At 40.0% G+C, this 72,089-nt stretch overlaps 2 protein-coding genes across 2 annotated transcripts in view; one reads left to right on the forward strand and one right to left on the reverse strand.

The window, feature by feature from the left end:
• Positions 1-2,688: 2,688 nt before the first annotated feature.
• On the reverse strand, positions 2,689-31,708 carry ube2v1 (ubiquitin-conjugating enzyme E2 variant 1). Its single transcript, XM_028576044.1, has 4 exons — positions 31,418-31,708; positions 7,608-7,756; positions 5,307-5,432; positions 2,689-3,871 (listed from the first exon to the last, which is right to left on the reverse strand). The coding sequence occupies exons 1-4, from the start codon at positions 31,437-31,439 to the stop codon at positions 3,725-3,727; spliced, it is 444 nt and encodes a 147-aa protein (XP_028431845.1). The 5' UTR covers positions 31,440-31,708; the 3' UTR covers positions 2,689-3,724.
• Positions 31,709-50,939: 19,231 nt separating this feature from the next.
• plxnb1b (plexin b1b) overlaps positions 50,940-72,089 on the forward strand; it is a 184,043-nt gene continuing 162,893 nt past the window's right edge. Inside the window, 1 exon segment of the mRNA XM_028576526.1 lies at positions 50,940-51,321. The gene's annotated coding sequence lies outside the window, so the exon portion shown is untranslated.

The raw sequence follows: 72,089 nt of genomic DNA on the forward strand, positions 1-72,089 counted from the left end.
TTAAATCTTTGAATATTATTAAAATAATGGCATAGCAACCTGTGCTTTAAAAAAAAGAAATTTAAAAATCAAGAATTGAATCGATCCTTGACCTTAGAATCAAAAATGTAATCAAATCGAGGATTTGGAGAATTGTGACACCCCTACTCGTGACACAGTGACACAGTGACAGTGATGACCAGTTTAGCTCATGATACATCTAAAGTAGGCTAAGTTATGTTAGTATGCAACACTTGAAATGCAACGATGCATCTGTAACATATTCTCTTATTGTAAATGAATGATTTTCTGTCGAGCAAAATATTAATCGCAATTATATTACCTCCCTGTAACATTAACTCAGTACTATACAGTGGACAATACAGCATCGTAAAGAAAAGACCTTTACAACAGCAGGTGTGGTAAAAACACTTCTACTTTTGTCCAAAGCGGCAGCTAGAATCAACACAAACTGAAGATTCATATAGCCACTTTAAAGTTAAACAAGATTAGGTCAAAACCTAGCACATGGCTGAACAGTGTATGGTCATGTGCAAAATGTGGTCAAAATGTTTACACAGTTAGTCAGTGGTAGTGTCAATGTGAATTTCTGGATATCAAATGTACATCTGCAATGTTCTGTAAGTGGTTTTATTTGTTCTTTAATGTGTACTGCAGTAGTTTATCATGACACCGTTATGGCACGCTTGAGTCCTAAAATGTTAGAAATGTGGTTACAAGAACAAAAATTTCCAGTCATTAAGATGTTTGATCTGAAAACTTATAATGAAGCAAATGACATCCAGTAATAGTAAATGGTAGAGTTTATTAATTAGTCAGTATATTATAATTTATACAAGGTGAAACATGGTATACAAGAGATGATCATTACATACAGCTCAGGGTGCTAACTTAAACATTAGTTTCATATGTATGTATTTATTTATATCCCATTCATGAATTACCACCATTTGCTTAGCTTTAATAAATCAACTTATTTCTTCGATCCCAGTGTCAGATGTGTGAATGGCGATTGTCCTCAATACAATTATGCTGATTAAGTTGCACACCATGTTGTCTCCTCTTTCACTCTTTGTTACAGTTAGGCTGATAGAGAGCTTGTCCATCACAGCAAATATGATTAAAGTGATTGAGGGCTTGTCCACTTGTTTGTTTATCTACACACAATAAATAAGCTGTCTAGCTGACATAAGGGCTGTTAAAAGGGTTTGATGTGGAATTTTGACAAGGATCACTTTTAGGATGGTTCCAGTCAGCAAATATGTCACATTAATCAGACATAACAAATAGTATGTTTTGAGATATTTGTCATTAAAATCCACATAATCACCTTGTTTTATAATTGATTGTGTGATTGTGTGTGTGTGAGATTATGCTGTGTTCGTGGTACTGTACATGCACTGATGCTCTACACAAATGAAGTTCCTAACGGATAAATAAAGTTCTTTGAATTGAATTGAATTGAATAAAGCACCATATATTGTCAGAAGAATGAATGATGATTTTTTTTCCTAACTGAAAAAGTTAGAAGTTAAGTTGTTAACAGCATTGCATACCTGATTGTTTCTCCCTGGAAATCCATAAAGCTTCTGTATATGGTATATAAGAGAGTGAAGGGCACCCAGCTGTATCACCAATCTTTCTTTCCCAAGCTTAGGTCATGTGCCACTCTTTGTCCTGTCTCCCTACAACTGGAGAATAGGGTGTTGCGTCCGGTTTGGCTTAAAGAAGCATCTCACTGTCAGCCCAGTAAGATGGACAAGAAGTGTTGTATTGTCACATTGGCTTCTAGCTAAACTCCCCAGCTTACTTTCACCAGTGATGCCTCTCTACATGAGAGGATGAGACTGTATTATTCTGCTGAATGCTCTAGTCTCACACTTAAGCTTGTAACATGGATGTGCAAAATGCAGCTCAGAAACCAATGAAAGAAATGCTGGCTTAATATAGAAACTTTTCTGCCATGACAGAATTGTCAGTCTGGGTATAGAAGCTGAGTTTCCCATTTGAGAAATGTAAACACTTTCTGATATGGTTTGGGTTTCCCAACACATTGTCTGCGTATGTAGAATTACACAGTATGTAAGCATTGTGGGCACTAAGGTTGTTCTGTGTTAGTTCATTCATCATTCTGTATATAAAATGTTAAATGACAGTTTCCCATATCTACTTAGCATTGGTGTTTTTTTGAGCAACAAATACTTGCTTCACACATACATGTCAATGTACAGTTAAAAGCTTTACCTTTTTTTTTTTTTATTTCTTACTATCGTCTTATTTGTAATTCATGTGCTGTCTTTGTGATATCTTAGAAAATCACTCAGAATTGAAAGTCAGCATTCCAAACTGGGAGCGCAGTTTGAGAGACTTCGGAGTCTAATAGATGCTATTGGTTGCATTATTTTATATTGACTGATGGAAATAAAAGTCAGGAAATCATGGCCTGCGGTTTCAATTTTGACAATTTTCTAAGTCAGGAGCCCATATATATATATATGACTGTTTGAATGATTGTTTTAAGATAGACTTGAAAAGTTTTGAACCTATGATTTACAAGGTGAGCTACTTATGTTAGCTTATAACTACATTGACGTACTTGGTCATGAGCAACCACTATTGTTTCCAGCAGAAGTTGAATACCTGTACCACTGGAATGCAGTGTACTGAAACAGAATCATGACACACACGTGCAAAAGTAATAACGTTTAATTCAAATAAAACCATGCAACAGGTCACCATCACCCTGATTAGATTCAATGTATGAGAGAAGAGACAGCATGGAGTATACACAGGTCAGCCCAGAGACTGAAGAAACAAAAATAGCAAACAAAAAAAATCACAGATCCTCCTGCTCAGCACAGGCCACAGTACAGTGTTGTTTCTAAAAAGGTGCCAAGCGCACTATGTTCTCTGAAGAGAGAAAGCACAAGGACCTGGAGCCCCCCACCCCCATCCCAAGCACTGGCTGCTAATAATCAATCACCATCACAAAGCGCTATCACCCATATGGCACACAGAAGACAAGTCTGAACATGAGTGATGAGCCGTCAGTGCCCTGTTGATACATACATTGCGAATGTCTAGTAGCAGTTTATTCCCGTGTACCGGACATGCACTTGTTTAAGGAAGGCCCGTGAAATTCACATCATCAGGATTGCGTAAGCTGGGGAATTTGAGACTAACGGGACCTGGGAGACCAAGCAAAGCATTGTTTGGGGGCACATTTTCTTCTCTATGAGGGGAATCATACTGCAAGACATTATGGTTTGTTGTTTAAAAAAACAACCCAGAGTAATCCAAACATTTACCTTTTGGTTCGTGGTTACAGAAGCAGATTTATTTTGCGGAATAATGGGTGGATTCAAATGCATCACCACAATACCCATATAACAGGGACTATTTGTCACCACCTGTGAAGAATCGGGCACATAATTGGTACACTCAGGTCAGCAGGTGTTATTTTACAATCTGGATGTAGAACACAAAAGATATTTAAAAAAATAACATGAGTAAGATGTACAGTATTTTTGTTTTGCATGTCTGGTCTGCACTGTGAACTTTAATGGATGACTGGGCGCACATCCCTCTCTCTGTCCAATGATAGGCTCCTGAGGGAGGAAGTGGGAGTCCAGAGTCTTGGATAACATGATGGTTGTGTAGATTGAAAGTGGTAGAGTTGCATGTGTTTGTGTGTGAAGGACAGGGAGGGATAGCAGCAGGTGCCTCAGTTGCTGTACACCTGGCCTTCAGGCGGCTGGGAAAGCCTGTTGTTTTCTTTCATCATCATGTGCTGTCTTAGCTCCTGCAGCACCATCCGGATGTTGTAGGAGTTTTTCCACCTGCACAGCGCTGTCAGTGTCTTTATGTCCACCTGAAGGAGGAGGAGGAGAGGGGGGGATATATATGGCCTCAATTGTGCACCCTGGCATTAAGGTTAAATATATGGAATGCTAGGCTAAAGCAGTGTGTTGGCACAAACAGCTTCTTGCGGCGTGTAAAGCTTGTTTCCATCAGAGTGCAATTTAAGTTTTTTGAGTAGGGCTATCAGCATTAACGCGTTAATTGCAATGCGATTAAGGGCCGAGCATAACGCGTCATTTTTATTTATTTTTTTAAAATCGCATGCCGCCATTTATTAATTTATTTTCACTTCGCTCAGCTTTGCGTCGTGCCCAACAGGCTACTATTTTGACCCTTTGCCGCACTTTGCCATACTTCCTCGCATCCTGCTGCTGCAGGAATAGCAACGCAGATTTCGGTGCCTCATTCCGGTGACACGGATATGCCTGCGCTTCTTTGATGCTCTGAAACAGACGTTACAGGCAACAGAAACATCGCTGCACTGACAGCTAAAGCTAAACGGTGTAAAGTTTGTCTGTATTTCACTGTAGAGGATTCCGACACCGGGATGTAACAATCTGCAGCTGCCGTTGTCGGAAAAACACAGTTCAATGAAACTGGTAAGCTACAGCCTCGTGGTGCATTCAAAGTTATTGTTAAATGCCCTTTTGCCATCTGGTGGTTGTTTTTATAGTTCAATAGCTTTTTACTAGTGAAATAAGTTATTACATTATTATTAAATCATTTAATTTTGACCATATGGCCTTAACAATAAACAAGCCAACTGTTGTTTAGTACCCTTCTTTTTTTTTTTTTTTTTTTTTACTTTCAGTTCAGGCACCGGTACCGTTTTAAAAGTACCGCTTCAGCACCGGTATCCAAACCAAACAATACCCAACCCTAAAATGTGTGACTAGATTCACACATTTTTCTTTTGTTTACAGTAAATAAATAATAAACCGATACAAATCTTAAAATCAAGTTCATAAAGTCACTTTTTTTGCATTTATTTGATTCCCAATCAAGATACACTGGTAAGAATTGCTTTCCATTGTTAATATGTACTTAAACAGTTCTGAAATGCAAAATATTTTGTAACATTTTAATCATGTGATAAAACATGCGATTGATCGCGATTAACTATAGCAATCCTGCGATTAATCGCGATTTAAAAATGTATAGTTTGACAACAGAGCTGAACAGTCCGACCAGTGTAATTAGTTATGTTATTAATTTGTTTACAATATTTTCAGGCTTCAACCAGTGAGTAGGAGAGGACAGCATCCAACAGCGAGTCCTCCTCAGTTTGATTGTATGAAAATAAGTATTCCCCCCTAGTCTGACACGGGGCGACCGACCGTAAATTATGTGCATATTGCATACAACTAATAATAAACACTTTAAGTTAAACTTATAATGTAGATCAAATAGGAAAGAGTGGTAGATAGTGAAATTTGGATACTCACCACACCATTTGAATTGTGAACGCCGCTCAGGTTGATCTTGTTCACAAAGCGGACATGAGGAGGATACTCTGGGTATCTGGATCCACATTCTATTTTCAGACTATATATCCTGCCTTCATAGACAGTCTGCAATTAAAGAAAAGATGACAGGTTAGCTAAGTTGGGCAGTATCAATATATTATTACAGTATACAGTGGAATTCAGAAATCCCAAAGGTATTATTTTCAATACCGTCAAATATACAGAGGTGGAATAATCATTCGGATAGAGAAGTACATTTTTTTCGGTGCCATAAAAGTATCGACGTTCAGTACTAGGGCTGCAACTAACGATTATTTTAATAATCGATTAATCTGTCGATTATTTTTTCGATTAATCGATGAATCTGATAAAAAAAAACAAAAAAGCATTGATTTACATCAACTCAATACATACATACTTGTTGTTTTAGTTAATAGTTGTGTAAGTAAGTAACCCAAATAGCAGATACAGACAAGACAGACACACACTTATTCATAAAATTATTACCATCATTGTAGTAAGTGCAAGTTAAGTTCATTTATACACCACACACTAATATATTTGTCAACAATAACTGATATGGGACAAAGCACATAATATATACATGACAACAGATTGAAAAATAAATGGGCCAAAAAAGGCGAGTGAATAAAACCATGTCTTTAGTCTTGCAAACTGTACCACCCCTGCTTTATTACTGTTATTACCGAGCTAACGCTAGCTTGTCATGCTAGTCAGCTGGATAACGAGTAAACACCAGCACCAGAAGAGCTACTGGAGGGACGTTATGTTCCTCACTTCAGAACGGAACAGAAGTAGGATAGTGTAGTGACTTTACCCTGCTGTTGAACTCCCTTCCTCCTCATCAAGGACTCCAACATGTTTACGTTTTAGGTGCTGACTCATCACCGTGGTGCGCCCGTGCCATGCCGTGTCGCTTTTGCTTATCTTGCAATTAACACGTTTTTGATTTATTTAGTGTGAAATGCTCCCACACCTTGGATGACTTAGATTGTACTGATTTCTCTGCCTCCGCCGTGTGTTTCAGAACAACGTTATGGTCTCTCTCCGTATTTCCTCTCCCCCCCCTTCTATTTTTTCTTTACTTTCGCTCCGCACTGCTCCGCGCTCAACTAAATTTTTTTTTTTTTATCTCCGCGACTAGGTGGCGTAATAGTTGCGCGACACAACGAATCGATAATTAAATTCGTTGCCAACTTTTTTAGTAATCGAATTTTATCGATTTTATCGATTTGTTGTTGCAGCCCTATTCAGTACCCAGCCCTACTCTCTCCTCCTCAATAACTACAGACACAGAAATGGCACATACTAAGGAAAGCTCATTGTGGGACTGGCTCTAGTGGCTGCAATTCTGCACCAAGGCTGAATTTCGGGAAAGAGACTTCACATACATTATGAGGCGACCACTAAGGTCTATATAAAAGCATCCGAAGAGCACCATGTCATGGGACCTTTAAATAAACTTGTATGAATTCACAACACAAATGATCAGCGTGGCATTTGAAATAGGGATGCACCAATTGAAAAAATTTTCAGCCGATACCGATGTGTAGAATTTTCATTTGGTCGTTGTCGATACCAAGGCCGATGTGAATAAGCAGAAATTCAATCAAATGTATGAAGAGTTTGAGTTTCTGAAAAGATGTCTCACTCTGTAGATAAAACAGAGACCTGAACACAAGGTGAAAAGAGGAGCTGCAGCAGTTAGAGAGAGCTGTGCAGTAAAACAAAAATATGGTGTTTTTTGAAAATTAAACCATGTAAACCAATTCTGGTACAACCTTAAAATACAATTATTAACCTGAAAATGAGCAGTGAGTGTGGTTAGCCATATCCCAGTATTCGCGGTCTTCCTGGCTGGGAGTGAAGCATGGTGGAGTTAGTACATGATACTTGTTTCTTATCCGATTACTCGACTAATCAATGGAATAATCTGTAGAATACTCATTACTAAAATAATTGATAGCTGGCAGCCCTAGTCAACAGCCTTTACAACAAGCACATCCTGTTTCTTAAAAAGGTTTCCTAAATTAACATTAACTTAAATCCCATCTGTGTAGTGTTTTCAACTCATTTAGAGAATCATGAGGGCATGTGAAACAGTGTAGACATCATCTTATTATTACAGGCAGTTAAAAAGAGATTTGAGAATGAGATTGCTCTCCTAAAATATGTTGCTTGAGCTAGTTTTAAGCCTGCTATTGGCCAACTGAAGAGCAGTATGATGTATTAGTGTTGTAGACTGTGATGGTGGCTCACCTTTGAAGGGCCAATGATCATGCCATTCCAGTGAGTTAGTGTCATGTCGTCATCATCTTCGAGTCCCCAGCTCACTGTACCGTCTCCACCTCCTTTCTGACCTTCCTCCAGTTCCTCCAGCAGCCGAAAGCTGCGGGGAACTACGATGCCTACACACACACACACACACACACACACACACACACACACACACACACACACACACACACACACACACACACACACACACACACACACACACACACACACACACACTTTAGGTCAAACTTTTTTTCTGAAAAATAATGGAATTGGAATAATTTTTATAAGAGGACTTGAAAAGCTCTACTGGGAAATAATCACTCTCAAATTACTGGAGTGATTATGTAGGAAGAGCATCTGAATAGAAAGTAAAAATGAACAAAATAAAACTATCAAAATCTGTATGGTTCATCTTTCCACTGTTCCAACAATCACCACTGTGGTATGGTTTAAATGAACACACAATTTACCAGTTTACATATGGTAATATGCTGGATCTATACACACTAAAAGTATTGTTTATTTAGTCTGGTGGGTTTAACGACAGCGATGTTGGAGCCGTTTCTAGTTAAACAAAAAGGATCTTACTCTTTAACATAAAGGTGGTGTTGAAAGCAGGGACTTTCTCTCATTTGGCCCTAGCCATGCGCGACAGACACTAGCCGGGAAGTCCTGATACTATGCCACAATACTGTAGCCTATCAGACAAGGTATTCACATCAAGTAACATCTCAAAACCAATGATGATAATTGGTGTTGTGTTTATTAGCCATTTGCTATTGGTACCATCTTCACAACTAAACACTCTCTGTAGAGACAGGCTTTTGCGGAGGGTGGTAAGCAAAAACTTTTTCCAGGCTGTGACTATCTGACTTGGGCACGGTGAAATATTGTGATGTAGAGCATCCTGGGACATCATGGCACTTCCCTTCACTCTCCCTGTCATCTTTTGTGCTGCAACTATCTTCAACCTGAATAAACCAATGATTTTAAAGATAGGTTATTAGCTATTGATATATGTGTTGCTTTGTGTTAAAGAATCAGCATTGAATAACCTATTTAATATTTTGTCAATGTCATATTACACTTTTGATTCATATTAAGGCCTTATGTTGAAAACGGAGAAGACAAACAAAAAGAAATTCAAAGTCCACTCCCACATATTTATGTGGATAGTTATATGATCCAAAATGTCAAAGAAGTTAAATACCTGGGAGTGATCTTGGATCCTGTACTAGATTTTAAAAACCATGTTAAAAAGGTTTGTCGTGTTTTGAAATTTAATATTGCTAACTTCAGGCACATTAGAAGCTCTTTGTCATTGGAAGCAGCAAAATCTTATTTTAATGCAATGATTTTATCGCATATATTGTATTGTATGTCATCATGGTCTCAAGCCAAACAAACAGTTTTAAATCCTCTTAGATCTTGACATAATCAAGCTTTGAAAATCCTAGACAAAAAACCTAGACGGCACCACCACTGTAGTATACTGGAGAAGTACAGTATTTTAAGCTTTGATAATTTGATCAGGAATTTGGTAATTTGATATCCGTTTGGTTCACAAAATTCTTAATGATGCCGCTCCACCCCCTTTAAAAACATATGTACAGCTACGCTCTAAACTGACAAACAGAGCCTTGAGGTCTGTATCCAGGGGTGATTGCAATGTTCCCAAAAGAAAATCTGTTTTTTCTCAATCAGCCTTTTCCTATAAAGCAGTCAAAGAATGGAATGGGCTTCCTGATATTTTAAAGAATATCTCAAATTTTAAAAGCTTCTAGCGGGCAGTTAAATACTTCCTTTTAGACCATCAGACCTGCTCTCACTAACGCTTTTTATTCCATTGTTGTGTATATCTGTGTATTGCACCTTCGGTGTAAATAGTCTATTTACATTGTCTTAACTGTCTTTGTTGTATAAACATGTTATGTTTATTGTTTTTGTCATGTACTCAACTCTACAGATGGAAAGTAGCATAATGCTAAATCTGGTGCAGCTATCTTTTTAATGTAACTGCACATTGTCCTGCTAAATAAACTAAAGGCTGTGAAATTATGAAAATGACTAGGTCAGTTTTGTCTGTGAAGCTTTCACAAACAACCACCAGGGGCCTATTGCACAAAAGTAGAATAAAGAAATCCAGGATAAATGAAAAAGCACAGCTTGACTTAGTGTGATCCACTCATCGCGGCTTAATCGGTTGCACGTTTGCCGAGCCAGGATAAGTAGGTGAAGCTATGTCAAGCCAGGAGTAGATAGCTGGGATAAGTGCACGTTCACGGCTTTCTTAAATAGACCACGGTATCGATCACAGATTTACTGATGCAGAAATGGAAAAGACGTGTGCAGCATATGTTTCACCCGCTAAGCAGCAGCTTCTAATGGAAATTTACAAGGAGGTGAAACATAATATGCAAAAAAGGGAAATACGGCTGTTTTCAAACGGAAAAAAAGCCCGACAGACAATAGCGGACTGACTGAATACGTATGGATTTAAAAAAAATCTACTTAGTCACTCCACGTTTTAATTGCTTTAATATGCTTGTTTTATGTGTTGGTTTTATTGCTGTATCCGTTTTATGTGCTAAATGTGCTGTTTTTAGTGTAAAGTGTCTTTGAGTAGCCTGTAAAGCACTAGCCTATATAAATAAAATGTATTATTTAGTCTACTTCGCCTTAAAAGTGAGCAAAGGGAATTCTTGTTCCTGGGAAATTTATAAGGACTAGGCTTAATTTCAAAGATAATGCAAGAATATGTTTTACAACCATATGCACAAATCTCCATAAGCTATGTCTAATTCTAAATATCTTTCTACAATTAATGTTCATACAGAACAAGCATGACTGGACAAAAACTAGAAAAAGAAGTAATTTCAATACACAATGTAAGCATATCTGTAAAACGATGTAGCCTGTTATTATTCATGTTTTTTTTTTCTCACTCCCAAGCTCGAAGATGACAAGTGACAGCACCAAAATAAAAAGATTAAGAAGCTTTGTGGCATTCCAACTCATTCTCACTCCCATTTGGTAAAAAAGGACGTTTGATTGATGCAAAAAGTCCCCTTTTAGAGTCCGCTGCACGGTGTGGGAGGATCCCCTTGCCTCCCCGCGTTGCACGGGGCACATTTCACGGGGACAGTAGCGGAGGAAAAGCCCATTTCCTCCGTATCGTCCCACTTTTTACCATTAGGCCTACCATCTCAACAACTGCAGTAGTAGGATTTAAATCAAACTCGTGACAGGAATAGTGACAAGTAATGCATGTTAATAAAATGAAGCAGAACACATTCAGAAGACAACGGAATAACTGTTAAACACGTTTATTTCGGATCAGAGCGGCAGCTGATTTAACACGTAAGACTCCAGGATTAATCTTAGCCTGCTCTGGACCAGGCTAGCTGCAAAGAATAAATCGCCATGGTTACTTGGCTGGGTTTAATTCGACCTGCTTTTGTGCAACCAAGTCAAAGCTAAATTCATCCAGGATAACCTGAATATCCCGGCTTAATCCCTTATCTTGGTTTTGTGCAACAGGCCCCAGGTCTTTGCCAGTTCCACAATAGTAAACAGTAAATATGAAAGACAAGGAAAAACTCCACTGATGGAAGACAGACAGAAAGTGCAAGCTAGGATTTTTTGGTTAAATTATTTAGCCCCTTTCCCTGTTTGTTAGCACGTTTAGAGTGGTACCAATGCATGCCTGATGTTTTCCCGTTTAATTCAATACCATAGTTTTCATCCTAGCAGCAAAAGTGAGCTCAATACAACCTCTCATATACAACAAAGTGAAATCACGGTCAACCCGTGATTCATTTCTAACGCGTTTAATGTTTCAAATTAACCTAACAGAAATTATAATTATATATAATTATATATACTTTTCATAATCATGATGCACACCCATGTTGATAGCAAACTATGCAATTCGCTAGGTTTGGGATAAAGGTAGCCTATTATAATGTGCCCTGCTCCTGGCACTCCGTACCTCTTGTTGATGTGAAATTAACTCTGCTGTCTGTCCCTCATCATAACTAGGCTGTGGATTGGTGATAGCCAGACTAGTAGGCCTACTTTTCTTCCTCAGTTTCTTTTACACGTAGCATATACAGTAAGTGATCGTATTAGCGCCCCCTGCTGTTGGCTGTTAATATCGCTTTATTAGACTTTTTTTTGTGCCGACGGCCGTCGGTTGGACATTGGACGTTCTGGACTTTTCCAGAACGCACAGATTGTTCGTCCCTGGTTGAACGTCAAAAAGTAACATTCCCTGAAAACAGAGTGTAGTTTCTTTTAAGCATCTCACATCACACTTTCAGTCACTATGACCACTACTACGGTCAGAAACTTGCCAAAATATGAACAATAATGTCACTGTCAACGGGCTTATCTGCTAATGTTTAGGGCTGCAACAACGAATCGATAAAATTCGATTACTAAAAAAAGTTGGCAACGAATTTCATTATCGATTCGTTGTGTTGCGCAACCATTACGCCACTCAGTCGCGGAGATAAAAGAATTGAGTTGAGCGCAGAGAGGAGCAGAGGAGCATCGCAGAGCATCGCAGAGCATCGCAGAGCGGAGCATCGCAGAGCGAAAGAAAAGAAAAAAGAGCAGAGCGGGGGTAGAGGAAATACGGAGAGAGACCGGAGAGACCCGTAACGTTGTTCTGAAGCACACGGCGGAGGCAGAGAAATCAGTACGACCTAAGTCATTCAAGGTGTGGGAGCATTTCACACTAAATAAATTAAAAACGTGTTAATTGCAAAATAAGCAAAAGCGACACGGCATGGAACGGGCGCACCACGGTGATGAGTCAGCACCTAAAACGTAAACATGTTGGAGTCCTTGAGGAGGAAGGGAGTTCAACAGCAGGGTAAAGTCACTACACTATCTTACTTCTGTTCCGCTCTGAAGTGAGGAACGTAACGTCCCTCCAGTAGCTCTTCTGGTGCTGCTGTTTACTCGTTATCCAGCTGACTAGCATGACAAGCTAGCGTTAGCTCATTAATAACAGTAATAAAGCAGGGTTGGTATAGTTTGCAAGACTAAAGACACGGTTTTATTCACCCGCCTTTTTTGGCCCATTAATTTTTCAATCTGTTGTCATGTATATATTATGTGCTTTGTCCCATATCAGTTATTGTTGACAAATATATTAGTTTGTGGTGTATAAATGAACTTAACTTGCACTTACTACTGTCTGTGTGTGTGTGTGTCTTGTCTGTATCTGCTATTTGGGTTACTTACCTTTACACAACTATTAACTAAAACAACAAGTATGTATGTATTGAGTTGATGTAAATTAATGCTTTTGTTTTTTTTATCTGATTCATCGATTAATCAAAAAAATAATCGACAAATTAATCGATTATTAGAATAATCTTTAGTTGCAGTCCTACTAATGTTAGCTACCGACCGTTACCTTGAAACCATCCAGCAAATAGACGGTACCATAGGGTGCCATTACCTGAAACCGGTGATTTAACGTCCCCGTTCATTTTACACAGAAAAAAACGCTAGCTACGTTTTTCATGTTGGTTTTGAGCGGTATGCACCTTCACTAACCTGTAAAACGGTTTTAAAACTAACATTAATACAGCGTGTCGGAGGAATACAGCATCTCCTGCAGCAGGGAGTCAAATCAAAGGCAGCAAATTCATGAAATTCAGTGTCCACAATGCTATTTTCCATTAAACTGTAGCTGTCATATTTCACGGGACCCGCGTAAGTGTGGATTTCGTGACATGGGTATTGTCGCCGTTTGTCACTTTGCCTAAGATTGAAGTTAAAAGTTAAAACTCAAATACAACTAAATAAAATGCCACATTACTTCACGTTATGTACCACTCATTACGTCTATGTTACCTGAAACGGAGGGGTGTGACCTCCTACGATTTAACTGGTTGAGGCGGCAGATATGGACTTGACACCGGTCAAAGAATCAGGCTCCAGAGGAAGCGTTTCACGGTCTCTAAATGTAAATGGACTGTTCTTATATAGCGCTTTTCTGAAACGAGCAGAGAGCTCTTTTCATCCACACAAAGCACACTGCCACGAGTGACAGCTTTATTCGGCTCGTTTTCTGTGAATGATGTGGCAACGGGGTAACATTAAGGCGGAGTTAGCAAGCTAACGTTAGCTAACTGACAACGACTACTCAAAGCGCTTTAACATTGTACAGGAACCATTCACCATTCACACATTCATACACATTCATACACTGTGGCCGAGGCTGCCGTACAAGGTGCCACCTGCTCAGCAGATAATCATTCACACACATTTACACTCCGATGCGCAACCAAGTGTCCTTGGTTCAGTGCCCAAGGACACTTCGACATGGGACTGCAGGGCCAAGGATCGAACCAACAACCTTCCGATTGGCAGGCAACCGCTCTACCACTGAGCCACAGCCGCCTCTACCGGGGAGAAAGTGAAATTGTAGAAGAAAAAAAACACTAACACCAACATTTAGTGGCAAAATCCATTGTTATGTCTACAAAATTATTTTAGATATAGTATAAGTTCAAGTAACCACTACCTCTGGTGATACACTGCACACCGGTGTGAAACGTATTACTTTGTATTATGGAGTCTGGAGATCCTTTTTTGTGTTTGGATGGTTTCAACGGTTTCTGCATTAGCAAAACACACATTATAAAATGATAAATCTTTACTCGGACAAGTGAAACGTAAATGTACTTGTCCAAAGGACAAGTGCCTCAAATATAGAGACCTTTTAGTTAAAGAGTAAGATACTTTTAGTTTAACATGAAATAGCCCCAAAATCCCCATCACCAAATAATCAGTGGTTTTATCATCGGAAAACACACTTCATTCAATGTGGACAGAAACAAAATAAAACTTCCAAAAAGCAGTCTTTGTTCATCTTTCCACTGTTTCAACAATCACCACTCTGGTTTGGTTGAAATAAACCCTTAATTCACCCATTTATATGTGGAATTTCATGCTGGCTCTATATACGCTGAAATTCCTGATTATTTACATGAAGTCTGGTGGGGTTTGGTTTCATGTTAAACAAAAAGGATCTCTGTACGGATCAATTCCAATCAGTGTGGTGTGTCTGTGCTGGTCAGCTGGACCAGATAAAGGTCCTTTCTTCTAATTGCAGCCACCCAAGAAATCCGACATCTCCTGGTCACATCACAATGGTTCTCATCAACAAATTCAAGCCGTCAGATATAAATGAACTCCCATTTTTATGGCATCTGCTCGCAGGGCTAGCCATCTGTTCAATATTTGTGTGTGTGTGTATATATATGGGAAATAAGTATTTGACCCCTTGCTGATTTTGCAGGTTTGCCCACTTACAAAGAATGCAAAAATCTACAATTGTAATCATATGTACATTCTAACAGTGAAAGACAGAATCCCAAAGAAAATTCCAGAAAATCACATATGAATTTATTAAAATTGATAACCATCGGATGAGGAAAAACAAGTATTTGACCCCCTGGACAAACAGCATGTTAATATTTTGTAGAAAAGCCATTATTGGCCAGGACAGATGTCAAATGGTTTTTATAGTTGGTGACAAGGTTTGTGCACATTTCGGCAGGGATGTTGGCCCACTCCTCCCTGCAGACAGCCTCCAAATCATTCAGGTTCGAGGTTGTCGCCTGGCAACTCAATTTTAAGCTCCCTCCAAAGATTTTCAATCGGATTCAGGTCTGGAGACTGGCTAGGCCACTCCAGAACCTTGATGTGCTTCTTCTTCAACCACTCTTTTGTTGCTTTGGCGGTGTGCTTAGGGTCGTTGTCGTGCTGAAACACCCATCCTCGACCCATCTTCAGCTCTCTCACTGAGGGAAGGAGATGTCGGTCCAGAATTCCACGATAAATGGCCCGTCCATCCTCCCCTCAATACGATGGAGTTGTCCCGTCCCCTTGGCTGAAAAGCACCCCAAAGCATGATGTTGCCACCACCATGCTTGACGGTGGGGATGGTGTTCTTTGGGTTGTACTCGGTGTTCTTTGCCCTCCAAACACGACGAGTTGAGTTGAGGCCAAAAAGTTCTATTTTGGTCTCATCTGACCACATCACCTTCTTCCAGGCCTCTTCTGAGTCGTCCAGGTGGTGAATGGCGAACTTGATGCGGGCCTGTACATGTTTCTTCTTGAGCAGGGGGACCTTGCGTGCGCTGCAGGATTTCAATCCATGACGGCGTAGTGTGTTACCAACCGTTTTTTTGTAACTGTGGTCCCAGCTGCCTTCAGTTGATTCATCAGTTCCCCCCTTGTGGTTTTGGGATGATTCCTCACCGTTCGCATGATCAGGGACACCCCACGAGGCAAGATCTTGTGTGGAGGCCCAGACCGAGGAGGTTGGCGGTGGTGTGGTGCTTCTTCCATTTCCTGATAACTGCACCGACAGTTGATCTTTTTCTCCAAGTTGCTTTCCGATTCTCTTGTAGCCCATCCCAGCCTTGTGCAGATCAACAATCTTGTCCCTGATGTCCGTAGAAAGCTCTTTGGTCTTGCCCATGGTGGTGATGTTGGATGCTGGTTGTTTGGGTGTTGACAGGTGTCTTTTATACAGGTAACGAGGTGAGGTAAGTGTATTTGATGTAGATAATTGGTTCGGATTGGGGCTGTGTCTTAAAGAAAGACTAACTGGCTTGTAGGAGCCAGAATACTTGCTGTTTGTCCAGGGGGGTCAAATACTTGTTTTTCCTCATCAGATGGTTATCAATTTTAATAAATTCATATGATGTGATTTTCTGGAATTTTCTTTGGGATTCTGTCTTTCACTGTTAGAATGTACATATGATTAAAATTGTAGATTTTTGCATTCTTTGTAAGTGGGCAAACCTGCAAAATCAGCAAGGGGTCAAATACTTATTTCCCCCACTGTACATATATATATACACACACACACACACACACAATTGTCTGCCACTGCATCGATGCAGAATCATCCATGTCTGCATCACGATGCAATGATTCATTTCAACACCCCTAATATCTGTATCAGTATCTGTGTGCCAAGCGGCAGCGGCAGATGGCCGCCCACCAAGAGCCTGAGTCTGCCCGACGTTTCTGCCTAAAAGTAGGGCTGGGTGATAAATCGATTCTATCCATTAACTCGAATGTGTAGTAGGGCTGCTCGATTATGGAAAAAATAATAATCACGATTATTTTGGTCAATATTGAAATCACGATTATTTAATGCGATTACTCATTAACATTTGGATATAATGGATAGTGTCCAGGGTATAACCTGTTAGTGTCCTTTATCTCACAGAAAGAGTCTTTGGATCAGAATAAAATCTGTTTTACTACTGCAGTAGTAAAACATGTGAGTCGGTTCAGCTTTACAGATATCACACATAACGTTACACAGCTAATGAACAGTTCCACAGACATAACACACTGTGCATCTCACATCACGTTCACTCACTATGACTATGACTACTACTGTCATTACTAAACATTGTGCCAAAATATCAACAAAAATGTCGCCGTCGGTGGGCTTATTTATATATATGTCAATGGCTTACTTGCTAGCTGACCTTAGGAAAAATCCAGCATATAGACGGTACCGTAGAGTAACGTTACGTGAAACAGGTCATTTAACGTCCCTGGAACATTATGTTTTTGTTACATCATGTTGGTTTTGAGCAGTATGCCTATGCACCCCCACTAAGCTGGAAAAAGTTTTAAGAGCAATGTGCAGGTTTGAATTCATAACTGAATTAATACTTAATGTTGTCTGAAGAGGTCTTTTAAAAACACATAAGTAGAAATTGCTATGTTACACAAACCCTAAAGCAGAAATTTCGATGAAAGGGTGCCCATTTTTAAGCTAGGCTCTGAAATAGCCTTTCCCGCTAGCAACGCGTCATGACGTAGGCAGAGGTAAACAATAGGTTTCTTCTCACTCTACAGTGGTGAGAGAGAGAGAGAGCTATAGAGAAAGTTTATGTAAGTCATAATGGTAAATTATTGTGTTTGTGCTGGTTGCACAAAGTCCAGCCTGTCAGGAAATCGTGTACATAATTTTCCTTGTAGGAAAAGCAAGGTTTTTCGTTTTTGGGTGCGTTTTGTGCAGGTGAAGTGAGCAGACTTCACTGCCGCGTCTGTCACCACACACTCGGTCGTTTGTGGCGCTCTTTTCACTCCGGAGAGTTATAGACCTGGAGATTTGTTGGAGTCTCAGATGGGATTTTGGAGTAAGGACCATGTTAGGCTGATTACCGATGCTGTTCCCTCGGTGCACTCGATGGAATCAAGTCCACCACCATCAAGGCTTTCACCTGAATCTGGCGTGGGCAAGATTGGAGAACCAAGTGCTAGCACTTGCAGAAATTCCATGCACTGAAAAAGAGCTCCTAGCAGAGTAAGTCTTACTTTTAATTCTTGTAACTCTTAATTTGGCTGATTTCGTAATGTTTTAGTCTAATAATTTCAGAATAAATAAGTGATTTGAGTGTGTATGTATTTGGCAATCCACCATCTAACTAGTAACATACATGTTAGCTTGGCTATTGTATTAGCAAACATTTGGTAGCTGATGATTTGATGACAGGAGTAGCTAAAATTGCGTCTGAAATCATTCATCCATTCTGGATTAAAAATGCGCTGACTGCAAATTCCTAGCATCAGGGCTTCAGTATACAGAGAGAGAGAGCTTTAGAACAGGTTTTCGTAATTGTCTGCCTTGAAATCAATGCAGTCTGCATTAAGCTAGCTATGAGCTGTTGACAGGCAGCTAGCTAGCACAAACATCCCTGTTTCCCCCGCATTTTATTAAGCTAGCTATGAGCTGTTGGCAGGCAGCTAGCTATCACAAAACTCCAGTTTCCCCTGCATTTCAATTCAGACCGTTCTCCCGCACAATTTTGTATCCCAGAAGGCTACTCTCTGGTAATTTACAAAGTCCAAATTGATAGATTAATCAATATGCTGAAATCTCCTAGATTTTGCCACTAGAGGTTTTGACACGTCAGAGCTGCTTTGGTTTTATTTCTCTTTTTTATTATTACTGATCCAGTTGGTAACTAAGCTTGTATCCCATTTTTGTGAGTGATTTTGAACCTCCGTGTTTTTCAGATTTTGGTAGAGCGTGCAGCCAGTAATGAAGGGATAGATGCACCTGACAGAGGGCTTCTCTCTACAGGATCCTGGGCCATTATTGCTTCGTTGTGGGTCACAGTGCAACATCAGATGTCTGCAAAGCTCATCAGGTAGTGTAACTTGCATCTATCATTCGCTGTATATGACACAAACATTTACAAATTACTTCTAATGGTAGGAAGAAGACATTTTATACTGGACTGTATTAGGTTGTTACGTTGTATGTGTTGTGACCACTGACTATGTGATGTTGTGCAACTCTTTTTATTTTATTTTCGCCTAGCAGTTTTCCTTGGACTTGGGTGGCCCCTAAATCATGGCTGCAGCTGTCGCCGTGGTTCTGCTACGCCGTGCAGTTCCCTGCTATGTCCTGTAACGCCCTGCTACACCATGAACTACTGCAACTACTATTTATAGTCGTAGTTCAATTAGCTTTATTGTGACTATTATTGCCACTGTTAATCACACCCCCAACCAGCACCGTCAGACACCGCCTACCAAGAGCCTGGGTCTGTCCCAGGTTTCTTCCTGAGAGGGAGGTTTTCCTCGCCACTGTCACACTGAATGCTTGCTCTTGGGGGAATTACTAGAATTGTTGGGTCCCTGTAAATTATAGTGTAACATCTCCAAATTATAGTGTAAATTATACCTACTCTATTTGTAAAGTGTCTTGAGAGAACTCTTGTTATGATGTATTAAAGTTGATAAAGATGAGACTTTACTGATCTGGTGGTTAAATTCACAAGCTAGCCTGCCAAGTCAACTAAAGTAATGCAAAAGTAGTGTAAAGCATTACAATTCAGAGACTGTAATATAACTAATTACTCTGAAATGACAATAACTAGTAATCTATAATGAACTACATTTTGGAAGTAACTTGCCCAACACTCATAGTTACTATCAATGAAAATATGAATGCATTTTATACAACAAGACACTTTGTGATTGTGTTCATTTTGTGAAAACAAAATATATTTATTGATTGCCTCCCTTCCTCTGGAAACTGCCTCCTTATTGCGGCCACAACACAAGCTGGTATCGCCTTCCTGATCTCCCTGCCCAGAAACCCATATGTCTATCGGACCACCTGCTTGTAGGCTGTGTATCGGAATTGCCTAGAGAATGATAGGGGTGCAATGTTGATATTGAGTGATAGACTTATTTGATGTAACATTTTCAGTTATTCTATTCCATAAAAGGTATGTATGCACATCAGAGTTTACAAATCTGCTAATCCCTCAGCATCAATAATGCACATTAGATTAGACTTTGTCATTGTGCAGAGTACAAGTACAAAGACAACAAAATGCAGTTTGTGTCCAACCAGAAGTGAAACAAAATCAAATATGTATAAGTAAGTAAGTAAGTAATGAACAACATGTACAGATATGTGCAATGTAGTAGGAGTAACATATTAGTAAGAATATAGATATATTTGCAGGGTATTAACAGAATATATTATAAGAAAAACAGAATAAATATGGATATTCAGTATGAACCATATAGACAGATATGTGCAGTGTGGTAAAAGTACCATTGTAGTGCAGAAACGGTAACTTAAGAATAAGTGTACTGTATGTGCAAGAGGAATAGTATAAAGAGCAGTAGAATATGGCTATATATAAGTAGTTACAGTATGTACATTATTTTGATACAGTTTATTTGTGTAGAAAACTGACGACTATAGTGTATAATATAATAGTGTTATAAATTACTCTCATCTAAACATACTGTGGTCTGTTGGCTTGGAGAGGGCCATACTCCTGCCTGAAGTTGAGGTATGCTACCTGCAGCGAGAACGGGTTGAGGCAGCAGGCATCAAAGCCGGGATGGAGCGTCAGGCAGGTAATGTCCGTGGCCGGGACTAAACCCTCAACTAGTGCCCAGTAGGCATCCACCTCTCGACAACATAGGCTGTCCACCGCTGACGCCATAGCCTCACAATGTCCGCACAAGCACCTAGCCAACAAAACGATTCTGTGCTAGTGCTAACCTGCTTCTCTTAATACATCCATGGCTTGGATGGACTCCACAGCTGTCTGAGCGTTAAAATCTTAGGTTATAGAACATCACAAGACAAAACGTTGCTGGCTTAAATTAAGACAATCTACATGTATGTTTAATCTAAAACAAGGTTGAAAGTATGTTTGCTAAAGCAGATTTATTGTATAACATCAATGTACTAGCCTAGATGAACCAGAGTTAGCCACCATACTACACAGTAACTCACCAAGTCACTTGCCCTATTCGCCACTGGTTCGCAACTCTACTTCTCTTTTCTGCCCATTGTTCCTCCCCCTGATCTCCCCCCTAACCTACCCCTGACCTCTATCTCGCCTAGGAGGCTCATAATTATAGGCCTGTGGGCCGTCATAGGCATGCTCGCCAACTTTGGAGAGTTCGGTTTCTTCATCCACGTCCATTGTAATTTGAGCATGAACTTGACCAGACTCCCTCGCATTACGTCACTTCTGGTCAGTGATAGATAGATGCGGAAGTTATTTTATTACAATTTTATCTCAAAATATCGTTTATGGCGGTTATATATTCCTCCAGTTTTGAAAATGTAGTTGTTTATCGTTAATATACACTATGCTGTATAGGGGTGTCCAACCTGCACATTGCTCTTTAAACAGTAAGTGAATACAGAGTGTCGGGGGAATACAACTACGGCGGGGGGGCAAAGGCAGAGGGACTGTAGGGTTAGCTAACGTTAGCTGTTCCCAGACAACTGAATTGGTTTTGCCTTTTTTGCTCACCAAACGCTGCTGCCATCTTTACTCGCTTTACTTCGAGTTTTCAAAATTCCAGCGGATGATATGCACACGACTTGCCTCCCTGACTGGCTTCGGGAGGGGTGGATGTGCGCATGCGCGTCATTCAGAACACAAGACCACATTTTTAAGTATTCTTGCAAAACAGAACATGGCAAAATAATCGTTTCTTGATTATGCTATTTTGGTGATCGTTGGGAGCCGAAATCGAAATTCAATTAATTGCACAGCCCTAATGTGTAGTCAACGTGGATTTGTTTAAATGAAAAATCAATTTTCTCCTTAACATCCGCCCACGCTCCCCTCTGGCTCCCGTAGCTCCGAACGGGCTCAGCCCTCCCCCCACACGCTTGCCATAGAGACACAAACAACATGGCAGCGACAGGGACTCACATTAATGATTTTCTTAACCAGTTGTTTCATTACTTAGCTACTTATCCGTAATCTCAGCCGAAATGACCGGCAGCTCGCGGTGCTGTGTCCCCGGTTGAGAGTCCTATTCTTGGAGAACTGAACCACCAGGTACCGCTGACGTGACGGAGCACCATGCGGGGCACCGGAGCCCGTGTTGAGGAACTCCTTTGCGGCTCAACACATCTACTAAATGCCGCTGATACGACCGAGCTGTGACGGAGGTCTGTAACGGCTTAAACAACTAGCAATCACCGCTCTGTAGCATGGAGCTCCGCTTCGATGTTTGTTTTTATCGCTACGGAGGAGCTTTTATTGCTACAGGTGTGCTACATTCAAGAGACCATCATGGGATGTTAACGTACGTTACTTAGCAACAGGTGGAAAATAGGGGCAAGGTTGCACAATGACGTTAAAATGATTTGAACTTTTAACGAGGAACGAGAAGTGAATTACCTGTATGTGTGAAAACAGCTTTATCTCACGCATCTGTTTCGTTGTTGTTGAATATATAGCCCCCCCCCAAAACAATTTATATTTCCACAAAATTGGCATGAATAATCATAATGGTATACATGCCCCATGTGTGTGTATGAGTCAAAACAAAACTTGTTTTGAACAATTTCATTGTCATCTGCAGATTGATTTTAAGTAGGGGGAGAAAACAATTGATTTAAATCTTAAATCTGATTTTTTTTTTGAAAAAATCTGGGATTTTATTTTTAGGCCATATCGCCCAGCCCTACCTAAAAGGATGTTTTTCCTCGCCACTGTTGCACTAAATGCTTGCTCTTGGGGGAATTGTGTGAATCTTTGTAAATTATAGTGTGGGGTCTAGACCTACTCTATCTGTAAAGTGTCTTGAGATAACTTGTTGTAATTTGATACTATAAATATAATTGAATTGTTCTAGGGGACACATGTTTAGAAGGCTAATACTGAGTGAGGACAAAGAATGAAGCATGCAGACATCACCAGCATGGTCCGAAGACATCACTCACGTGCATATTAAGGGACCGTCCACACGGAAACGTTTTTTTGTGTTTCCGTTTTGCATCGTTTGGGCCGACCGTCCAGACGAATCCCGCAAACGCACTGCCTGAAAACGCACTTTTTTGAAAATAAACCACGCCTTATTGTAGAAAGGCTAGTGCAAGAAAAACTTATAGATTATTAAAAAGACATCATTCATGGATCATTTATGTTTGTTTGACTCTGCCGATGTTAGAGCTAGCGCGCTGCAATCATGCAAAATAAAAAGCAATCCAACAGCACATTATACAACGTAAACAAAGACATTTTCTTGCGGTGGCCTTTATAAAATGAGCAGTGGTGAAAGTTATTATAGTCCACGGACGTATTAAGAGAAAATTATAATCTAGCTAGTCATGTCATGATGGGAAGTGGAAGTGACCATGCTCTTCTTCTCCGTTTTTTGGTGAATTTCTGTAGCAGAAACAGCGCCACCTATAGGCCTGGCATATGAAGTAGCATATTGAGTCATCAAAACGGGTAAAAAAAAAGATCGTTTTTTTACCCGTCTTCCCTGGCTTCGTTTCAAGAATAGTTGCGTCCAAACGAATCCATATGTAAATGACTCAACGCGCTACTTCATACTCCAGGCCTATAGGCGGCGCTGGTTGCTACAGAAATTCACCCAAAAACGGAGAAGAAAGGAAGTTGCACGCTGTATACAGAGGAAGAGGAAGTGGCGCGCTGTATACAAAACAGACAATTAGAAGAGGAGACCATAACAAGACGAAGACGACGAAAATGGCTAGTTCAAGGAAACCAGAATCCTTTGTGTGGACCGATAGTGAAGTCAAACTGCTGCTGCGACTCACACTCAACTACAAGGCGAGCAAATTACAAGAAAATGTTGACTGGGAGTCGTGCCAGTCAAAATATATGGATTTGACCAACGCATTTCGGGCACAGTGTCCGGCGGAGGCAACCGAGGACTTCCCTCACGAGGCCACTGCACTCTCGAAAGCACAGGTGACCACAAAGTTAAAGAATATTCGTGGAAAATACAGACAAGCCGTGGACACAGGACGTTGAAGTGGCCAAGGATGGGTGGTAATGATATTTTACGAACTTTGCCAGGAGATCTGGGGTGGGTCACCCGCTACACGCTCTATCGCCTCAAGCATCGAGACGGGTGACCTGGTGGAGTTGTTGTCAGAGTCATCAACAACGACAGAGGAGATGCCTGCATCCCCAAAGTCAACAGAGTCACCCGACTGTCTTCCTCCTGTAGTGTTGAAACAGTGCCGGGATTTGCTCCAGGTATGCTCATGATTTCAAGCTTAGCTAGCTATGCTACAGTGCCGTGTCGTTGTGTTTATGAAGGTGTGTTAGCATCAGTATTCACAATATAGTTTTATATTAACTTGCAAATACTAATGCTATGCTTTGCTTATTTCTAGGCCAAGCTGGACAGCCACAGAAGGGATCGATTAACGAGGAAAGCACACACTGACCCAGCAGAGGAGGATCTTAAAATAAAGAGGAGGATGTTGGAGCTGTCTGAGGAGTCGGCAAGAAGTCACGCTGAAAACATGGCTCAAATAAACACAAACATTGCAAATATAACGAGCACAATACAGGATGGCTTTTCCCTGATGAGGGAATTGCTTATCAGACCCCAGTTTGTACCCCCCCACAGCAGCAGCGGACAATACCATGGCTACCCTCCATCATATATTCATTCCACACCACACCCAGTCTTTCGGCAGACAGCTACACCCAATCAACCTGGACAATACACACCCACACCAAGACACAGCCCGGAGAATGAGCGGTATTCATTCAGAAGAGCACTGCTGCAAGACCATGTGGAGTGACTTGACTTGGAGTGATTTATAGTTGCACATTTTTAAAACTGTACTTTTTAATAAAAAAGATTTCTGGAAGTGATTGCAGTCATTTGTTTATTTTCACTAGACACACATTAGTCACAATACTTTTCAAAATGACAATCAGTACACTATACTGCCAGAATCATGTTATGACCTACTGGAGTTTAGAAACATTGAGCAGCAGGTAGGAACTGATGACATTTTTGTGGGAAGACTCAAAATATGTTTCTCACTATCTGGTAACAATTTGTATTTTGTAGCGACAATTAAGTGAGCAACATAGGTCAAACACAGCGTTCATGGTAAACATGAACGACATGGTCTTCATAATCTTTTTAAATACACAGTCTGTACACTTATGCATGTCTCAATGCTTCGATTTACATGTAGGCACCCTCATTATGCTACCATTGAAGTTAGTACATTATGTTAATAACCCCTAGGTTCATGTTGCGTTATAAGACCAAGAGCTAACTTATATTTAAGTAGCAAGATTAAACTTTAGTCTTTTGTTAAGGGTCAAGGTACTTTGTGAGTACTCTTCTCACTCTCTTTCCTTCCCCCTCGTTACAGTCTGTGATGTAGTTGTTGCGTTGTAGTGGTGGCTGCAGGTCGCTATCACATTGTATTGTTCCCGACACAGAATGATCAGCCACAGTCTCCTTACTGTCCTCACAAAAGTTATGGAGAACAAAGCAAGCGTAAATTACATGGGGCAGGTTCTGCAAATTGATATCCATAGGCCTTCTCAGTGCAGCAAATCTGGCTTTAAGGCGACCAAAAGCACACTCGATAACCATGCGTGCCCTACACAAACATAGGCCAAAGTATTGTTCTTGTGGTGTGGAGCCACCACTGGAATATTCCTTCATCAAGTAAGGAAGCAGAGGGTAGGCTGGGTCACCCAGAAGGAAAATGGGTATGGCCTCCTTATCGTCCACAATCTGCTTTTCCAGAGCAGGGATCTTGCCAGTCTTAAAATAGGAGTTGAGCTTTGAATTAGCAAAAACTCGCTCATCATGTACACTCCCAGGCCACTTTATCACGACGTCCATGAATTTAAACTTGTAGTCACAGACAGCCTGTACATTAAGGGAATTCTTGCCTTTCCTGTTGATGTAGTCCATGGAGTTGGTAGATGGCTGCTTTATTTTGATGTGGGTACCGTCGACCGCTCCCAAACACTGTGGCATGCCATGAGCGCGATGGAAACCCAAAACCAAATCCTCAGCCTCCGTAAAAGGCAGCTTTACATATTTTGGACCAAGGTGGATAGCGATCACTTTGCAGGTCTGCCTGACAACGACGGACACAGCCTGTCGCGACACGCCAAAGGCGTTAGCAGTCTTTTGTAGCCGTCCTTCGTCGCTCAAATAGTAGAGCGTCAACGCAACCTTTTTCACCAGTTCAATTAGGGCACGCATGGCTGTTGTTTGCCCATCGATGTATGGACGGACGCTCAGGACGAGGAGAGATGTCCTGGACATGCGGAAGTTCTCCCTCCATTCTTCGTCCACAGCAATGCCATTAACGACGTTGTCCCACCAACTGCTGGTTCTACCTGGTCTAACCCAAAATCTTCTCCTGGCTGCCCTCCTAGTAGCCCTTCGCGGTGGATTTAAAATGATGTGGCGTATGCGGTTGTCCATAAGATGTTTTTGCTCAGCGTGGTGGCACAGGAGCATAATATTTTGCCCTAGTAATCCTAATAGGGTCAATATCTTCTCCAATAGAAACACAAGCATGTAGTCCGCCATTGTTGTTATGAGGAGGGGGGAGCCAAGGTCGAAGGCTATGAGGTTAAGGGGTGTGGCGATGACATCATCGATACAGGGTCGTATCCGTATTCACCATCCATACGAAACCAAACGAGAGCCGTTTTTGAATTTTTTCACCCTGAGACCAGGTTTCAAAAAAGTGCGTTTTCAGGCAGTGCGTTTGCAGGATTCGTCTGGATGGTCGGCCCAAACGATGCAAAACATGTGCGTTTGCACAAAAAAACGTTTCCGTGTGGACGGCCCCTAAGTAGCCATGAGGATTTACTGCTCCAGAGGAGAGGGCTGGAAAGCTTTCGTTTTAGCTAGTTTGTAAAACATTTAGGGTTGCAGCTATCGATTCTTTTTGTAATCGATTAATCTAGCACTTTATTGATCGATTAATCAGATAATTTTTTTTTTGCGTTTTTAAACAACCAAAACTCGGGGGAAAAAGCAACATTTGTATTGCTTACATTGCTTACAATTAACCTGACTCCGCCAGATGGATTGCTTCGCATTTGCTCGGCATATCCATCTGGGAACTTTCCGTTGGAGAACTTTTGGGAAGGGGCGGAAATACTGGTAAGCTGATTGGATGAACCATCTGTCTATCACCTATGTTGGTGATAGACGGGCCAAATCAACCAACCAATCAGATCCACAAAGCGTAGGAAAATACAACCACAAGCCCGCCCCTGCTGCTGCAGGCAAAGCATAGCTCGTTAGCTCAGCATGCAAACATGTCGGTAAAGGATATTTGCCGTTTGTGTAACGAGAATTTAGGAATAAAAGGCACCATTTCAGGTTTACGGACCATATTCCAAAAGAAGGATCCAAGAGAAAAAAAGCATTAGCGAGCGGCTACCGCTGTCTGAAAATACTGGTTAGCTGATTGGATAAACCATCTGTCTATCACCACCTAACCCACCTCAAAACCAACGCTGATTGGCCCGGTCGTTAGGCTAACGGCTCCAAATTTTCTCTGCCTCAAGATGCCAGACTGATCTGCGAGTGGAAAACTGGAGCTCGCGAGATCAGGACGGTCTCACGAGGCTAGCTTACAATATCATCTCTCAAAAAACTAATTAAGTGCATTTAAGTGCCATATTACATTGTTTTTAAAGAAGGTTTTTTTCAAATATCAACCTCAAACTAAGGCATACATTAAACATACACAAACATTACATTAAGTTGTGTAACTTAACTTTCAGAACTACAAGTTTCAACCTGAGACTGATCTGTATACAGTAGGCCTATATGTAAATATTAGTTATACTCAACCTATTTTCATTTATATATTTTATTATAATGTCACACAGCTCTGTTACACTTATGCTATTAGATCTTTGATCAGCTGTTTCTCCGTGAGAGAGAGAGAGAGAGAGAGAGAGAGAGAGAGAGAGAGAGAGAGAGAGAGAGAGAGAGAGAGAGAGAGAGATGCGCAACAATCAGCTGTTTTTCCGAAGGGATAGTCAACGAGTCTTTAGATCAGATCGTGGTCTCCACTACGTATTTTCTTGTCTTTGATTTTTGTAGTTGTTGTGTTTGGTGTAGTTTCATTGTTGGGTCCGCTTTGTGGAATGGATGATTAAGTTAGACTCCATGTTTTCTGTTGAGATGCTAAAGCACTGACGTCATGCCATTATCGTGGTAAGTTAGTTTGATTTTGCAGTATACATATTGTACAGAGTTTTAGTTTTAATTACGTTTGAACTGATTCCAAACTTTGGACACTTTCTGTCGTGTTCTCCAGCCTGTCTCTGGTCGTGTCGCAAAAGTGGATCTGTACCGTTAGCGCCCCGCTATTTACCTCTGGCATGTGTTGCCAGCATAGACGTCGCCAGTAGCAGACTGAGCCGCGTCTGTGCGACAGTAATAATGCTCCGTGCGGAAACAACGTCCGTCAGCGACACAACGTTGGTAAAATTGATTTAACGTAGCTTCGAGGCAAGTCATTTTGCATCGAGGATTTTTTGTAATCGAATTATTCGAGGAATCATTTCAGCCCTAAAAACATTGCTATGTTTAAGAGTAGCATGCTGTAGTTGTGTAAAACAGCGCGGTGGACATGAGCAGCAGACGTTAATGTTACCTTGGGTCAGGCTTGTTCCGTGGAATGGATGAGTAGACTGGATGTTTTCTACTGAGATGATGTAGCACTGACGCCCTGCTATTGTGGTAAGCTAATTTGATTTTACAATAGATACACTGTACAGATTTGTGTTTTTGCAGCTTAAAATTATTCCAAACTTTGCCTGTCTCTGCTCTTAGCCCCTCTTAATTTTCTTTCTCTTCCTTCATTTGTAATCCGCGCCGTCAGTCGTGTCCACCGAAGCGTCAGCCCGTGTGCTCTAGTAATAATAATTTGTGTAGAGTGAGCGGTACAACGTTAGTTATAGGGCTGCACGATATAAACTAAAATCAAAATCACGATTAATTGCACATTTTACCTCTGTAACGATAATTACATTTTTTGTAATTTGACGGACACTGCGGTTTTTTATTTTTTTGTATACAGTTTTAAAAAACGTCTTTTGCATGATAAAAATGTAAATAGGCTATACAATCTATTTCTTAACTGCTAATTAACTTGTTAGTCCTAACTCTGAACCAGCAAGTTACGTTTTAAGCTCCTCTTTTTTCTGCTTGTGGAGAGCTACATGACACATGAAACTTCAGCATATTGATGAGGACCGGTGAGTTGAATCGGCTGTCCGAGATTATAACAGGCAGACACACAGCTGGCAACCTGCAGGTGGAGGCGCTGGAAACAGGCGCTGGAGACAGGCCCGGACATACACGCCCGCTTGCCGCTGCGGAATAGGGCTGAATTCCGAAAGTCAGAAATAATTCAAATAGTTAAAAAAAAGATAATTAATACTATTCGAATGCTTAAATTACTATTCAAATGTGATATTTTTAAAAAATATGTTGGCTAACGTTAGCTAATCTCCCTCTTCTCACCTTGGCCTACCGGCATGTGAAAACAAAATGTTTTGTCATGTCACATCTGATGAACAATACATTAGCAGGAGTGAGAAACAAGGCATTGTGAGGTCATCATCACGGAGCATGTAACGTTAGTAAAGGGGGGGGGGATGACAGGCTGCGGCTGGAAATCGTAAGAAGGATGGGAAATAACATGACTTTAAAATGGACATCCACCTAGCCAAAATGCTTATGTTCTCATTAGTTAGCTTGTTCTTGTTCGTGCCGCGAATGGATTTCATAAGGGCGAATTGTTAAATTGTTACAATGTAATGTAATGTCAAAATCTGCTTTAAAAATAAACATACATGTTTTGAATATAATGTTCAACTTCGGCAGCTTTACCTATGTGCTAAAACATACAATGACTGAGGACGCCTAGTGACGAGGCCATAGCAACCAGTGTTGAATTTATTTCCCAGTGTCCTTTGCTAAATGGTCTCAATGTTTTATTGTTTTATTTCACATGAATACTAGTTTACTAGAGGAGTAACTTAGTATTTGAAATTATGCAGTAAATGTGCATTTAGTTTCCATGCTTATTGTGTTTCCACAACGTTGGTGAGTAAGTCTACTGAAATGGTCACCACACCATAACAGAGGAGTGTGATGCGCAAGGCCGGTTACACACAGGATGTGTTGCGCGAGCTTGTCAGCTGTGTGGCGTGTCCGTTTATATTTCGGCTCCCATGTTAACAGGTTAGAGCTTACATACTGCCTGCGTGACACGAGCGGCTCGAGCCGCGCCGAAAACACGTGCCTGCTAGAAATAGAACCGACGCCTATTTTTCACGCAACACGCAAGCATGTTGGAAGCGTTTCCAGGCAAAATAGAATAGAAATAGAAAAGATGTTCATGTCGTTTAGACATGAATACATATTCATAAATGAATTAATGTTTGTTTGAAAGTCTCTAGGTTTTGATATAAATGCAGATATAAATGTAATAAATAAAAAATCGATTTTCTAATATTGCACCTGTCAATAACAATATTCTGTATAATAATATTCTGTATCCTATTTTGCCATCAATACTGCCGACGTTGTCTTTGCTGTAATCAAATCAGTTATAACATGGTATTTCATTTTATCAAATCAGTTTTAACATGGTATTTCATTTTATCAAAGGGAAACATACATGTGTCCAGACAAGTCTAGCAGCAGCAGCACTGCGTCAGACACGTTTCTGGTGTGTAAAGACATAGAAAAATCCACGCAGCTGACACGCAACAGAAACGCCACGCTCACGTCACGCAGGCAGTGTGTAACCGGCCTAAGATGAGAAAGCAGAGGTTAACGCATGTATGTCATAGCTGTATATAAAAAAAAAAGGACAGCTGTTCATATTACATAAGCAGTAAGACTATGTTTACAAGTTGTTAAGTAAAATACATTGGGTTCAGTTCCTGTTGACAAAGTACTTTTGAGCATTTCTTCCGGAATGACTCTCGAGTTGCTGGACAGGGCTGTGCTGCCAGCTAACGTCATCTACACAAACAAGTGTTCTAACGTTAACATTAGCTAGCTACCCATCAAGCTGGTCATGGGCGAACAGAGTAACCCATCAATACCACAGAAATCTTTTATGTGCACTAAATCCGCATGTAACGTTAGCCTTTTCTTTGACCAGCTAGCTTCATAATGGTAAATCAAGGTTGATGCAGATGGCCGAGTGTTGCTCAAAGACTGTGGGCCAGTTTAGCTATAGCCAATGAGCTAGCTAACATTAGCATCGTTTGTAACAGCATTGTTCTGTTACAGTCAAAACTCCACTGCAGCTGGACTCTTGGCAATTGAAAAATTATTGCGCAGATAATGTGGTAAAGTGGAAAGTGTACTTCGTATACAAAATCAATAAAAACATAGAGATTTCTAAACTGTCGGTGAAGTCGACTTACCTGATGCGGCGGAGGCCGCCATCTTTGTCACTGGTTTAGTTTACGGTCGGAAGCGCGCACGTAAGATGATGTTAACTAGCGCGTGTCCGCCGTAAGAAAAAAAAGTAGCCTAACTTTTTTTTGGTAAGTTATTTTTCCCCATTAGGCTAATACATATTTTCAGTTGACTTGCTTCATGGTATTGGTATAAGTTAGTTATGCTTTTAACACTAGCGATTTTTCATTGAGCACTGCTGGCCCAGCAGGGGTGAGCTCAGTCCACCCAAACTGTCCCTGCGTTCATGGACATCGGAAAAACGTTTTTCCGAGTGAAAACGTCACCATTCACGTAACTTCCTGTGGGAATCAGAGGTCGGAAACTCCATAGACAGTATATAATGGACCAATAGACCCCGTTGGCTCTGGACCAGTGAAGGCTTTTTTTTTTTTTTTTTTTTTTATTGAAATAATAAGATTTACAAACAAACATGGCTGCATAAAACTCGTTATAACAAAGTGGGATACAAGGAAAATATAGCCAGATGGAGCAGCACTTAATACAAACAGGAAATATACATGTAGTCTTAGTAACAAAAGTAAGGATGGTTATTAAGGGAGAAGAGACATTCAAACATTCAAACAAAGAAAAAAAAAAAAAATATAGGGGGATTCCAGTCATTGTTCAGCTTTTAATCTCAGTTGGGAAGTGTTTTAGGGTATCATATATGTTTTGTGCTTTAGGACTTTTCAGAGTTTTTAAGGATTTCAAGTACATTTTAAATTCATTTTAAAAACAACAAATTTGGGAGAGGATTTCATAATTCTACATTTGTGAATAAAGAATTTAGCTAGACATACAACTGTATTAGTACAGAGCTCAACACCCTTGCTTTGCAATATCAATCCAAATGTTATATCGTCACAGGAGAAAGAGGTTGGGAATGAAGACATCTGTTGCTTAACCCATGTATGTATATCACACCAAAATGTCTGTATCACATTACATGAGAAAAACATATGGTCCGTAGTTTCAACATCATTTTCACAGAATGTACATTTATTATCATCTATACCAAAGCAAAGTCTCAGTAATTCTTTACAGGGGTAAATGTTGTTCATTACTTTGAAATGTGTTTCTTTCACTTTAGAAGAAATAGGGAGTGTTAGATACATTGTTCTTAGTTTAGTGATTGAAACTTTATCAAATTTTTGTAGTATATTATTTTTATTATGCATTTTAGGGTAAAGATAATCAATAAAACAATTTCTAATAAAGTGGTTAGTGCATTTTTTATCCAGAATAGAGAACCCTTGAATTGATAGTGGGGCCAATTGTGGTTGTAGTGTGCCAAAATATTTCTTGTTAGAAGGACAAATCCTTGGGGTAGTGCTTTATGTAATTTAGTAAAGTCTGATTTTAAGGGTTTGAAATTATGTTTGATGCAAAACTGTTCATAATTTAAAAATTGTCCGTTGGTATCCATTAAGTCGACCACGGACCATATGCTTCTCCCATACCAATCCTCAAAGAATAGAGATTTGTTGCGGTGCAAAATATATCTATTGTTCCAGAGTACAGATGTGTGGGGTGAGAAGTTATGTATGTATAACATTTTCCAATACAAGAGTATTTGTTTGTGAAACTCTGACAATGAATAGGTAATTTGTTAACATTAAAGTCCGCTCTGAGAAGAAATTCTAATCCTCCAATTTTCTTGAATAAGGTCTTTGGAATACAATACCAAAAGGAGTTGCTGTGTTTGATCCAAGATTTTAACCAATTTTTTTTAAGGTTTCATTAAGGCAGTCAAAGTCAATAACTTTTAGTCCTCCATCCTTTGTGTCTTTAACCATATTGCTTTTCTTCATATAATGTGGTCTGTTTCTCCAGATGAAGTTTAGGTTGATTTGGTTGATAGATTTAATTAAATTGTTTGGAATGGCATTGGAGTAGGCTGGATAAGTACATCTTGATAAACACTCCATCTTAGTTAGGTAAATTCGACCTTTGGCAATAGTTGTTGATATTTGGTATTTATCTTTTAAGAATATTGTTGTGTCATCCGCTAGTTGGCTAATTATTATGTCTGTGCCAAGTACATTAAGTTTTTTAATATCATTACAGTTTTTGATATAGATTGCTAGCATTTCTGTAGCTAAGATGAACAGGTATGGTGAGATGGGGCAACCTTGAGGAATACCCACATTAATCTTGAAGCTTGGGGTGGTACCACTAGGTAATAGGACACAGCTACTAATATCTTGATATAATCCACCAACCCATTTCCTAAATGTGATTCCAAATCCAAAGTGTTCGAGCGCCGAAAGAATAAACGGATGCTCCACGGAGTCGAATGCTTTATAGAAGTCTAAAAAAAGAAGGAAACCATCATCCTCTATTTGGTTTCTATACTCAATGATGTCCATTACCAATCTTATATTGTTGTGGATTGACCTTCCTTTTAAGAACCCTGACTGTGTATCTGCAATAATGTTTGAAATCCCTGTTTGAAGACAAGAAGCAAAGATGTAAGTTAGGAGTTTGTAGTCTGAATTTCTGAGTGTAATGGGTCTTCTGTTATCTATAATTCTGGGGTCTTTCCCGGGTTTTGGAATTGAGATGATAACTCCATGTCTCATTGTTGGTGGAAGCACACATGTTTCAAATATTTCGGTAAAGACTTGTAGCAGCAGGTCTCTTAAATCCATCCAAAACTGTCTGTAAAAGCCACCTGTGAGACCATCGGATCCAGGGGCTTTGTTAAGAGAAAGACGACCAATTACTCCATCAAGTTCTTTAATTGTTATTTGACTGTCACATGTTTGTTTGAGGCCATCCTCTATTTTTGGAATACGTTTTGCTATGTCCTGAAAAAAATTCTGACAGTTCACGCTAGAAAATTTAGAGCTGTAGAGCTGGCTATAGAATTTCCAGATTTCTGAAGAGATCAATTTTTCATCTGTGACTTCATTATTATCAACCATCAGAGAACTGATGCTATTTTTTCCTGTATTCTTTTTTCAAGACCACAGAAATACGCTGAATTTTTTTCACCCTCCTCTATCCATTTAGCTCTGGATCTAATGAACGCCCCTTGGGCCTTATGACTGTAGATTTCATCTAGTTTAGGTTGTAGGTTTAAAATCATTTGTCTATCGTCTTCAGATGGGTTTGGTTTATTGCAGTACATATTTAACTGATTAATAATGTCTACTTCTTGTTTTCACTATCTTTTTTAATTGTTTTACTGAATGAGATGGTAAATTGCCGTATTTTATATTTTATGAATTCCCACTTTTTGGTAGCAGTTGTTAGCTCCTCAGAATTGGCATATTCTTTAATTAATAATTTGATTTTTTGGCAGTAGTTATTATTTTTGAGCAGGCTGGAGTTAAACTTCCAATATGTGTGTGAGTGGATGTTGTTGCCATTGGGTTTGATCTGTAGTACAATAACACTATGATCTGTTAGTGGAGCAGCAGAAATATCAGAGCTATAATCATAAGCTAACAAATGATTTGCAATTAAACCAGTGATCGATTCTGGATTTATAATTGTGGTTTGAGCTAAACCAGGAGTATTTAGATATTTCTGGATTTAAGTGTCTCCAAGTATCAATCAAATTTTGTTTTTCGCAAAAGCTCGTAAATATTGTATTCGGGTGACTTGCAGCGTATCTGCAAGGGTACTTATCAAAAAAATCATCATGAACTAGGTTTAGGTTGCCGCCAATGATAATGTCAGTTGAGTGTGTTAATTTGAGATTGTCTAAATGTAAACTAATTTGTTCAAGTAGGTTTTGATTTTCTCTATTAATATTATATCCATAAATGTTAACTAAGATGAATTTCAGACCATCTATGTTTATGATAAGAATCAGCCAGTGACCAAATTCATCTGCCATGTGGGAAACAATATGACCTTTGAAGTTATTTAGGAGGATGGCAACACCTGCTGACCTTGAAGTACCGTGGCTAAAGTAAGCTTCATCTCCCCATTGTTTAGACCAAAATATAACATCATCAATCTTGGAATGTGTTTCCTGCAAAAAAAATTATATTTGACTTCTTCCCTTTACAAAATAAAAAAATACTTTTTCTTTTGGTCATGTCTCTTAAACCCCTTGCATTAACAGAAATTAGAGGAATGTTACTCTTTAGACTGAACATGGAACAAAAACAAACAAAAAATATGAATAAACAGTCAACAACAACGGATTACTGAACTTACTTAAGACAGCAGTAAAGATTTCCTATTAAGAGTAGATAATAGTAGCAAAACCCTGAGAATACGTTTTCATTCAAACTCACTTGTTTTTGGGATTCAAAAGCCCTGGATAGTTATGTCTATGGTGAGAGTTTTTGTCCATTAATGAAAGCATGAGGGCCCCGGAACACTGCCTTTAGTCCTGCCTTCCTTGCTTGTTCAATTTTCGGCCATACAGCCCTCCGCGCCTCCCTGTCTTCCTTGGTGAGGTCTTCTGCAAAACGGATGTTGAGATCCTTGCAGACGGGGGGAAGTTTGGTGATCCGCCAGAGTTCGTCCCTGAAGTGGCGTCCTGTGAACTGCATGATGATCTGACGAGGGCGGTTAGTCTTACTCGGCCCCAGTCGGTGTACCGAATCCAGGATGAAATCCATCTTCTCCTTCCAGTGTGGCACAATCTTTCCGATGATATCAGAGATGATTTGTTGTGTGTTTTCGTCTTTTCCTTCCTGTAAGCCATTTACTCGCAGGTTCCACCTTCTTTTATAACGCTCCAACTCTACAGCTCTTTTTTCCACTTCTGCAGCTCTTTTCTCCAGAACTGTGTTCTCCTCTTTCAGTTGTTTCACCTCGACGTGCAACTTTTGGCAGTGTTCTTTACAATCTTTGATCTCGGCAGAGTTAAACTCCACAGCTTTCACGATGTTGGTTAGGGTCAGCGTGTTCTGCTTTAGCTCCGCTTTGAAGTCCTGCATCATGCTTTGAAGAGTGCTGACAGCAGCCAGGATCACAGAGTAAGAGGCGTTGTCAGCATGGGCTTCAGCAGTCACGACGTCATCTGGTTTTGACTTTTTCAGTGGTGCTGGTGGTTTAGAAGGAGATGCTAAGATGTTTTTAGTACCTCTGGTGTTAGTTTCCATCCTTTCAGGACCGCCATAGTCGTGTTCTTGCAGAGCCTTTGATTTAGCATTAGCTTTTGTGCTAGCCATGTTATGGTTTGCAATATATCGTATTCCAGGAGGTGCTCCGGGACACTCACACGCTTCTGAATTATTATATTAAGTTCCCTACAATTTTACATCTGATATCTCAGGGTGTTGTTGAGTTAAAAGTTCATTCTATTGATATTCAAGGCTTTGCTACTCTGAGCCATTCACAGTGCGTCTGCTCTCTTCGCCATCTTGAGCACGCTCTGGACCAGTGAAGGCTATTAGAAGCACTTTTCCGGTAATCTCTTGCTTTACTGCGCAGCCTCCAACTGACAGAGACAACGTAAATGTGACGTGAGCAACGTGTCTGAAAGTTGGAAGTCTTCTGGTAGCTGTGACAAGAGAAATCTCAATAATTTCCAATCTTACAGAGACGTTTATGTATATGTAAGGAGATAACATAAGGACAGGCTAATTATTGCTAACTAACATGCTAGTTAACATTAGTAATTAAACCTAAACAGCTAATGTAAGTCGAAACTGCCTGCGAGCTTCTCCTGTACTATAGGGTAATTCCTCCACTGTGCGACAGTAAGTCACTTGGTTATGACACAATCGTTAGCTTATTTTTACAAAAACGTCTGCTACGGAGCTATAACGTGAGGTACAAGGTAATGGAGCCTTTTATACATTGTCGTGTTTCTTTAGAAATAAACAATGGACAAATAGAGTCTTTAAACGCTTCAGATGTAAAGTTATTCGCAGTCAAGTGACGTAAAAAAAAAAAAAAAAAAATGGCGGTCAGTGTAATGCTAACAAGAGGTGATCGCTTTGTAGCAACAAAATGGCGCCATCGGAGGTTCGCGTTCTAAAGCGAAGCTTATGGTGCATTCTTTTTGTCCACCGAAGTCGATTTACGAGTTGTTTTCCGGAGTTACTAACCGGAAGTTGCAAAAAGAACGTCACCGAGGTCGTATATACAACTCGTCAAGTCTTCTGAACTCAGAAGACCCCGAGTTCACTTTCAAAGATGGCTACGTCGTGCATCACACGTAGTAAACATTGTGGTTTTCTACAATTTTAAGCACTTTTGTCTTTGTTGTAAGCAAATGAAGAAGTGGTACACATAGCACTGTATACTGCTACCTATAGGCATGTTGCTACAGTCTTATTAGGAGTTAAAATACCGCCTGATTAGTTATTTTGTAGCTTGTGCAGCTGAAATTGGCTAGAGACACTTGGTTGCTATATGACAACAACGGCTTATAGTAAAGCTTTCTATTATATTGAATGAATCCAAACAATACATTTTCCCAAAGTAATGTGAATTGAGGGTAAATGTGAACAGCAATGAAATGTGATAATCTGCTCCAAAGTCTCTTGGTATATTGGCAAGACCAAAATAAATGTACAAGGGTTTCATTTAGTTCTCCACAAAAAGAACAGCTGATATCAATGTCCTTTTTCATTTTCTGCAGATAATGGTTAGTTGGGTAAAATCTGTGGAGCATTTTGAAAGAGATCTCTTTAATTTTGTTGGTTAAGAAGAACTTGTGTGGCAATAGCCAAACCTTTTCCCAACAAATATCCTCAACATATGAAGACCAGTACAATAAAGCAGCAGGCGTACTCTTAACGTCTTGTTGAAAGAGTTGACGAGTCGCCTTATTCTTACTTTTAGCTTGTAGTGAAAAACAGATATTTCCAACAGTCGTTTCTTTCACATTTAACAGTATAGGGTGATCACCAACTCCATTAAAACCGTTATGGAGTGCAACGACAGCTGAAGGTATTGCATCAAAAACAATAGCGAACTCCTTCGGAGAGACAGGGATGCCGTAGTGATGAATAAACTCAACATAATTATAAAGCTGACCACGCTGGTTGAGTAATTGGCTTAGAAGCAATATGTTGTTGTCAACCCATTGCTGAAAGAAAATGGATTTATTTTTATACAAAATATATCTGTCGTTCCAAATATAAAACCTATGCGGAGAGAAATTATGTTTGTAAATCAAAGACCAAGCCAGCAGCATTTGTTTATGAAATGAAGAAAGTTTCAGAGGAATTTTGTCAATATTATAGGTACATACCAATAAAAACTGGAGTCCACCAACTGAGGAAAAGACAAAATGGGGAATAAAATTCCACAAGGAAGTTGGACACTTTAAGTAACACTTAATCCAATTAATTTTGAATGTGTTATTTAAAGTATTAAAGTCCAGGAAATTTCAGACCACCTTTATTGTACTCATTCATTAAAACAGACTTTCTCAGATAGTGAGTGCGGTTTTTCCACACAAAATCATATAGAACTTTGTCTATAGTTTTACACATTTGTTGATCTACATATAAAGATAGAGCAGCGTATGTTAATCTTGATATTCCTTCAGCCTTCGAGAGTAGAATCCTGCCTTTTAATGATAAGTCACGTAAAAGCCAAAGGTTGAATTTCTTTCTTGTTTTTTCAACAATAGTAGTGAAATTATTCTTGCATCTTTGGAGTTCATTTTTATCAATGATAAGCCCTAAATAATTAATACTATTCTTCACAGGAATATTAGAGATCACATCAACATCACAATCCTTAAATGCTAGTAATTCACATTTTTTAAGATTTAAACGGAGACCAGAAGCTTTACTAAACACTTCTATTATAGAAATTGCTTGAGGAACCTGGGAGCTGTCTTTTAAAAACAGCGTTGTGTCATCTGCCAGTTGACTTAAAACAATTGTCTTATCAGCGATGGAAATACCCTGTAAATGACTACATTTAATGTGTTCACATAAAAGTTGGGCTGCAGCAAAAAAAAGGTAAGGAGATATAGGGCATCCCTGCCGAATTCCACGTTTGATTTCAAATCTGGGCGAGGACCCATTTTTAAGTTTAAGGGAGCAATTTGCATTATTGTAGAGAGTTTGGATCGCATTACAAAAGAAATCCCCAAAGCCAAACTTCTTAAGTGAATGATAGAGAAAATGATGCTCGACAGTATCAAAAGCCTTGAAAAAGTCTAAGAAAAACACAAAACTGTCATCTGAAATTAAATATGAATAGTCAACTAGATCTAAGACTAGTCTAATGTTGTTGGAGATATGCCTATTGGGCATAAAACCTGATTGTGTTTGATCAATTATAAAGTTTAACACTTTTTTTGTTCTTCTGGCAAAGATCAAGGCCAAAATTTTATAATCATTATTTAAAAGACAAATTGGACGCCAGTTATCAATATAAAGTAAATCCTTGCGTGGTTTAGGGATTAAAGTGATCAAACCTTGAGTCATACTCCAAGGTAAGGTATTGGTCGATAAGCTTTCATTAAATACCTGCAATAAGAAGGGCACCATCTGCTGTGAAAACAATTTATAAAATTCTGACGATAAACCGTCTGTCCCCGGGGACTTGTTGTCTTTTAAAAGTTCCAAACACTCACTGATCTCTGCCAGGGTTAAAGGGAGATCACAAAGATCCCTTTCCGAATTGTCGAGTTGAGGGGTGTTATGTAGAGAGTTGAGGAATATAGAAGCATCATTTTCTGAATATTCTGAAGTATATAGCTTTTTGTAAAATGAAGAGCAAAAATTAGATATTAATTGTTGATTATCAGTTATAGAGTTGTCAATGATTAATTCATTAATGGTATTAACTTTTGCATGGTACTTTTCCAGTTTGAAGAAATATGAAGAATTCTGTTCTCCTTCTAACCACTGCTTCCGAGACCTTATAAAAGCTCCTTCCGCCTTCCTCTTATATATTGTGTCCAGGTTCTCTTGTAAATTAAACATTTCTATTTTTTCCTCCTCTGTTAAAGCATCTGGTGATATTTGAGATAAGACCGATATGCCTGTGATGACTTTTTGTTCCTCTAATTTCCTCATTTTAGCAAGATTGCTGCCAAGCTTCCTAAAATATTTGGCTGATTCATATTTAAATAACCTCCAATTAACATTAAAGGATTTTTCCATCTCAGCTTTGTTGAAAATTTTTTTTATCAACTGTGGGATTTTCTGTTTAGCCTCCTCAACTTTAAGGAGAGCGTTATTTAATTTCCAATAATTGGCTTTGCAACCATCTGAGGGAAATAATTTTATAGAAATGTAAATGGCTTTATGATCACTTAAGGGACCGGGAAGAATGTTAACTGTCACATCTTGTTCTTTAATACTATTTGACACTAGCCAAAAGTCTATACGGGAAAGCCTAGTTTTGTCTTTGTTACTCCAGGTGAAGGATAAAACATCTGGGAATTTAATTCTCCATATGTCAGTTAAGTTATATCTTTCCATGAAAAGCTTAAAGTATGTATATCTACCGGTATCACGCACAGGTGGCCATCTATCAAGCTGGGAATTTAAAGTAACATTAAGGTCTCCTCCAAGCAAAATATGACAGTTTGGAAACTTTGTTAACCAATGTTTGAGTCTATTATCTATGTCAGCAAATAGTTGAATGTTTTCTAGATTAGAGTTGTACCCATATACATTAAAAATAATCAAAAAAAAATTTTTGTAACTAATCACTTGGCAAATATAGTGCCCTTTTAGATTTGTATCTGTGTGTAAAATGTCACCATTATACCTTTGCTTCATCGTTAAGACTCCAGCTGATCTTTCTGAGCAGTGAGAAAACCATAACTCATTACCCCACTAAGTTCTCCAAAAGTTCACATCACTTGAAGTTGAATGAGATTCCTGACAAAACAATAAATCTGTGTTCAGCTGTTTAACAAATAAAAACAACGCTTTACGCTTAGTAATATTTCTTAACCCCCTGGCATTTAAAGAAACAATAGACAATGAAATATTTCAAATAGAAAAGGCTTATTAGATACTAGGAAACAAATATCCTAATAAAGCTATGCCAAGCATCAAGCTGCACCTTAGAGTAATAACGGTTAATTTATTGGTGGAAAAAAAAAAGTGTTGAGTTTCAAAAAAGAAGAGAGACCAGCATATTTCAAATAATAGTCTTTCAAAAAGTTGGTCAAAAGTATATTCTTTAGGAGATATATTATATCCAACAGAAACGTTTTTCAAACAAAACTTATAATAATAAGGCAGTAAAAATAAACCAAGAGCCTGGATACTCACTTTGGCTGAGTGCCAAAAAAATATAAAAGTTAGGTCTTATGCTCATCATTCAGGTGATTTAAAGTCACCGTCAGTAGTCCAGTACTTCAGGTGATTTCCTTCCCATCGACAAAGGCTCGTGCTCCAACAAAGTAAGCAGGCTTTCCCTCACTACGTGCCTTACTCACCAAAGGCCACATCTTCAATCTGGCCTCCTTGACAGGTTGCGGGAGGTCTTCGACAAAGCGGAGCTTTTTTTCACGCATGACAGGGTGATTTTTGGCTGCCTTCCATAGCGCATCTCTGTAGGATCTCTGGGAGAATCGGATGATGATTGCTCTCGGCCGAGAGCTGGCAAGTGTTGGTTTTCCGATACGATGAACGACGTTGATCGCTGCTGGGAGCTTGTTGTTTTCATCTGGCAGAATACTCCGACAAAGCTCTACAACTTTTCCCTTCACATTTTCTGCAGAGTTTTCGGCCACTCCATATAGTTTCAGGTTCCATCTTCTTGAGTAGGTCTCCAGTTCGCACACACAAGTCAGAAGTGCCACCACTTTTTTTGTCTTCCTCTAGAAGACGACCATCAACACTCTACTTTCTGTTGAGTTTCTTTTAATTCACTACAAGCAAAATCTAGAGTTTTCTTCAGCCCTTCGATTTTCAGTGCATTTCCATCAATTTTCTTGGAGTTTTCACTCACCAGCATTTTTATGGAGTCAGCCTGCTCCTTTATAAGCTGAGAGAGGGTAGAGATAACGACGTTATCCTGGGGTATTGAGTTGTGTTTTGTTACATAGAGAGCCTTTTTTGCAGCTGGGGAATCACACGGAGTCACAGGAAGAGGGGGGAAATCTTCTGACATGGAGACTTCTACCGTCGAGATATTGCTAGCCAAGGTTGTGCTAGCATAGTCGTGGCACGAGGCTGTCAGAGCATTACCTGCCTGTACTTCAGGAACGACGTTCTTCTTACTCTTGTTCATTCTTTTTCTATCACGGGATGACATATGGTCGTTTTCCACAAGTACAGACATCAGTCCGACAACTTAAGGATATAGTATTTTTTAAGTTTCCACCAAAATAAAACTTGTGCAGGAGCTCAGCAGTAGCACACTTACGTGGCCGCCATCTTGGTCAGCACCCCTCGGGCTGGATTTTGATACCCGAGTTTCCCAGTTGGTGACGCGTTGTTGACAACTGCTGTTTGATGGAGGCAACTTCGGTTCACTGAACATATTTTAATGACAATAAACTGTTTATTGTGGATAAATGCCTCTTCCAAGAAACATACACAGACATAATATGTTTCAAATTATTCATAAAAAGGCCCACGTATAAAAAAAAAAAAAACACATTATCCGTGTCCTTTCCCGTTGGTTGTCCTGCAGATAACACAAACAAACAACTGTTGATGTGCTGTTTGGATGCTCGCATAAGAAAACAGCAGCAAATCTTTTGTTATTGTGGCCTCCATGTTTTCACACACCTGATGCTCTCGGCTACAGCCGACCGTTGGTGGCAGTAATGCAAAAAGTTGTTATGCCAAACGCCAATATAACAGAAGAAGAAGAGCACGCATCCCGACCATGTGAACGCTACCAGTCGGAAAAACAACGTAACCACGGGGGCGGTGCCTGTTATTCCCAAGGGGGTAAGCTTTGCTTCAGAACTCGAGCCATCTATGGCGCCATTTTGTTGCTAACTGGCCATCACTTCCTGTTAGCATTCCGCTGACCGCCATTTTTTTTTTACGTCACTTGACTGCGAATAACTTTACATCAGAAATGTTTGAAGACTCTATTTGTCCGTTGTTTAGTTCCAAAGAAACACGACAATGTATAAAAGGCTTCATTACCTTGTACCTCACGTTATGGCTCCGTAGCAGACGTTTTTGTAAATATAAGCTAACATAGCATAGTAGAGGAATTACCGTATAGTACAGGAGAAGCTCGCAGGCAGTTTCGACTTACATGAGCTGTTTAGGTTTAATTACTAATGTTAACTAGCATGTTAGTTAGCAATAATTAGCCTGTGCCCATGTTATCTCCTTACATCCACCTACACTCTCTGTATCTGTAAGATTGGGAATGATTGGGATTTCTCTTGGCACAGCTACCAGAAGACTTCCAACTTTCAGACACGTTGCTCACGTCACATTCTCTCAGTTGGAGGCTGTGCAGTAAAGCTGGCCATCACTGGAAAAGTGCTTCTAATAGCCTTCACTGGTCTCCGTCCAGAGCAACGGGGTCTATTGGTCCATTATATACTGTCTATGGTTATTCCGAGGTGGCATGAACGCAGGGTGTTTCTTGCCCACTCAATCAGAGGTTAAGAGTTCTGTGTTCAGCCAGTGGAAAAAAGAAGCACAGAAAAGCCCACCTCTAAAGTCGCCCCATTTCTTCTTCCAGTGCTCTGAAGCAGACCTTTCGATTGTTTTGTGTCCACTCTTTCTATGTGAAAATAGAGATGAGCAGCGGGTCTTCACTAAACTTTGTCTCATCCCCAGACCCAAACGGTGTGGATGAGATACTGCCATATGAGCAGAGCAACAACGTAATGCACAGTAGACTATATGGCAGGTGGTTTTTTTCTTGAAATAGGCCTATTGGGACTTTATTCTTGTATTATTGTGACCCTTTTCTCTCAAAATAAGATGGGATGAGTTATATTTTGAATGTGCACAAAGTTTTGAACATGAGCAGAAACTTGCTGAAACACATCGCTATTAAAGTCCAGGGGTTTATTAATTTAAATGAATTCATATAGGCTATCATTCATATGAATAAGTCCCACATGCAGATTTAAAAAGGTTACTTTCCCAAATAAAAGACACAAAATAGGAGGGAAGAGTTCAATTATATAGGCCTACATGTGTGTTGACTCAGCAGAGATAACATTAAATAAGAAAAGTTGATCTACCGGAGAATAAATATTTGAAAAGAAATACTGCATTATATTCCATTATTTTTTTATATTTTCAATTGTCCCCTGTGTTTTCCTTTACATAAATAAATACATGTCCAGCATAAATTGATGCAGAAAAAGGTAGAAATAGGTGCAGAAAAATTCACCAGAGTGCAGGAAATTAGGTGTTTAATGCACTTTTTTTTCTGGGGGAGGACCCCCAGACCCTCCACATCATATGTCTCCCCATGCACATATATTCAAATACATCCTATGCTTTTGGGTTGGCAGGCCAGCTGTGATTAGGTCAAATGTTTGTGCCATGTCACCAGGGCCTTGAAGTTGCAACCTGTTGGGCCACTAATGCACTTCTCTAACCTCTGTGCTATAGCAATCGCCCATGTTGCCCACCGTTTTTTTCTACCAGCCCACCCTAATATAGCAGTCTAGAATCAGCCCTGGTGCACTGTGACATCACTTTTTATCAAGACGACGTGCAGTGCAGCGGTTAGTGAAAAAACAGAAATGGCATTTGATTGTGACTGGGTGCTACTGTTTTTTTAATGTGAGCAAAGGTGGCACTAAACAGCCCAGAGCAGAGCACACACTGACAGAGGAGGTTATTGAAAGTACGAGTTCACCATCTACTGGACAACACGGATAGTGTCATTAGAGTTAAAATTACTTTATTGTTACAGTATGTCTCAATTAAGAGAGTAAATATATTTGTGTTATGCTCCTCAACATTGCAGCAACTTTAACAATCATTTACACTTTTGGAGAACAAATAAACAAAGAGACAAACTTAGCAGGATATCTTAAAGGTCCCATGACATGGTGCTCTTTGGATGCTTTTATATAGACCTTAGTGTTCTCCTAATACTGAATCTGAAGTCTCTTTCCCGAAAGGCTACATAATTATAATTTCAGACATGGACTGTGAGAAACTTCAAAAATAATTTTATATGGGGTCTTTGTTAGTAAGTTATTCCCAAAAATGTTCTCCAGGGACCTTCGGGAATGGAAGACAGGTTGGAAGGTGTTTGATGTACATCTGAGTCTTTGTATTACAGTAAAGTACATTAAAGCTGAGACTGGAGAGTGTTTGGGTATGTGATAATTAACACACTGGGAGGGGGAGGCTGTCCTCTGACCCAAGCCTACCCACACCTCCCCCAGCCATCAAGCCGGCCTCCCACCCTCCATCCCCCATCCCAGCCAACATGCCCAGCTCTTCTCACAACTCCAAAGACAAGTTGGTTCTCAGAGTGGCTGAGATCTGTGTGTGTGTGTGTGTGTGTGTGTGTGTGTGTGTGTGTGTGTGTGTGTGTGTGTGTGTGTGTGTGTGTGTGTGTGTGAACTTTGGGGATGAATGGCTCAGTGTTTTTTTACAGGGACGTGAATAGACAGACAGGCATGCCTATTCAGACTCTGCTTTTCCACTTTTCAAACTCACTTCTCCGTCACCCTGCAAATGAATACAGGCCTGTGCTGAGAAACATACACACAAACAGCCAAATAGTCCAAGGGGTGCCGAAATACTGGGTATGGTAGTAGTAGTAGTAGTAGATAACTGTATTGTCCCCATGGGGCAGTTGGGTTTGCAGCAAGACATCAGACATATGATACAAACAAATAGTCCTCACATCAGACACTGACAGGCATAACATGAAGAATATACATCACACACTACAATGCACTATACACCCTTGGGTATGATCAGGCCAGCTGGACGACTAGCTTATTTTGAATGATTTAAGGCTTTAATGGCTTGTGGTACGAAAGAGAATTTGGATCTGTTCTTGGTCAGAAGGGGTAGGCAGAAACGACGCATAGATGTGATGCCAGGGGGTGTCACATACAATGTTACTGGCCTTTCTCACCAGTCTGTCTTTGTCAATGTGTTCAATGCTCTGTAGTGTTATCCCAAGTAACTTGCTGGCAGTTAAAACTGTTTTTCTGATTGTCTTTTTCTGAGACTCAGTGGCATTTCCGAACCAGCAGATAATACAGCAAGTTAAAACACTTTCAATAAAAGCAGTATAAAACATTTGGAGCATTTTGTTATTTGTATTAAAAACAAGCAGTTTCTTTAAAAAGTACATTCTTTGCTGTGTCTTAGTTTACAAAAGATCAGTCCAAGAGTCCCATTTAAGCTTGTTGTCCAGTACAATGCCGAGGTATTTGCAGTTTGTAACAGCTACAAATACCTTGGCATTGGTCGTACTATCAACTTCAAAAAAGTCTATTATACCCACATGCTGTACAGTGTTTTTTATTTAGCTTGCTAATAGTATTGCTAATAGTATTAGTAATAGTATTTAGCTTGTTAATAGTGGCTTGAATAGGTAATTCTGACATGTTTTAAATTGTCTCCAACCTGTTATATTAATAGCTCATTTGTGTGTTGTTATTGCACTGGCATAATTCCTACCCTCAAGCTCACCGGTCAGTCAAAAAGTGTGTCCACTAGTGTGTAGGCTACTTCTTTTTCCTTTGGTTTTCTGACAATGGGATTGGAAGTTTCTACTGATTGGATTATTAACTTTACTTCCCCTGCATTAATTTCTCTGGTGTGCGCCAAACCTCTCATCTACTTGCTGATGACGATGAAAACAAGGAGAATCATATGACTCTGAATGCCTTCATAGTCACCTGAACTCATTCCAACTAGACACAGATTTTAGTACTACATGTCAGACAGCACTCTCCGCCACTATCATAAAATGGGGGATTGAAAGAATGTTGGTTATCCCTTCAGTTCCACACACTACGACAGGAAGAACTTACTAAAGACAGTCCCTACAACAAATTCAGGAAAAAGGCTATGCTCTAGTGGTTAAGAACAAAAGAACCATCTCATGTCTTAATCTTTTTAATGAAGTCTTGAAGGCTTAATGCCACAACACATTAAAGGGGTGATAGAATGATTATATAGAGTATTTCACACTGTTCCTTATGGTCTCCTAATGGGGTATGTAACATTGGTTGGGCTGAAAATGGCCTGGTTGATATTTTATTGGCCCTTATGCATCCCTGTGTTTTGGCCCTATTTGTAACAAGAGCTTTTCTTCCAAATATGGTATGCTCGTGAATATTTAGATGAGCTGCGCGCTGATTGGTTGAGCGAATTGCCATACGCAGACATTAGAGATGCACCCTGATTGGTTGAGCGAATCCCCAATACACACACATTAGAGAAGCGACAGAATCTCATATTCCAGACACTGCAATGTTTCATTACCAAATTAACTTCTGAAACTTTTTTATGTGAGAAATCAACTATATAAAGCACAAATATGGGCCGTTTTACCAAAATTTATGGCTAATTGCAAATATGGTAAGACGTATGGTAAGTGTCGGACTTCAGCGGCGGTGCTGCTGCCTTGCCGCCCGGCCTGCCTTCCTTCTCCTCCTGCTGTGAGCTCCGTTAGGCTGGCAGCCCTGACAGAGCTCCAGGGGCCTGCAACTCCCCTCTTCCTGCTAGCTAAATGGCCCGTTGTGTGAGAGTGAGAGCGCGGTCAGCGCGCTTGTTATACCAGCAATCTCTTACCACATGTTACACACAATGCCACGCCACTTAGCTATACAACATATACCTAAATGTCTTATAAAGCTAACAACGGTGTCCGATTTCAAGTTAATATTTGTGAAGTTTAGCTAGGTGTTTCGTTAGCTGCGACTGTCACTTCAATCCTATCTATGTGTAGCTACAAATCACGGATAGTTAGCTTCATTTTTGGTCGTAATTCGAGTATATTTACAGTTTGAATTTTGTCACGCCACTTATACAACATCTAACTAAATGTTTTATAAAGCTAACAACGGTGTCCAATTTCAAGTTAATGAATATTTGTGAGCTGTAAGGGTTTTGTTAGCTGCGACTGTCCTTTCAATCCTATGAGTACAAGATTGCGGCTAGTTAGCTTCATTTTTGGTCGTAATTCGAGTATATTTACAGTTTGAATTTCATCACGCCACTTACACAACATCTAACTAAATGTCTTATAAAGCTAACAACGGTGTCCGATTTCAAGTTAATGAATATTTGTGAGCTGTAAGGGTTTCGTTAGCTGCGACTGTCCCTACAATCCTAGCTATGTGTACAAGATTGCTGCTAATTAGTTTCATTTTTGGTCGTAATTCGAGTATATTTACAGTTTGAATTTCATCACGCCACTTATACAACATCTAACTAAATGTTTTATAAAGCTAACAACGGTTTCCGATTTCAAGTTAATGAATATTTGTGAGCTGTAAGGGTTTCGTTAGCTGCGACTGTCCCTTCAATCCTAGCTGTGTACAAATCACGGATAGTTAGCTTCATTTTCGGTGTAATTCCGAGTATATTTACAGTTTGAATTTTGTCACGCTAGTTATACAACATCTAACTAAATGTCTTATAAAGCTAACAACGGTGTCCGATTTCAAGTTAATGAATGTTTGTGAATTCCAGAGGAATTCTAAGAGGAGGCTAGCTAGCTCCATCCAGCCGCAGGCTCTATCAATGAGACTCGCGGACAAGAGGCGTGTATTTCCCCAATCGTTTGTTTAAATAACTCAACACATTATAATTAAACACATTAAAAGATTAACAGAAACCTGTGGTAAGAGATTGCTGTTGTAACAAGCTCGCTGACCGCGCTCGCACTCACATACACCGGGCATTTAGCTAGCAGGAAGAGGGGAGTTTCAGGCCCTGGAGCATCTTGAGCTTCTATGTATGTCCTATTTACCCACCGAACTGTCGTTATTCAACTATGACAGAGTGAAATCAGTTTTGCATTCTATCACCCCTTTAAACATCTTATTACAGTACAGTAACACACTGTTGTATTCTTGTCATTTGTCACCTATCTGTATGATATATACGGTATACACATTTGAAAATCTATTGATACATATTAAAATATTCGGTTACTTTAATCTACTAGTATAATCTCTCTGCCCTGTCAGTAAGAATCTAATCCAGAGATATCTGCAATCTAGAATTTATTGTATTTTAAGCAAATTAGAGCTTTATAATATGAAGATTTACCAATACTGCGCCAGCATATGTTCAATACATTCAGATGCATCATATACAATAATAAACATAACAAATAGTACTTTATATTGTATAAATAAATATATATGATCTCATAGTCTTTAGAAATGATTATCATTTAACATTGATAATATACTGTATTGTAAGAGCAGAGTATACCCCACTGTTGTTGTCTAGCCTTTGAACTAGGAGGTGGCATGGTGGGTGATCTTTGAAGTGTGTGTGTAGCTTATCTATCTTCAGTCCTCATTACAGGATATTTAGGAGAGAGGGTAGATAAAAGGCTTCTTTTCACTACAGGGGACAAAGATACAGAGGGAGAAAGACCCTCCTTAAAGATGACATGAGTGTTCAGCAGGTTTTGTGATCTCTGTGTGGTCTCTATTGGTATGCATCTGATGTCTCAGAGTGTTACATGTCCTGTAAATGGAGGAGCAGATAAGGACTGACCCCTGGACAACTTCATGAAGCATAGGAAACATTTACAGCTTAAATTCCAGTCATACCAGCTTAATGCTTAATTGCATGCTGCATTATAGCGGATGATTGGTGCTTGTTTGAAAATAGCATTTTATAGGCCTAGAGTATTTATTCATCTCTTTCATTTCCTTGCATTAGCTGACTTAACAGTACATAAAGCTTGGAAACTCAACAAGTAGTGGTATTAAAAATGGGGTCATACATCCCCAGAGCCGCTTGAGAGAGAAGAGTGTAATGTAATACTAACATCATAGCTTTCACCCTTTCAACCAGTCATAGAAAACTGTAAGCCTGTGTATTTAAATAGAGGTCTGTAAAGAGACAAACTTTGGGAATCAAACGGGATCAAATCATAATAGGTGGATGGGATCAGGATGGAATGCATGTCTCCAGTTGACCAAAAGGGGTCTGCCATGTACCAGCCATTTCTCCAGCAGCTAATGCTGCCTTGACATGCTGGGGGAAATATTGGACTTACGATACATCGCAGCATACACAGAAAACACCACAGTGGAAGCTTAAATATCACATGACAGGATTTCAGTTAATGCTCATGTTTATCAAGCTGAACAGTCAGGGATCCTTCATAACGTATAGTCTAAGTGATGTGACCGCTAAAAGAAAAACTTAGTTTGGTACACATATGTTTCCTTCCAAACTTCAGCAAAGTGTTGCAATGTCGTTGTGGTTTGGGAGGCACTCGATTAAGAACCACTGCGTCGACTGAAAACAGAGCAGTGGTGTAACACTGCCGTTTTTAAGCAGCCATTAATGCATCATAGGACTTTCTAGCATATTTTCTTTCGAAAATACGAGGAGCACTTGAAGGCAGCATGATATATTCCCCTTTGCCAAACCCCTTTTTATGCTTGTGGAGAGCTGGCCGCTGAGCGCAGTACAAAACCATTCCCACCACTACTTACCCCGCCGGCTACATGTGGGGGGGGAGAAACCTGCTGAGTAAAACCAAGCAAAGAAAAGAAACTAAATTAAGCATTACTTTTTACTGCATGGAATAACTCCACTGATTTTTCCCCACTGAGGCGTTAGGAGTGTAAACTAGTAAAAGTTGAATGCCCGAGAGCACATTTACAAGTCCGGACTGAACGACAATGGAATTTGTGATCTCGTAACCACGAGAAATAACGTTATCTGTCTGCGTATACAAGCGCCGGTTGCAGACAAATTGGATTACGTTACTCTCATTGAAAACCTTCCTGCTTCGCTGAAAAAAGGAGTAAACCAGCGTTTTGAGCAAGTGACTGAAGATTTGTACACAGGGCAAGGTGAGTGGCAGTCTGGGCCGTGTAGTCCTATTTTACTCAACACGATCTACTCTTCTTTATCTAATTTAAAATTACAACTGCGTATGTTTTCCCACGTGTTTCCCTCTCAATGACCGAGCCTCTGTCATGTGAAGACTCAAGAGCAATAGCCTACCAATGACGTCGTAACGTTATTTTTAAAAACGTTTCAGTATTCACTAGTTATGCCCACTTTGTTTTCATTCAGGCTCAATCAAAAACTGGTCCACAGTGTGCTTCACTTGAGTTAGCTAAAACTTATCCAATACACATCCTCTAGGCGGCGGCGCTCCAAGGCACCAGTTATCTATCACTAATAGTAATGTTCATTATGCTATATGAGCTGTGACCTCCATTTAACGGTGTTTAAATGCCAAGTGATTAAACAACACTGGCATGGACTGATAGTGCCACATAATTTACAGGCACAACAACACAACCGCTCAGACAGCAGCCAACGTTAGCCAACCCCTGGGTCATCATCACTACGATGGACCATTTCACATGGACGTTACCTCCCTGGCCTAAACACGTTTCATTTTACATTAAAGTGTTCAGATTTAGTCGCTATAACATCCATCATGATTAGGTATTAAGGTAAAGGAGGATTGGGTCATTTCAACCAGATACAAAAAAAGCATTTTATTGTAGCCTTATATCTTTTCTTTATCATATGTGTCGAATTTACCAGAGAAGCCTCAAACAGGGAACCTGAACATACAGTACGTGTGCATTTTACAGCACAATGTGCAGAAAATCAATTGACAAATAAAATTATGCTTCAAATAACTTTTTAAGCCTAATTGCATCTTAAAATTATCATTCATTTAGCAAGACTTATGAGTTTTGCAATTATTATAATTAACATTTTTGCGATTAAAGGTTATTGTTCTTTCAGCACAGCATTAGCTACAAATAATTGTCCCATTCATAAAAATGTGACTGCATGAACTGCAAATGAAGGTAGTGCAAGTTAATATAAGCAATCATAAATGAGCACGAGATTCATGCTGTTGCTGATAATGCAACTCTTTATGATCAAAGGTCCGATGCAGGTCTTCATGTTATTTTCTTAACACAGTAACTTGTGTGATATTACACTTAGTTTCAAGTGGTATGGCTGACAGTCCATTACAAAGGCTGCCAGTAGAGTGTGCCTGACCTTTGTGTTATTGTGTTCCATGGGTGATGGTCTCCTCTCATAGTTTAGTGCCTTCTTAAACCATGTCCATCTGCTCCTATTGCCTCATTACAGAATTGGTGGCTTAGTATAAGCCAGGAAATTAGATGGAATATCCTCTCCTAATGATGAAGATTGCTCATTTATTTATTTCAGATTGTTGGTAGCATTGGAAAAACGAGGGTGTGCCCAGAATATTGTGCCTGCTATGGCGTGCTGACATGATTGTCTGCACTTCTAAATAAAAACTCATATTTTAGGTTTTTCAAAAAAGAATTTAGTTTCCTGTGATAAAACAACACTTAAAAAAAATTCAACTCTGAACATGTAATCCCTAAAAATATTTGTTTAAACAGACCAACACATTTTGGGGATTAAGTTACTTTTAACGGCAGTAGAGAGATGTAGCTGCACTAAAATAGGTCATTTGGAGCGTTGTAACATAGCTAATTTTGTGTTGGACCCAAATCAAATTATCCCCAGTTTTCAAGTTCTAAAATAAAGATAGACAAAGTCTGCAGCTACTGAAAAATAGTCATGTGTGACAAGTTTTACATTGCTTTCTCAAGTTAAAGGTTGTGGTTTGTCTCAAATTATGAGTGTATGCAATTAGGAAGGATTTTTAAGTGGATCACATTTTATAGCTCCTGAAGTGAACTAGTAGCCAGTTCAGTCTTGTACTTGTACCTGGATAAAATCAGACATCAGCACCTAAAGCTGTCTGGACTTGTAAAATGACCTTTGGCCTTCTGTATAAATGCCGTCATTATGGTGTGCATATTTGACCTTTTTTAAGCCTTGAGCTGTGGTGACCTGAGATTGAAAAAAGTGTTTTTCCCCAGATCAATGTAGAGGACTATTTGTTTTTTCCATCATTTCAGTTTGGAAACGTTCATAAATAAAACCTAAATTTCAAACGGTAATTTCAAGGCAAATGATAAAGTAATGAATAATTTCAGGGCCTTCTTTTGTATCTGTGGAATAACACATGAGTAATAAAGACAAACTTAAATAGCCCCGCTTTTTGGGGATTTTCCTTGTCTGTTAGTGTGTTATATAGTTTTTTGTGTTTGCGAAAGATGTATAAATTACAAAAAAACAAATGGAGCTTTTCTGTCCTACAGACAGCACTTTCTTAACTGCCTAAAATGGCTCACCCACATTCCTGTTTGAAATTCCTCAATTAATTATGTCATTGATTGAGAAAGCTAGCCCAGTTTTTCATATGTGCTGCCCATAGGTGCTGCCTGAGCAACATAGCCCGCCGGTAGGCTTGTTTGAATTTGGTTGACCAATTAGATAGAGCTGGGCGATATGGAGAAAATCAAATATCACAATATTTTTTTACCAAATACCTGTATCGATATTGTGACGATATTATAGGGTTGACAATTGGTGCTTTCAAAAAATATGCACACAATGAGATTATGTTGATATAATAACTATGTGGGTAAAGGCAAATAATAGAACAGCAAGAACAGTCTGGTGTTTTCAGCAAATGAAAAATCACTCTACTGTAACGCAGCCTTTAAAACCAGGAAAAGACAACACTGTCGTATCAGGATATTACGATATCCAAAATTTAAGATGATATCTAGCCTCATATACCGATATAATATCGATATATTGCCCAGCCCTCTGACCAATCCCAGCAGAGTGGGCCAGCTGACCAATCGGAGCAGACTAGGCTTTTCATGAAGGCGGGCCAAGAGCTCAGACAAAGTGTTTCAGAAAAAGTAGCTGCAGCAATGGGCAGTATAAGAAACTTGTGTTTTGTGAACATCAAGCATGTAAACTTATTCTAGTAGACCCCTAGAGGACAAATATTATGCTGAACAGAACTATAATAGGGGCTCTTTAAGGCAAAGACTTAAATAATTTGATGACTAATGATTTCTCAATATTAAACAGAAAAAAGGTATTGCATGGAATTAATTTTACTAGACTAATAAGTAGCAGCCAACTTTACAGATGTCAGCATTTACAGACAGGATTTGTAGAAGTCAGTGCCTCTCTAATAAACAAGATTAACCTCACAAATTCTGTCACAGACCTGCCAAAGGTCAAAATGTGCAGGGGGAAGGGTTTTGACTGCTCTTGTTTTCTGTGTCTGCAGTGTTTCCCACAGATTGAGAATTTACTTGTGGTGGGTGGTGCAGGATGTGATGGCACGGCGTGTGATGGCTGGGTTCAGTAATCAACTAACAAAGGTTTATAAACTATTTATTGAAAACAATGACATAACATTAACAGATAATTTAGAAATAAATAACTATTGTACATGTTAAACAAATTAGACTTGAAGATGATACAGATGAAGTGTAGCCTTTGATGTGCTTTGTAAATTAAACGTGGTTGGTTTGTCAAATAAATTTTATGGTTCATTAGATAAAATACCGGATTACCCGAAGCCAAAATGCTATATGTACCAAACTTAACCTTAAAGTTATGATCCTTACAGAAAGTTGCATGTTATTATAAAATTTAATTTATTTGGTTTGTTAGCTCCGGTTAACTCCATTATAAAGATATGCTTGAGCGGAGACTGCCGCAGAGAGGCTGAACAGCCAGACTCTGATAAATTACATTTGGGGCACCACAAGCAGCGTGCTGTTATAGAGGATCTAGCTGCTACTACTAACGTGAAACATGGATTTTATCTACCTGGGCGGGGCGCCAAAGTAGAAAACACTGTGGGGAACAAAGTGGGAAACACTGGCAGTTGGAGGGATTGCCCGGAGCATAGTGTCAAAATCTTTCATTGCACCTGCTTCAAACGAAACTCAAAAGTCAACCGTTCTCATCAGCTGAAGTGAGGGCGTGAAGGCAAACGTCTAAGAGGATAAGGGAACACTCCCGTGATTTGTCTTGCTAAGCATCCCTTGTTTCATTGATGCTGTTATTCTGGTAACCGAACAGCTGGGGAGACATCGAGGATGGACTGAGGGTTTGATAAACTGGCTGGGGATGATCATTGGCTTGGGCGTTGATTAACTATCTGAACATTGCCGCCAGGCTAGAGCTGTCAGTGCATGTGCAAAGTCTGATGTGAAATAAAGAATAGTAAGGTACGGGTAATGCCGCTCCTCCTTCTGTGGTAAACATACTCCTGACTCTATTATGAAGAGGAAAAATCCACCTATGGATCCTCTTGAAGTAGCTTCAGTGTGTGTCTCATAAAATGCTTGTCAGATCATTAAACAGTGTCTGAAACTCTTCTGATGCACCCTTCTGATGTCATAATTGGGGGGCTGCAGATGTAAATTTTTCTAACTTTCTGAAACAATCTGACAAACATGTCTAGTGTACACATCAAATGGCCAGATGTGTATAGGTATGAAAGGATGGAACGCTCTCAAACATCATTGTCATTCTTCACTTAATTACTTCTGTCACTTTTTGTGCGAACCAAGTGCAACACCATGAATGCTTTGGTGGGGAGACTGTTTGGCTTATCCCATCTTGAGCAGTTATGGGGTCTTGCCCCTCTCACTGACGGTAAGCTATTTGCCACACCTTCAAGTGTGGACATTTGTAGTGTTTTGGAAGACACTTTGTACAAACTAGTTTGATCTACTTTTCAAGCACACCCCAGCCTTTACACTGTGGTATCTTTGAATCTCAATTCATTACACTAGCTTCTATCTAAAGGATTAATATGGACCAGAAACTACCAGGTGAAGTCAGCCGACAGGAAATCTACATAGTGAATATTCTCTGCAACCAGTTTGTATCTTGCCCGTTGAAAAACACGATTACCCCAAAGGGTATCAAAATACTTGTTATTTGGAAGGCAGATGAGACTTGCCATGTGAACGCACTGCTTGCCCAGCAAGGGTCAAGGGCTCCTCCACTCCCATGGCCAGATTAAATACTCAATTTAATTATTTCACTGGGCATTAAGTCAGTAACCTTATCAGAGTGGTCTGTTTAATGGGGCTGTGTGAGCCAACAGATGCACCAAGATTAGGGACAATATGCTGGTTGGTACAAACTTGGAGCAGAGGGATAAAAGACGGGCACGGAATCTGATATGCGTCGCCCCTCCTCCTAGGGGTGAAACGATTAGGGATGTCACAAAACCAAAAATCTAGTAGTCGGTAACGATACCATCAAAAGTACACGATACTCTAGGGCTGGGCAATATATCGATATTATATAGATATCGATATGAGGCTAGATATTGTCTTAAATTTTGGATATTGTAATATCCTGATACGACACGTGTTGTCTTTTCCTGGTTTTAAAGGCTGCATTACAGTAGAGTGATGTAATTTTCTGAACACACCAGACTAGCTGTTCTATTATTTGCCTTTACTGACATAGTTATTATATCAACATAAAAATAACGTGAAAATAGGCATGTGACCCGTTTCAACTCGGAATCGAGAATCGATAAGAAACGGAATCGAAAGTAAGAATCTGAATTGGAATCAGATTTGTTAAAATCCAAACAATGCCCAACCCTAGACTTGAGTGGCTGTAGACGGATTTGGATTTACTTAGATCTTTCTGCATATTTCTTATGGTAAACATTACAACTATAAGCTCCAAGCTTGACAGGAAGAAGCTTCGGTCTTTTTGTGTCAATAATCTGAATCGTCAAAGCCTTATTTATTTTTTTACAGGCTGAGGATTTTCTTTGATAACAAGAACAGTGATAATGCTCTTCAAGATTCTCTGAGGATTTAATTAAACTGGGTAGCCTGTTCATTATTCAGATATGTAAATGGAGACCCAGATTTATGCAGTGTTGTGGAATTTAAAATAGATTTAAGTGTTGAAATCTCTTTGAAGTTCTCTGTACGAGTGTGAATTATTAACTCTCATGTTGGGTGTGTGTTTGCTCTACAATTGTTCCGTCATGAATGAAGCTGGTGTGTTTGCCTAAGGTCACTGTTGAAGAAGTACACTTGATGGTTTACCCAAGCACAGCCTGCCTCCTGAGCTTGAACTGGACTGAATGAGAACTACAAAAGAGTTTTTTTTACTCACTAAAGCTGCGTTGCGTTTCCACAAAGCAGTCTGGTTCAGGTTAGTTCAGTTTGGGTGTTGTTGAACGTCAAAAAGTAACGTTACCTGAAAACAGCGTATAGTTTCTTTCACCATGTCACCATGACTGCTACATTTTACACAGTTACACAGTTTAACAACAAAACAAAACGCTGAGTGAACATTACTAGCTACGTTTTTTATGTTGGTTTTAAGCGGTATGCAACCCCAAGGAGAACTCCGGGCAATTTTTCCGTTAATCTTGATCGCTATACTTATGCTATGCAAAAAAAAAACAAGCCGAATCAGTGGTAGCAACACGGAACTGCTGCAGCTAATGACGCTTAGCTAAAGCGGCAGTTTTGGGGGCATAAGATAAAGAGTGCCTTTGTGCCTCTTAATAGACACAAAATGTAATTAAAATGTCTGTGCAACATGAACAGGGCCCTTACATGACAACCAGATGCGTTCAGCAACTTAGGCGGACATCTACCAGACCAGTGGGCGCGCGTTGGATTGTTGTCGGCCGCGGTAAGCCAGGAGGGCGGGGAGGAAGCAGAAGCGAGGACGCCGGCCGGGCCTGCTAGCCCGGCTAAGGAAACCGATCGACACTGACAAGACTCCTACTCACCAACGGCAGATGGATTACACACAAAATGGATATATATGCTACAAATACACACAGAACTGTTTCGTAATGATTATTACCGAAGCCTGGCTGAACACACTCACTCATCCCAGACGGCAGCTAGCAGCTAACAGGGTAGGTGAATTTAAACAATGGCTAAGTTGCTAAACGCATCTTGTTGTCATGTAAGGGCCATGTTCATGTTGCACAGACATTTTAATTGCATTTTGTGTCTGTTAAGAGGCACAAAGGCACTCTTATGCCCCCAAAACTGCAGTTTTAGCTACGTTGGAGCTCTGGGCATTAGCTGCAGCAGCTCCATGTTTTTTGCTATCATCAGTACTCGCATTAGCCTGGTTGACACCAGACCCTTCTCAGTTGTAACTGAGAGTGGGTTTGGGAAAGGTTCATTGACAGCTCATTTCCAAAGGGGCATCACAAACGGATGCCGCTCAAATGCCTCTGGGTGCATTGGATAGTTCAACCAATCAGACCAACGATCCGGGTGACGCTGCACTTCGGTAGCCGTCATGTTGAATGTAAACAAAAAGCTGCTCGCTGTCGCAGCGCTATTGTCGTCACGTAAAGCCCACCTCAACGGTTGTGATTGGTATAAAGCCCGCCTCAGCGTTTGTGATTGGTGCCTCGGTTTTGGGGACACTGGAAATGGGTTTGAATGGGCTCAGACTGACTTGCAGAGCAAATCTCAAATTTGCCGGAAGTTCGTCAGGGTTTACCCAGGCTATACTCACATAGGTATAGCGATCAATATTAACGTAAAAATTGCCAGGAGTTCTCCTTTAATTCAGTGTGTCGGAGGAATAATGCGTCTCCTGCAGCGGAGAGTCAAAGGCAGAGGGACCGTCACTGCAGCGTTCTCTAACGTTACCTTCTTGTCTCATCTGGGTTCTGATAAACAGTAAATTCATACGTCAGCGAGTGCTGACGTCCTGTCACTGTTCTAGTTACTCACCCTAAAGGAGAGAGAGAGCGGATGACCGTTCGCTTGAGTTCAGTAGAGCAGACGGCTCTGCAGAGTCGTGTAATTACGACTATGACTTCATAAACAGCTGAAGGAGCGGCGGTGCGTGGTGTACGTAGCGGAAACCCTGTTGTGCGTCTGCCGTATTTCTGATACCGTGGTGGGCTGCCTCAACATAGAGGAAAAAATTATTTATTTACAGCATTTGACCGATATAAAATTGGCAGCATATTCCGGTTATGGCCGATCGCATGAAAATCGGCCAATTCCGGTCACCAGCCAGTCAATTGGTGCATCTCTATAGCAAACTGATTCGATAAGGTGGAGCTAGGAACACTGTAGTCCGTTGATTGGTGCAGATGTTCCTCTGCATCGTTGGTAAAGAGGAAATACAGCGAGATCTGGATGGAGCAATGAGAAATAAAAATCTTTTTTAGCTCATTTCTTAGTGTATGGCTATCCATGGCTTCCATCACGCATCTGAGCAATGCAGGAGGAAATGTAAAAACTAAAAACCACACGCCACTCACGTTGTTGATGCAGCTCTTAAACGGGTGATAGAATGATTATATAGGGTATTTCACACTGTTCCTTATGGTCTCCTAATGGGGTATGTAACATTGGTTGGGCTGGAAATGGCCTGGTTGATATTTTATTGGCCCTTATGCATCCCTGTGTTTTGGCCCTATTTGTAACAAGCGCTTTTCTTCCAAATATGGTATGGTCATGAATATTTAGATGAGCGGCTCACTGATTAGTTGAGTGAATCCCCCATACACACACATTAGAGACGCGCGCTGATTGGTTGAGCGAATCCCCCATACACACACATTAGAGAAGCGACAGAATCTCATATTCCAAACGCTGCAATGTTTTATTACCAAATTCACTTATGAGACTTTTTTTATGCGAGAAATCAACTATATAAAGCTCAAATATGGGCCGTTTTACGAAAATTGATGGCTAATTGCAAATTTGGTAAGACGTGTCGGACTTGTGCTCCACACAGTCTGACGAGAAAGCGGCAGCCTGCTGGGCTCCATACCCAGGGCAAAGTCACCCTTTGTGGATACTGCACTACCAGGCCGGCACTGCCGGCATAACTATAATATATTTACAGTTTGAATTTCGTCACGCCACTTACATCTGCCCCAATGTCTTACATAGCTAACGTTATGTTCGTTTTCAATGCAAAGCATTTTTATGAACGTCACTCGTTTTGTTAGGAGCAGCTAGCTAGCTATATGTCCCATTCAATGGGAAAAGATCGCTGCTAGCTAGCTACACTTTTGGCATAACTATAGTAGCTATACTTACAGTTTGAATTTCGTCACGGCACTTATATCACAGCTATCCCAAGGTCTTACAAAGCTAACAATGTTGTCAGATTTCAATTTAATGAATTTTTGTGCACACTAGCTAGGGGTTTTGTTAGCTGCGACTGTCCCTTCAATCCTATGTGTACAGATTGCGGCTAGTTAGCTTCATTTTCGGCGTAATTCGAGTATATTTACAGTTTGAATTTCGTCACGCCACTTATACAACATCTACCTAAAGGTTTTATAACGCTAACAACGGTGTCCATTTTCAAGTTAATGAATATGTGTGAACTGTAAGGGTTTCATTAGCTGCGACTGTCCCTTCAATCCTAGCTATGTGTAGCTACAAATCACTGATAGTAAGCTTCATTTTCGGCGTAATTTGAGTATATTTACAGTTTGAATTTCGTCACGCCACTTATATAACTTCTACCCCCAAGGTCTTATAAAGCTAATAATGGTGTCCGATTTCAATTTTATAAATTTTTGTCAATTTCAGAGAAATTCTAAGTGGAGGCTAGCTAGCTCTCATTGATAGAGCTAGCTCCATCCAGCCGCAGGCTCTATCAATGAGACTCGCGGACAAGAGGTGTTTATTTCACTGATCGTTTGTTTAAATAACTCGACACGTTATAATTACACACATTATAAGATTAACTGGAACCTGTGGTAAGAGATTGCTGGCGTAACAAGCTCGCTGGCCGCGCTCTCACTCACACACACAGGGCATTTAGCAGGAAGAGGGGAGCTGCAGGCCCTGGAGCTCTGTCGAGGCAGCAGCGTTTGTTAGTCGATTAACCCACAAAACGGTGACTTTGCGCGGGTATGGAGCGCCGTGGGCTGCCAGCCCTGACGGAGCTCAATCTACCTCACAGCAGGCCGGGGTCTGTGAAGGAAGGCAGGCCAGGCGGCGTGGCAGCTACACAGACAGCACCGGCCGCTGAACCCCGACACACAGTTGGACAAAAATTGCAATTAGACATACATTTTCGTAAAACGGCCCATATTTGACCTCTACATAGTTGATTTCTCGCATAAAAAAGTTTCAGATGTGAATTTTGTAATGGAATAGCAGAGATCTGTGCAACCTAAATTCAGAAGACTACCTAATCTCAGGTCAGTTGTGTAGCTTATGTAAATGTTGGGGCGTGACTGTTCTTAATACACCCATGGGCGTGACAAAGGTACAGGTTTTGGGAGGTTGACGTCAACTTCCAGCTTTGTTGAGATTTGCCCGTTTTCAGCAGCAGTTTCAATATATGAGATTTTCATAGTAAAGGGGTGTCAATGGGATTTTGAGCTTCTATGTATGTCCTATTTACCCACCGAACTGTTATTCAACTATGACAAGGTAAAATCGGTTTTGCATTCTATCACCCCTTTAACATCCAGTAACAACCATGTCTATATTTTATAGTACTGTCTGCAGTGGAAATGGATCTAATGTTTAGGTACATGTCCATACGGTTTCTGATGGTACTGCAAGTGTTTGGTGAAAAAGCGGGATTTGATAATGAATTAGGGCTGGGCGATATGGTTGAAAACTGTATCACAATATAAGTTTTTCATATCGGTCGATATCGATAATTATTGATATCTTTTATGACCTATTTAAAATAAGGACCAGGAGAAAAATATATTAAATTTAAACATTTTTATTTTAAACTTAACCCTGCTCTGATTATAATCCCCTCAGTTATAAAAGCAGAAATGTCAACAAAACCATGGAAAACACTCAAATAATTAAAATGTAAACAGGTCTAAAATCACAATGAACACTTAACAATTATCTCTTAACATTAAGGTGCAAAATTAAAGAATAAGTAAGAAATGCTTAATAAAGTGTCATAAAATAGTGCAAAGTGTTAGCTAAATATAAGAAACCTGAGAAGGAACTATTTTCTGCAGGTTTAGTGCTAGGTTGGTAACCTGGCTTCTGGACCGTGCTCAGCATGTCTGCCTCCGTTATTTCTTTGTAGTGTTTAGTAAGGCGCTGATGCAGAGTACCTCTCCATGGTGGTCTGCTGTTTGTGCCGTGTTGCAGCTGCAGATGTTGTTGGACGTTGATGGCGAATACGGCTGTGCTCCAAAGTGTGAGCGCGGCTAAAGTGGTAAAACAAGTTTGTGGTCGTACCAGTGTTGGTGGGGACGACGGTCTGACGTCATTGGTCTGACTACGGTCAGACTTATAAAATCCCCAAAACTGCCATACTGACTTTTCCTGTATTATCAACGATTTCCTCGCTCGTTGCGGCACTCACTTTCCACTCCACTGCGGTTCTGTTATTGAAGAACACGAGACAGCAATGTGGCGCAACCAAACATGATACTGTTACATGATTGGCTGTTAGAGTGTCACTCCCTACGTTGCTAGGTTGCCAGAGAGTGAAGGCCTTTGTTCATGCAACCAAACTTGATTCACAACCTCTGGTTTCTTCTGATGAAGAAAAACAAGTTATCGAACGTTTTATCGACCGCATTTTCTATTGATATTGATTATGTGTCTATCGCGATACATATCGTTATCGTTTTATCGCCCAGGCCTATAATGAATAATTCTGAATGTTAAGGGTTGAATACCAACACTAAAGTTGGTAAGAGTATACTGAACAATATATCCTTGTGTTGCTGTTTGTGTTAAGACAACATTAATCACTAATAAAATTGAGAGGTTTGGCTAATTTTGATGAAATGAAAAGGTTTTTGTAGCAAAGTAAGGTATTGGAGTACTGAAACTCATGAATCATACTTGCACTGATAAAACCATCCAGTAAAATATCCAGTGCTTTACTTATTGAACCCAAACATTACAGAGTAAAATGAGACACAATAGAACCAATTGAAAGGTGGGAGAGGAAACAGGAATGTAGTATTTAGAGGCCATGGTGTGGTGAACGAGGAAACTGAGCTGAAGGAGTTAGTTTGAGTGTCTAGAAAGTAAGTCTGGTTTTTTTTCTGCATACACAATGGTATGGGCTTGACTTAGTCCTAAAATGCTCTTAAAACTCTTCTTGTTGAAGCATCAGTACAAACGATGAACAGCTGTTAGAAAATATCTGGTTCTTTGATAAAAATCTACAATCCTGAAGGCAGAAAACGTAAAAAAAGATTTTCATTCTCCCATTTGTAAAACAACAAAAACAAAAAAACAATCACCAAGCATAATAATTCAGTTACATGCACTTCTAATGGTGAGTTTAGCTAAAGATAACACTTTGTTGAAACCTCATACAACATTCAGTAGTTTAAATCACTTTCACATGAATTCATCAACTATGACACATTGTTTTGTCCCTAATTTGTTCCCAATTGCAACAACGGAGCATGCTGATTTTACTACAGGTCTGATTTATACCTCTAACTAGCTTATTACTTACAGCTACAACAACATATTTGCCCAAATTATACTGCAAAATGAATGCGGCCTATAGCCTGCTTGATATCAAGTCCATAAATGCAGACGCCCAGTGTAGCAGAAACACCAACCCTGTCCAAGTCCCTGTCCTGTAGGACCTGGCACTTGACCTGACATCTTGGGTATTTAGAGCCATCTGCCATAGCAATCAGAACATTTCTGAGAAACAAAGAGATAGTTGAGATATCCGCGGCAGGGATAGGGGATGCGCCTCTGGTAACCTCTACAGGGCCTGGCCCGAAAAGATACGCAACCTCGACCCAAGTGCGGTGCTGATACCTTGCCATCGCTGTCCTCTGCGCACCTCCGGGTACCCCGGGAACTTTCGGGTTACAGATATGTCAGTAAATTGGAGTAAAAGCATGCTTTGCTTATCCTGTGCGAACGCGCCACACGAAACTCGGATGTAGGGGGGTAATTTCTAAATCACATTAGGTCCCCAGATGATAGTAATTATGTACAAATATGTCTTAAGCCATAAACAGAAAGCTGTGGGATGCTGTATTGCATAACATTTAGGATATTGTAAAAGTTTAAAATGGGAAATTACAGAGGAGGAATACTTTAAGAACCAATGACTCCTCTCACTTTACCACTCTCTTCTACCAGAAGGCATTTAGCATGTTTTCTCTTCCTTACGTCCTGCATACATGCCATCACTTTCTTGCTCACATCCCTTTACAACCTCCATACATCACTCTCTCTTGCAAAAGTCAAGTAATTTAAATTCATCCTATCCCTCCTTTACACAATTATTTGCTGTTAGTTCAACACTTGACACTTTCGGCAGCGCTCATTTTCCCTCATGCCTGCATTCATGCATACCCATGCTTCCATATCATTTCCCATCTTTCTGCGGAGCTGAAGCAGCCGTTTGTAGAAGGCCCTCGGAGAAAGAGGCCCAGCTAGTGAGATAGTGTGACATGGATGAGAAGAGCTTTGTCACTGCCCTCGCATTGAGAAAATGACACCTCCACCTGGGGGTATGTGAGTGTTGAGGGAGTACTGCACACACAAACATCCACACACCGTTGTTCTTCTGCACGCACAAGGTCCTCTACTTAAAACATCGATTACTCTCCTCTTAACCTTAGCTTTTAATCCTCTTTACTGTCTTAAAGCACAGCCTAATCTAAATCTGATCAGAATGGACCCTCATTTTAAACCCCGATCATTGCAGACACAAGATTAGATGGAATCTGTACTTGGCTTTATGGACAATGGGCCTCATTCACCAACCGTTCTTACGAAGAAATGTGTTCTTATACCCTTGTTACGAACTTTTTACGAAGATTCTGGCATTCACTAATGTTTTCTTAACTTGGATTTGTTCTTAGCTAAGAACAAAATCTACGAACACTGAAAAGCACTCTTACGCACAAATTGAGTGATGACAATTTGTTCCAAATTGATCCAAATCGATTGCTTACTGCATTTTATTTAATTCTACAGTCGTTTACAATGATAGTATTGTACTGTAATGTATTTCTGATCATTTGTTGAAAAAGAAATCATATTATGCAAAAAAACCACTAACACTGCAATTTACATCAGCAATTAAACTGATTAAATCCTGTGTTATTTGGTGATTGATCGCTATTTATAGGGCCAAAATGCAGTGGTAGAATGTAACAAAGTACAAATTCGTCCTAACTGTACTTAAGTACATTTTTCACGTATCTGTACTTTACTTAAGTAGACTCAATAGTGCATAGCCTACTTTTGACTTTTACTTAGTTACATTTTGCAGCAATTATCTATAAATTTTACTCCACTACATTTCTACAATGTTCTGTTACATTTTCTGATCAGTTTCCCCCCTCTGCCAAAACGTCTTCCTGACCGTCACATGTTTGTCTCACCAGTAAAGTTTGGTTGCCGTAGATATATATGGGGCACCGCTGATCCAAGCCGGCTCCAGTGCTGCAGAGCCGGTGCGCAGCGCCGCTGACCCTCGGTAATACAGCCTCCGGTAAAAGTGAAAATGAAAACGTTTGTTTTTATTATTCCCGTTTTTAAATCAAAGTTGCTATATCTATTTCTCTCCACAGCGTGGTTTACTCCTCCGCCAGGCTGCGTAAGATGCGTTTATATCTTATTTATTTGGCTGGACCTCTTCACATCTCTCCATTTGCGCTGCTTCACACACTTTATTTGCTTACTTGCATGGTTAAAGAAAATAAAACTGTCTTAAAATACATCCATGAATAAAACCAACCGCATTCCGATTCTAACAACACATACCGTTTTATGCTGGTTAGGATAGGAACTTTTTTTAAAAAGCCAGGCCTTGTTTGTGGTTGTGGACACCTTATACTTTTACTAAAGTAAATATGTCTCTTGTTATTTGTACTTTTATTTAAGTACTGAGATTCAGTACTTCCTCCACCGCGGCTCCGACAATCTCCGAAAACCTGTCTCCCAGGAGGTGCACAGGAAGTGTCCTTATATGGGAATTTGCGGGGCGTTTTCTATGCTAATTAGGAACAACTGGCTCGCGCTTTCAGTAATGAAGACGTGGGATTCATCAAACCTAAGAACACTGATGCGAACAAATCTGCTGTTTAAGAACACGTCATGAATCCGGTGTAGACTTTTCTTCGAAATTTTCTTAAGAACTTATTTAAGAGAAAATTTAGGAAGATATTCGTGAATGAGGCCCATTGTTAGGTTGCCACTCAAAGTATTATGGTTCAATACTCGTTCCTATCACTTTCATTTTCTTGCAGTCTTACTATTGATAAATAATATAAATATCAATTTCACTGTCTCCTCTGTGTAAAACCCAGATGAATACAATAAGTTCAGACCTGAGCCTCAGACGTAGTTGAGTTTCGTACTTGACAAAGAACACGAGGATTTTTTTTTAAGTTATTAGGCAATTAAACATTTTATCCCCAAATTTCTGGATTGCAATGATCATCATGGACTCATATGCACAAGAGTATCTTGAAGGCTGATTTATACTTCTGCGTGAAATCTACACCGTTGCTACGCACATTATATGTGAAGACACAAACCTACGTCGGACCCTACGCCGTAGCCTGACGTGCACCTCTCGAAAAATGTAACTACACGTCGCTCGGCTGTGGCTTGGTAGCGTTGCATTTCCCCTGACTCATTTCCTGGTTCTCCTTCTCCATAAAAAACATGAAATCAAGGAGAGGGTTAACTTTTCCTGCAAAAGATTTCCCACCGTGGTCAGAAAGAACAGGGGAGACACTTTGTTTCTCTCACTATGACTCTAGAGTCACGGGTGCTGGCTCGATGCACAAGTGTAAACATCAGGCCACTTACGTAGGCTACGGCGAAAGCTCTGCGTGGAGCCTCCGCAGAACCATAAAACAGCCTTACGGTGAAATTGTTTTTAATCCTAGTCATTGGAGTTCTGCCTTTAATTCCAATTTACATTCTAACCCTAAACTTAACCTACTGTTACTACTATACTGTTGTGTAGTGTAAAACGGGAGTAAACTGAACCACATTATTTAGCTACTTTGTATCAAACAGTTCAAAATAGGAGCAGTTTGTGCTGTATAGGGTTATGGCTGTTCTGTATCTGAAAAATAAAAAGCTGGGGACACCACTATTAAAGCAGCACTGTAAACAATTTATCATCTTTTAAACAGTAACATAAAAAGTGAGTAATTAGTTGATGCAAAAATGTTTTTTGTTTTGCCCCTCTAATGAGAAAGGCACATTATCAGAAAATTCTGTTTTTAATATTTATTATATAAACGCTGTGAAAAACATTGTCATGGATCTATAACACGGACATATTGATAGAACTGGGTAGATCCGGCAACTTTTCTAAAGAGTGCATTTGACAAGTAATGATAACCTAATGATGCCTAATCATTATGGTAAAGACAAAATACACAAACAAGACAAAGACATTTTCTAACTGCCATCCAAACAAAGAAATAGATGCAATGAGTTGTTATATCCTGGCAGGCGAACATTTGTAGGGTAACATTATACCTGGATTATATGTTGGTTTTGGTTGATTGTAAAATTGCCTTTGTTGCAAATAAGATGGGTTAAATTTAAGATTACAATTCATGAATTCCTTTCTGTTATTGTGATAATATTCAATGTAATACATTTGCAGTAGCATATTCCCTAACATTTTCAGAATGTTAGCCTTCTGAAAATGTGTCCCCCCAGCTTTGGCCAACAGAAATAGGGGCTTGGTGGCCCGTGCGGCCAGTGCTTAAAAATATTAGCATCCATCCCTGTTGTATGCCATTTAGGCAATAACCTTTTCTAAAAAGGAAACCTCTCTTTTGTGTATTTACTATTGCTGTTTACTATAAAGGGAAATATGTTTCTTGATTAATTGATGGAGTAATCGGTATAATATTCGATTACTAAAATAATTGATAGCTGTAGCCCTAGTCCAATAACATTTGTAAAATCTAGCTCTATGGGTCGCACAGTGCGGAAGCAGTGCCGATCATAGAGGTAAGTTTTGGCTCCATGATGGCTTTGTGCGCAACTCTCATAGGAATGAACGGGGCTAGGCCGCCTTGTGTCGGTCGCATGGACGCACAAGCGTTTCCAGGAAAGTGGGACTTCTGCTTGCGTACTTGACGGGTAACGTTTAATGATTAATGAACGGCTAATGAGGGTCGGCTATTGGCCAGATATAATAATCTGAATTAGCATCCCCATTTGTGTCAGACGCTGAAAGCTCCCTCTGAATGGCCACCTCTTTCCAAATACTAATGGAAGCATTTTCATTTGACCAAATGGTCTCCATTATAAAGAATTGGTTCACCTGGTTGATACAGATGCAGTCATAAAACCAGTAACCCCTGAAAGTAGCTGGAACTTGCATTTAATATCATCTCTTGAGCATTATTTCCACAAACTTGTCCTCAAAGCAGGCGATAAGCAGCAGAAAGAAAAGCAGAACCTGAGACAATGGCTAAATGTTACGTTACATGTTAAGTTCCTACAGTGAAAAAGGACTGTGTAACTGCATCGCACAGCAGAACACCACACTGGAAAATAGCTACATAGGACAAGTTGCCAATATAGCCCACCCCACACAAAACATCCTCACTCCCAAGGTCTAAAACTCCAACTTGTTCTCACAGCTTTAGATGTAGCCTACATGAACACACCACACACATGAATTCCTGCAAACATTTTTCATTCACTTTAGGCTGGACTGCGCATGCCTTAAAACTGATCCAGAATGTGTAAACAACATGGCTGTGGAAAAAATAAACAGGGCTTTGATGGTTTCTGCTTTTGCATTTTATTTTACAGTCTACACCTGTACATTCCTGCACATACCCCACAGAGATGCTGTATAATGCAACAATGCCATTTGTTTTTTGCATGTGTTTGCGTAGAATTTTGCTTGTGGACACTTTTTACTGTGTGCTGCAGGTCTTGTACCCCCTTGTTCTGCTCTTTGCAGCGGGTAAAGAGGGAAAGTGGCTCTGCCTCCTTTGTTTCTTTTGTTGAAAAGGAGGCTGAAAAGACCAACTAGCTAACCAGAGAGGGGGATTGTGAGGGAAAAAATGGGGGTTAGAGAGGTGAAGGCATACCTCGAGGAGAGATGGGAATGGGGGAGGAGAGGGAGAGGGGAGAGGGGAAAAGGGGAGGAGAGGGAGAAGAGGATGAGAGTGTCTCCTGCCCTGTCTGTCAGTTGGAGAACAGCTGCTGTTTACTGCAGAATTATTTTCTTGCTCCTCAGAGGAGGGACAGGTGAGTGGGTGTGGCTGAAGAGGGAGTGTCCACCATCTGGAGCACCTCGAGCATCCAGGCTTCGGGATCCGAACAACTCCTTTGAACTTTCAACTTTGTGAAGTTACCTTGAAATTTAATTAAGTGCTTGTTGGAACATGCTAATTTAGAAACTTGGAGATTCATGGGCAGATTTAGGGACTGGTGATCTGTGTGAAATCACTTATGCTCTTGCCAAATGGTTCTTTCCATTGCATTACTGCAGTCAGACAGGTGCCCATTCATTCTGGATTATGATTTAAAATGAATGGACTTAGAAGCACACTTGATTATCATTTAGGCCTATATGATGTCAGGTGGCTAGCTTTGGCTTTTGACTCCAAAAGGCAACAATACAGAAGGCATCAGCTGTGGTGACACTTGCCACGTTTCTTTTCTCACTGTGTGTGAGTATGTGTGGCTTTTTGTGGCATGCAGGCAAGTGTGAAAAGCAGCATTTTGAAATACCGACAGCTGACTGTTGCCAAGTGGCAACCATGAAAGCTCTTGGAGAACAGTGAGCGCCCAGTTTCCCTAGAAACACCCTTTTTCTCAAGACAGCTCCCCCTAAATCGACTCGCACACCCTCCCCTTGACTCCCTTTAAACACCCTTGGGGGAGGGACCCTCTGTCCTGGGAAAAGAGGGGTTGCTATGGAAAGCCAGAGACGAATGTTGGTTAAGCGTGTTAAAAGTTCAGGACCCTGGCCGGCTGCTGGTGGACTACACTAGTATAGAACAATGTTTCAGGGATGTCTGAAACCACCTTACCTAGCTTAAGGTATGCAAGCTGGATAGCCATGCCCTTTGATACAGCAGGCTTTAAAATTGTCTCATAAGCCATGGTCATAAATCCTTCCCAGCCCATAGAGTCGTGTAATCCTAAATGATCAATTAATCAATTGTATATTTAATTTTATCTCAGAAATAACACATGCCCATCACAAGTTACCAGAGCTCAAAGTCATACGTACTTAAGTAAAGTATTCAATTCTATCCATCTATGGTGAGTACCATAATATGCTGTTGAAAGCCTTGGAAAATGCTAGTAAGTGAACCTTGAGTTAAAGCTTTAGTGCGTAACTTTTTGATATTAATAAACATTTATTACATTCAAGCAATTGCCAAATGAGTTGCTACAAAGCTAATTAGACTATCAGCTCCACACAACTCTCTCTCTGTTTCTCACTATGGCTGTGTTCAGAAGATTGTGTTGTAACTATGCACGATAGCTTTAAGATTTGTTAAACTAAAAGCAGTTTGCAGTGAAATGAAAAGGATCAAAGCCATTTCTAACTCGATAAATTACTTGTCATAATTTTTTGCTGTTATTAAATGGCTACTGCTGAAGTAATTTTAACCTGTTAAAGTGTCATTTGTCATTTTACCTCCAGTAGAAATTGCTTATTTTGTCAACTTAAAAACTTAATTAATCAATTCCATTCATCCATGAGTATCATAAGATAATGTTGAAAGCCCTTAAAAAATGCTAGTAAGTGAACCTTTCATTTCAGTTCATTTATTTATAAGGACAATGCACATTAATTAACATTTCTGTAAATGTGCCAGTGCCAGCAGACAACAAGACACCATAAAGACGTCAACAGCAACTAAATAAGCATTCTCGAGAAACCATGCAGAGCAACGGGAAGCAACAAGACATTAGTAAATTAACACATCAACAGTATTAACATTCATTACATTTAGCCATGTAAGCAAGCAACAACCTTAATTTAAAAGTATTTGCAGTGGAATGAAAAGAATAACAGCCAATTTTTAACTTGATAAATGACTTGTAGTCATAACTTTTTGCTGGCATTGCTGTTCAACCATCAAACGGTTACAGGAGCTACTGGTAACCTTACGTTAAGGGTTACTTGTCATTTACAGACAGTAGACATGTTGCCTCAGCATAGAAGTATTTTTACAACCTGCCTATCATGTGTCTTCTTACCATGACACTTCCTGTTGGGTTACACTCCCACAGGGGTCAAGGGGTCACTCGGCTCTGTTATCCTTGCATTGACACAATACTCCTTCAATAGGACTTTCCCCCCACCAAAGCTTTTAACAGCACAGAGGTACTCAGACTCCTTGAAATGTTTGGATGAATATGTGACTGCATCTGTGTGTTTCTGAACGCCCTGTGAGCCCACAGTGTTTCCTGGCAACCTTTGCCACTTGCTGGTAAGCTGAGCTGTGGCACACAGTGTTGCAGTATTCAGGCTGCACTGTTGCCTCCACTGGGTTGGATTTTCAAGGCTTTGATTTAGACATTCCTTAAGCTGATCTGAAATTTTGGTTTCATTCCTCGTTTACTGTGCTATAATCCTGGTGAATAATTCCCAATCCAGAGTATGTGCTGTGTGTCTGCACACGGTGGTTGACTTGTGTCTATGTAAAAGTTGTAACGTAATATCTTACGACATACTAGACTTCTGTGTGTGTACCAATCCGCCTTGAGGCAGTTTTCATAAATAACACTCTCTACATGTT

Source organism: Perca flavescens, chromosome 4, assembly GCF_004354835.1.
Source record: "Perca flavescens isolate YP-PL-M2 chromosome 4, PFLA_1.0, whole genome shotgun sequence".
Lineage (NCBI taxonomy): Eukaryota > Metazoa > Chordata > Actinopteri > Perciformes > Percidae > Perca > Perca flavescens.

Coding starts and splice junctions, on each gene's coding strand:
- ube2v1 (XM_028576044.1), bottom strand. CDS start 31,439: ATGGCGGCCTCCGCCGCATCAG. Junction 7,757..31,417: donor GGCGGCCTCCGCCGCATCAG/GTAAGTCGACTT, acceptor GTGTGTGTGTAG/GCATCGTAGTTCCCCGCAGC. Junction 5,433..7,607: donor TGATCATTGGCCCTTCAAAG/GTGAGCCACCAT, acceptor CTTTAATTGCAG/ACTGTCTATGAAGGCAGGAT.